This window comes from Prunus avium, chromosome 1 (genome assembly GCF_965620075.1).
Source record: "Prunus avium chromosome 1, drPruAviu1.hap1.1, whole genome shotgun sequence".
Classification (NCBI taxonomy): Eukaryota; Viridiplantae; Streptophyta; class Magnoliopsida; order Rosales; family Rosaceae; genus Prunus; species Prunus avium.
The window spans coordinates 29,464,664-29,536,752 of record NC_142284.1 but is presented as its reverse complement, the minus strand read 5'-3'; the positions used below and the strand labels follow the sequence as shown (position 1 = coordinate 29,536,752).

The 72,089-nt window shown below is 40.5% G+C and overlaps 1 non-coding gene across 1 annotated transcript; it reads left to right on the top strand.

Annotated features, from left to right (window-relative positions):
* Positions 1-20,847: 20,847 nt before the first annotated feature.
* LOC148297683 (small nucleolar RNA R71) lies at positions 20,848-20,954 on the top strand. Its single transcript, XR_015833291.1, has one exon. It is a non-coding gene; the product is annotated as a small nucleolar RNA R71 (small nucleolar RNA).
* The last annotated feature ends 51,135 nt before the right edge of the window (positions 20,955-72,089 follow it).

Sequence of the window (72,089 nt, the reverse complement as noted above, 5' to 3'; positions counted from 1 at the left end):
TTTGGTGAGTTTTGAGTGAAATCCAATCGCTAGAAGTATGGAATTCACCAACCACTCCAATTAGGAACGAACTGCCGTTGAACTTGAATTGTCCAATTTTGAACACCTATTGATTTCGGATCGAGCCCAAAACTTGGGCAACATCATAATATGGTGGGAGGAGTCATTTGGTGAGTTTTGAGTGAAATCCAATCGCTAGAAGTATGGAATACACCAACCACTCCAATTAGGAACGAACTGCCGTTGAACTTGAATTGTCCAATTTCTCACACCTATTGATTTCGGATCGAGCCCAAAACTTGGGCAACAACATAATATGGTGGGAGGCGTCATTTGGTGAGTTTTGAGTGAAATCCAATCGCTAGAAGTATGGAATACACTAACCACTCCAATTAGGAACGAACTGCCGTTGAACTTGAATTGTCCAATTTGGAACACCTATTGATTTCGGATCGAGCCCAAAACTTGGGCAACATCATAATATGGTGGGAGGAGTCATTTGGTGAGTTTTGAGTGAAATCCAATCGCAAGAACTATGGAATACACCAACCACTCCAATTAGGAACGAACTGCCGTTGAACTTGAATTGTCCAATTTGGAACACCTATTGATTTCGGATCGAGCCCCAAACTTGGGCAACGTCATAATATGGTGGGAGGAGTCATTTGGTGAGTTTTGAGTGAAATCCAATCGCTAGAAGTATGGAATTCACCAACCACTCCAATTAGGAACGAACTGCCGTTGAACTTGAATTGTCCAATTTTGAACACCTATTGATTTCGGATCGAGCCCAAAACTTGGGCAACATCATAATATGGCGGGAGGAGTCATTTGGTGAGTTTTGAGTGAAATCCAATCGCTAGAAGTATGGAATACACCAACCACTCCAATTAGGAACGAACTGCCGTTGAACTTGAATTGTCCAATTTGGAACACCTATTGATTTCGGATCGAGCCCAAAACTTGGGCAACAACATAATATGGTGGGAGGCGTCATTTGGTGAGTTTTGAGTGAAATCCAATCGCTAGAAGTATGGAATACACTAACCACTCCAATTTGGAACGAACTGCCGTTGAACTTGAATTGTCCAATTTGGAACACCTATTGATTTCGGATCGAGCCCAAAACTTGGGCAACATCATAATATGGTGGGAGGAGTCATTTGGTGAGTTTTGAGTGAAATCCAATCGCAAGAAGTATGGAATACACCAACCACTCCAATTAGGAACGAACTGCCGTTGAACTTGAATTGTCCAATTTGGAACACCTATTGATTTCTTATATAGCCCAAAACTTGGGCAACATCATAATATGGCGGGAGGAGTCATTTGGTGAATTTTGAGTGAAATCCAATCGCTAGAATTATGGAATACACCAACCACTCCAATTAGGAACGAAATGCCGTTGAAATTGAATTGACCAATTTCTCACACCTATTGATTTCGGATCGAGCCCAAAACTTGGGCAACATCATAATATGGTGGGAGGTGTCATTTGGTGAGTTTTGAGTGAAATCCAGTCGCTAGAAGTATGGAATACACCAACCACTCCAATTAGGAACGAACTGCCGTTGAACTTGAATTGTCCAATTTGGAACACCTATTGATTTCGGATCGAGCCCAAAACTTGGGCATCATCATAATATGGTGGGAGGAGTCATTTGGTTAGTTTTGAGTGAAATCCAATCACTAGAAGTATGGAATACACCAACCACTCCAATTAGGAACGAACTGCTGTTGAACTTGAATTGTCCAATTTGGAACACCTATTGATTTCGGATCGAGCCCAAATCTTGGGCAACATCGTAATATGGTGGGAGGAATCATTTGGGGAGTTTTGAGTGAAATCCAATTGTTTGAAGTATGGAATACACCAACCACTCCAATTAGGAACGAACTGCCGTTGAACTTGAATTGTCCAATTTCTCACACCTATTGATTTCGGATCGAGCCCCAAACTTGGGCAACATCATAATATGGTGGGAGGAGTCATTTGGTGAGTTTTGAGTGAAATCCACTCGCCAGAAGTATGGAATACACCAACCACTCCAATTAGGAACAAACTGCCGTTGAACTTGAATTGTCCAATTTCTCACACCTATTGATTTCAAATCGAGCCCAGAACATGGGCAACATCATAATATGGTGGGAGGAGTCATTTCGTTAGTTGTGAGTGAAATCCAATCACTAGAAGGATGGAATACACCAACCACTCCAATTAGGAACGAACTGCCGTTCAACTTGAATTGCCCAATTTGGAACACCTATTGATTTCCGATCGAGCCCAAAACTTGGGGAACATCATATTATGGTGGGTGTAGTCATTTGGTGAGTTTTGAGTGAAATTCAATCGCAAGAAGTATGGAATACCCCAATCACTCCAATTAGGAACGAACTGCCGTTGAACTTGAATTGTCCAATTTGGAACACCTATTGATTTCGGATCGAGCCCGAAACTTGGGCAGCATCATAATATGGTGGAAGTAGTCATTTGGTGAGTTTTGAGTGAAATCCAATCGCTAGAAGTATGGAATACACCAACCACTCCAATTAGGAACGAACTGCCATTGAACTTGAATTGTCCAATTTCTCACACCTATTGATTTCGGCTCGAGCCCAAAAGTTGGGCAACATGATAATATGGTGGCAGGAGTCATTTGGTGAGTTTTGAGTGAAATCCAATCGCTAGAAGTATGGAATACACCAACCACTCCAATTAGAAACGAACAGCTGTTGAACTTGAATTGTCCAATTTGGAACACCTATTGATTTCGGTTCGAGCCCAAAACTTGGGCAACATGATAATATGGTGGGAGGAGTCATTTGGTGAGTTTTGGGTGAAATCCAATTGCTAGAAGTATGGAATACACCAACCACTCCAATTAGGAACGAACTGCCGTTGAACTTGAATTGTCCAATTTCTCACACCTATTGATTTCGGATCGAGCCCAAAACTTGGGCAACATCATAATATGGTGGGAGGACTCATTTGGTGAGTTTTGAGTGAAATCCACTCGCTAGAAGTATGGAATACACCAACCACTCCAATTAGGAACGAACTGCCGTTGAACTTGAATTGTCTAATTTCTCACACCTATTGATTTCAGATCGAGCCCAAAACTTGGGCAACTTCATAATATGGTGGGAGGAGTCATTTCGTTAGTTTTGAGTGAAATCCAATCACTAGAAGGATGGAATACACCAACCACTCCAATTAGGAACGAACTGCCGTTCAACTTGAATTGCCCAATTTGGAACACCTATTGGTTTCGGATCCAGCCCAAAACTTGGGCAACATCATATTATGGTGGGAGGACTCATTTGGTGAGTTTTGAGTGAAATCCAATCGCAAGAAGTATGGAATACCCCAATCAGTCCAATTAGGAACGAACTGCCGTTGAACTTGAATTGTCCAATTTGGAACACCTAATGATTTCGGATAGAGCCCAAAACTTGGGCAACGTCGTAATATGGTGGGAGGAGTCATTTGGTGAGTTTTGAGTGAAATCGAATCGCTAGAAGTATGGAATTCACCAACCACTCCATTTAGGAACGAACTGCGATTGAACTTGAATTGTCCAATTTGCAACACCTATTGATTTCGGATCGAGCCCAAATCTTGGGCAACATCATAATATGGTGGGAGGAATCTTTTGGTGAGTTTTGAGTGAAATCCAAACGCTAGAAGTATGTAATACACCAACCACTCCAATTAGGAACGAACTGCCGTTGAACTTGAACTGTCCAATTTCTCACACCAATTGATTTCGGATCGAGACCAAAACTTGGGCAACGTCATAATATGGTGGTTGGAGTCATTTGGTGAGTTTTGAGTGAAATCCAATCGCTAGAAGTATGGAATTCACCAACCACTCCAATTAGGAACGAACTGTCGTTGAACTTGAATTGTCCAATTTTGTAGAACTATTGATTTCGGATCGAGCCCAAAACCTGGGCAACATCATAATATGGTGGGAGGAGTCATTTGGTGAGTTTTGAGTGAAATCCAATCGCTATAAGTATGGAATACACCAACCACTCCAATTAGGAACGAACTGCCGTTGAACTTGAATTGTCCAATATGGAACACCTATTGATTTCGGATCGAGCCCAAAACTTGGGCAACATCATGATATGGTGGGAGGAGTCATTTGGTGAGTTTTGAGTGAAATCCAATCGCTAGAAGTATGGAATACACCAACCACTCCAATTAGGAACGAACTGCCGTTGAACTTGAATTGTGCAATTTGGAACACCTATTGATTTCGGATCGAGCCCAAAACTTGGGCAACAACATAATATGGTGGGAGGAGTCTTTTGGTGAGTTTTGAGTGAAATCCAATCGCTAGAAGTATGGAATACACTAACCACTCCAATTAGGAACGAACTGCCGTTGAACTTGAATTGTCCAATTTCTCACACCTATTGATTTCGGATCGAGCCCCAAACTTGGGCAACATCATAATATGGTGGGAGGAGTCATTTGGTGAGTTTTGAGTTAAATCCAATCGCTAGAAGTACGGAATACACCAACCACTCCAATTAGGAACGAACTGCCGTTGAACTTGAATTGTCCAATTTTCTACACGTATTGATTTCGGATCGAGCCCAAAACTTGGGCAACATCATAATATGGTGGGAGGAGTCGTTTGGTTAGTTTTGAGTGAAATCCAATCACTTGAAGTATGGAATACACCAACCACTCCAATTAGGAACGAACTGCTGTTGAACTTGAATTGTCCGATTTGGAACACCTATTGATTTCGGATCGAGCCCAAATCTTGGGCAACATCATAATATGGTGGGAGGAATCATTTGGTGAGTTTTGAGTGAAATCCAATCGCTAGAAGTATGGAATACACCAACCACTCCAATTAGGAACGAACTGCCGTTGAACTTGAATTGTCCAATTTCTCAAACCTATTGATTTCGGATCGAGCCCCAAACTTGGGCAACATCATAATATGGTGCGAGGAGTCATTTGGTGAGTTTTGAGTGAAATCCAATCGCTAGAAGTATGGATTACACCAACCAATCCAATTAGGAACGAACTGCCGTTGAACTTGAATTGTCCAATTTGGAACAACTATTGATTTCGGATCGAGCCCAAAACTTGGGCAACATCATACTACGGTGGGAGGAGTCATTTGGTGAGTTTTGAGTGAAATCCAATCGCTAGAAGTATGGAATACACCAACCACTCCAATTAGGAACGAAATGCAGTTGCAATTGAATTGACCAATTTCTCACACCTATTGATTTCGGATCGATCCCAAAACTTGGGCAACATCATAATATGGTGGGAGGAGTCACTTGGTGAGTTTTGAGTGAAATCCAAACGCTAGAAGTATGGAATACACCAACCACTCCAATTAGGAACGAACTGCCGTTGAACTTGAATTGTCCAATTTCGAACACCTATTGATTTCGGATCGAGCCCAAAACTTGGGCAACGTCATAATATGGTGGGAGGAGTCATTTGGTGAGTTTTGAGTGAAATCCAATCGCTAGAAGTATGGAATACACCAACCACTCCAATTAGGAACGAACTGCCGTTGAACTTGAATTGTCCAATTTGGAACACCTATTGATTTCGGATCGAGCCCAAAACTTGGGCAACATCATAATATGGTGGGAGGAGTCATTTGGTGAGTTTTGAGTGAAATCCAATCGCTAGAAGTATGGAATACACCAACCACTCCAATTAGGAACGAACTGCCGTTGAACTTGAACTGTCCAATTTCTCACACCTATTGATTTCGGATCGAGCCCAAAACTTGGGCAACATCATAATATGGTGGGAGGAGTCATTTGGTGAGTTTTGAGTGAAATCCAATCGCTTGACGTATAGAATACACCAACCACTCCAATTAGGAACGAACTGCCGTTGAACTTGAATTGTCCAATTTCTCAAACCTATTGATTTCGGATCGAGCCCCAAACTTGGGCAACATCATAATATGGTGCGAGGAGTCATTTGGTGAGTTTTGAGAGAAATCCAATCGCTAGAAGTATGGAATACACCAACCACTCCAATTAGGAACGAAATGCCGTTGCAATTGAATTGACCAATTTGGAACACCTATTGATTTCGGATCGAGCCCAAAACTTGGGCAACATCATAATATGGTGGGAGGAGTCATTTGGTGAGTTTTGAGTGAAATCCAAATGCTCGAAGTATGGAATACACCAAACACTCCAATTAGGAACAAACTGCCGTTGAACTTGAATTGTCCAATTTCTCACACCTATTGATTTCGGATCGAGCCCAAAACTTGGGCAACATCATAATATGGTGGGAGGAGTCATTTGGTGAGTTTTGAGTGAAATCCAATCCCTAGAAGTATGGAATACACCAACCATTCCAATTAGGAACGAACTGCCGTTGAACTTGAATTGTCCAATTTGGAACACCTATTGATTTCGGATCGAGCCCGAAACTTGGGCAACATCATAATATGGTGGGAGGAGTCATTTTGTGAGTTTTGAGTGAAATCCAAACGCTAGAATTTTGAATACACCAAGCACTCCAATTAGGAACGAACTGCCGTTGAACTTGAATTGTCCAATTTCTCACACCTATTGATTTCGGATCGATCCCAAAACTTGGGCAACATCATAATATGGTGGGAGGAGTCATTCGGTGAGTTTTGAGTGAAATCCAATCGCTAGAAGTATGGAATACACCAACCATTCCAATTAGGAACGAACTGCCGTTGAACTTGAATTGTCCAATTTGGAACACCTATTGATTTCGGATCGAGCCCAAAACTCGGGCAACATCATAATGTGGTGGGAGGAGTCATTTGGAGAGTTTTGAGTGCAATCCAATCGCTAGAAGTATGGAATACACCAACCACTCCAATTAGGAACGAACTGCCGTTGAACTTGAATTTTCCAATTTGGAACACCTATTGATTTCGGATCGAGCCCAAAACTTGGGCAACATCATACTATGGTGGGAGGAGTCATTTGGTGAGTTTTGAGTCAAATCCAATTGCTAGAAGTATGGAATACACCGACCACTCCAATTAGGAACGAACTTCCGTTGAACTTGAATTGTCCAATTTGGAACACCTATTGATTTCGGATCGAGCCCAAAACTTAGGCAACATCATAATATGGTGGGAGGAGTCATTTGGTGAGTTTTGAGTGAAATCCAATCGCTAGAAGTATGGAATACACCAACCACTCCAATTAGGAACGAACTGCCGTTGAACTTGAATTGTCCAATTTCGAACACCTATTGATTTCGGATCGAGCCCAAAACTTGGGCAACATCATAATATGGTGGGAGGAGTCATTTTGTGAGTTTTGAGTGAAATCCAATCGCTAGAATTTTGAATACACCAACCACTCCAATTAGGAACGAACTGCCGTTGAACTTGAATTGTCCAATTTCTCACACCTATTGATTTCGGATCGATCCCAAAACTTGGGCAACATCATAATATGGTGGGAGGAGTCATTCGGTGAGTTTTGAGTGAAATCCAATCGCTAGAAGTATGGAATACACCAACCATTCCAATTAGGAACGAACTGCCGTTGAACTTGAATTGTCCAATTTGGAACACCTATTGATTTCGGATCGAGCCCAAAACTCGGGCAACATCATAATGTGGTGGGAGGAGTCATTTGGAGAGTTTTGAGTGCAATCCAATCGCTAGAAGTATGGAATACACCAACCACTCCAATTAGGAACGAACTGCCGTTGAACTTGAATTTTCCAATTTGGAACACCTATAGATTTCGGATCGAGCCCAAAACTTGGGCAACGTCATACTATGGTGGGAGGAGTCATTTGGTGAGTTTTGAGTCAAATCCAATTGCTAGAAGTATGGAATACACCGACCACTCCAATTAGGAACGAACTGCCGTTGAACTTGAATTGTCCAATTTGGAACACCTATTGATTTCGGATCGAGCCCAAAACTTAGGCAACATCATAATATGGTGGGAGGAGTCATTTGGTGAGTTTTGAGTGAAATCCAATCGCTAGAAGTATGGAATACACCAACCACTCCAATTAGGAACGAACTGCCGTTGAACTTGAATTGTCCAATTTCGAACACCTATTGATTTCGGATCGAGCCCAAAACTTGGGCAACATCATAATATGGTGGGAGGAGTCATTTTGTGAGTTTTGAGTGAAATCCAATCGCTAGAATTTTGAATACACCAACCACTCCAATTAGGAACGAACTGCCGTTGAACTTGAATTGTCCAATTTCTCACACCTATTGATTTCGGATCGATCCCAAAACTTGGGCAACATCATAATATGGTGGGAGGAGTCATTCGGTGAGTTTTGAGTGAAATCCAATCGCTAGAAGTATGGAATACACCAACCATTCCAATTAGGAACGAACTGCCGTTGAACTTGAATTGTCCAATTTGGAACACCTATTGATTTCGGATCGAGCCCAAAACTCGGGCAACATCATAATGTGGTGGGAGGAGTCATTTGGAGAGTTTTGAGTGCAATCCAATCGCTAGAAGTATGGAATACACCAACCACTCCAATTAGGAACGAACTGCCGTTGAACTTGAATTTTCCAATTTGGAACACCTATAGATTTCGGATCGAGCCCAAAACTTGGGCAACGTCATACTATGGTGGGAGGAGTCATTTGGTGAGTTTTGAGTCAAATCCAATTGCTAGAAGTATGGAATACACCGACCACTCCAATTAGGAACGAACTGCCGTTGAACTTGAATTGTCCAATTTGGAACACCTATTGATTTCGGATCGAGCCCAAAACTTGGGCAACATCATAATATGGTGGGAGGAGTCATTTGGTGAGTTTTGAGTGAAATCCAATCGCTAGAAGTATGGAATACACCAACCACTCCAATTAGGAACGAACTGCCGTTGAACTTGAATTGTCCAATTTCTCACACCTATTGATTTCGGATCGAGCCCAAAACTTGGGCAACATCATAATATGGTGGGAGGAGTCATTTGGTGCGTTTTGAGTGAAATCGAATCGCTAGAAGTATGGAATAGACCAACCACTCCAATTAGGAACGAACTGCCGTTGAACTTGAATTGTCCAATTTGGAACTCCTATTGATTTCGGATCGAGCCCAAAACTTGGGCAACATCATAATATGGTGGGAGGAGTCATTTGGTGAGTTTTGAGTGAAATCCAATCGCTAGAGGTACGGAATACACCAACCACTCCAATTAGGAACGAACTGCCGTTGAACTTGAATTGTCCTATTTGGAACACCTATTGATTTCAGATCGAGCCCAAAACTCGGGCAACACCATAATTTGGTGGGAGGAGTCATTTGGAGAGTTTTGAGTGAAATCCACTCGCTAGAAGTATGGAATACACCAACCACTCCAATTAGGAACGAACTGCCGTTGAACTTGAATTGTCCAATTTGAAACAACTATTGATTTCGGATCGAGCCCAAAACTTGGGCAACATCATAATATGGTGGGAGGAGTCATTTGGTGAGTTTTGAGTGAAATCCAATCGCTAGAGGTACGGAATACACCAACCACTCCAATTAGGAACGAACTGCCGTTGAACTTGAATTGTCCAATTTGGAACACCTATTGATTTCGGATCGAGCCCAAAACTTGGGCAATATCATAATATGGTGGGAGGAGTCATTTGGTGAGTTTTGAGTGAAATCCAATCGCTAGAAGTATGGAATACACCAACCACTCCAATTAGGAACGAACTGCCGTTGAACTTGAATTGTCCTATGTGGAACACCTACTGATTTCGGATCGAGCCCAAAACTCGGGCAACACCATAATTTGGTGGGAGGAGTCATTTGGAGAGTTTTGAGTGAAATCCACTCGCTAGAAGTATGGAATACACCAACCACTCCAATTAGGAACGAACTGCCGTTGAACTTGAATTGTCCAATTTGAAACAACTATTGATTTCGGATCGAGCCCAAAACTTGGGCAACATCGTACTATGGTGGGAAGAGTCATTTGGAGAGTTTTGAGTGAAATCCAATCGCTAGAAGTATGGAATACACCAACCACTCCAATTAGGAACGAAATGCCGTTGCAATTGAATTGACCAATTTCTCACACCTATTGATTTCGGATCGATCCCAAAACTTGGGCAACATCATAATATGGTGGGAGGAGTCATTTGCTGAGTTTTGAGTGAAATCCAAACGCAAGAAGTATGGAATACACCAACCACTCCAATTAGGAACGAACTGTCGTTGAACTTGAATTGTCCAATTTCGAACACCTATTGATTTCGGATCGAGCCCAAAACATTGGCAACGTCATAATATGGTGGGAGGAGTCATTTGGTTCGTTTTGAGTGAAATCCAATCGCTAGAAGTATGGAATACACCAACCACTCCAATTAGAAACGAACTGCCGTTGAACTTGAATTGTCCAATTTGGAACACCTATTGATTTCGGATCGAGCCCAAAACTTGGGCAACATCATAATATGGTGGGAGGAGTCATTTGGTGAGTTTTGAGTGAAATCCAATCGCTAGAAGTATGGAATACACCAACCACTCCAATTAGGAACGAACTGCCGTTGAACTTGAATTGTCCAATTTGGAACACCTATTAATTTCGGATCGAGCCCAAAACTTGGGCAACATCATAATATGGTGGGAGGAGTCATTTGGTGAGTTTTGAGTGAAATCCAATCGCTAGAAGTATGGAAAACACCAACCACTCCAATTAGGAACGAACTGCCGTTGAACTTGAATTGTCCAATTTCTCACAACTATTGATTTCGGATCGAGCCCAAAACTTGGGCAACATCATAATATGGTGGGAGGAGTCATTTGGTGCGTTTTGAGTGAAATCCAATCGCTAGAAGTATGGAATACACCAACCACTCCAGTTAGGAACGAATTGCCGTTGAATTTGAATTGTCCAATTTGGAACACCTATTGATTTCTGATCGAGCCCTAAACTCGGGCAACATCATAATGTGGTGGGAGGAGTCATTTGGTGAGTTTTGAGTGAAATCGAATCGCTAGAAGTATGGAATACACCAACCACTCCAATTAGGAACGAACTGCCGTTGAACTTGAATTGTCCAATTTAGAACACCTATTGATTTCGGATCGAGCCCAAAACTTGGGCAACATCATGCTATGGTGGTAGGAGTCATTTGGTGAGTTTTGAGTGAAATCCAATCGCTAGAAGTATGGAATACACCAACCCCTCCAATTAGGAACGAAATGCCGTAGCAATTGAATTGACCAATTTGGAACACCTATTGATTTCGGATCGAGCCCAAAACTTGGTCAACATCATAATATGGTGGGAGGAGTCATTTGGTGCGTTTTGAGTGAAATCCAATCGCTAGAAGTATGGAATACACCAACCACTCCAATTAGGAACGAATTGCCGTTGAATTTGAATTGTCCAATTTTGGAACACCTATTGATTTCTGATCGAGCCTAAAACTCGGGCAACATCATAATGTGGTGGGAGGAGTCATTTGGTGTGTTTTGAGTGAAATCGAATCGCTAGAAGTATGGAATACACCAACCACTCCAATTAGGAACGAACTGCCGTTGAACTTGAATTGTCCAATTTGGAACACCTATTGATTTCGGATCGAGCCCAAAACTTGGGCAACATCATAATATGGTGGTAGGAGTCATTTGGTGAGTTTTGAGTGAAATCCAATCGCTAGAAGTATGGAATACACCAACCACTCCAATTAGGAACGAAATGCCGTTGCAATTGAATTGACCAATTTCTCACACCTATTGATTTCGGATCGATCCCAAAACTTGGGCAACATCATAATATGGTGGGAGGAGTCGTTTGGTGAGTTTTGAGTGAAATCCAAATGCTAGAAGTATGGAATACACCAACCACTCCAATTAGGAACGAACTGCCGTTGAACTTGAATTGTCCAATTTGGAACACCTATTGATTTCGGATCGAGCCCAAAACTTGGGCAACATCATAATATGGTGGGAGGAGTCATTTGGTGCGTTTTGAGTGAAATCCAATCGCTAGAAGTATGGAATACACCAAACACTCCAATTAGGAACGAACTGTCGTTGAACTTGAATTGTCCAATTTGGAACACCTATTGATTTCGGATCGAGCCCAAAACTTGGGCAACAACATAATATGGTGGGAGGAGTCATTTGGTGTGTTTTGAGGGAAATCCAATTGCTAGAAGTATGGAATACACCAACGACTAAAATTAGGAACGAAATGCCGTTGAAATTGAATTGACCAATTTCTCACACCTATTGATTTCGGATCGAGCCCAAAACTTGGGCAACATCATAATATGGTGGGAGGAGTCATTTGGGAGTTTTGAGTGAAATCCAATCGCTAGAAGTTTGGAATACACCAACCACTCCAATTAGGAACGAAATGCCGTTGAAATTGAATTGACCAATTTCTCACACCTATTGATTTCGGATCGAGCCCAAAACTTGGGCAACAACATAATATGGTGGGAGGAGTCATTTGGTGAGTTTTGAATGAAATCCAATCGCTAGAAGTATGGAATACACCAACCACTCCAACTAGGAACGAACTGCTGTTGAACTTGAATTGTCCAATTTCCCACACCTATTGATTTCGGATCGATCCCAAAACTTGGGCAACATCATAATATGGTGGGAGGAGTCATTTGGTGAGTTTTGAGTGAAATCCAAACGCTTGAAGAACGGAATACACCAACCACTCCAATTAGGAACGAACTGCCGTTGAACTTGAATTGTCCAATTTCGAACACCTATTGATTTCGGATCGAGCCCAAAACTTGGGCAACATCAGAATATGGTCGGAGGAGTCATTTGGTGCGTTTTGAGTGAAATCCAATCGCTAGAAGTATGGAATACACCAACTGTTGAGCCTATTCCTAACAACTAAAATGAGTTATTAAAAATAGAAACTTCAATTCTCGCAAGTGCACGAACCATTTATAGTATAGCTTATGAAATACGAGGTCGATCCCACGGAGAATGGTAACTTGGTTGCAAGTTAAACTACTTAGAATGATGGAAAAACTGAAAACAAAGAAACAAACTAACTAACAATTGGCAAGGTCTAGGACAGAATCCTAGCACCACACACGCACTCGAATGGGGGGTTTTTGTTGTTTAAATGAAAACAAGAGAATGAAATGGAAGTGCTGGAAGTAAACAATGGCAGCAATGAACAAGTTGTGAAACAATGATTGAGAAGTGTTAGAGCCTTGGAATCTACCACTAGTCTTCCTATCCAAGTTATGAATGCATAGAAATTGACTCAAGCTTCATTAACAATAGATTATCGCATACAAGCCTATGGTATCTAGGTGCAGGATGCATGATTCTCCTAAGGCATGTAATTGTGCATGGTATCTACACAACACGTGATCTCTAATATGCAACCTAAGCATGGTATCTACTTAGAATAAAGCATATAAGAGTCATTAAGTTCCTTGAGAATATGATAATCACACAAGTCCTAGAACATGGTATCTGTCCTAGTCAACCTATGGTTATTAACCCCTTGAATGATTCTTAGGCCATTCATGTGTTGCTTGTGAAAGGAGAGTAGAATTGGTGAATCTAAACCCCTTCCCAACCTGTGCTAGATGCATAAAATCCTAGTTAGCTACTCCAAGAAAACATACATCAAGCACATAATAAGCTGGAGATTAACAACTTGATAATGAAAGCAAGGAAATCAATTAACTATGAAATCATCCATAACATTGAATATTCATGACTAGGGCTTCATCCTAAGCCCTAACAAAATGGATTAGTTAAACATAATTATGAATACAGAAGATAAGAAATACATAGGTAGAATAAAGAGAATAGAAGAACTAGCTGGTGGCAGCAAGGTAGTTTCCAGGACAGCTCCCAGCTCTCCCTCCTTTGCAGCTAGCTCTCTCTCTCTCTTTGTGGTGAATCTGAATGTGTGTATGGAAGTAATGGATGAAGTGAATTGTGTCTGGGATGTGGAATGGAAGTGGTATTTATAGGGAGAAGGAAAGGGGAATTCTGAATTGAATATGACTAATGCATACAACACTTGTATTTAGATAATCAGAATTGGTTGCTGCACTAATAAATCCCACCAGCAGCCATAGGTCATCTTCATGTCAGCATGATCAAGCATCCATCCAGAAACCAATAGCTCATGCCTAGCTCACCATGACCAAGCATCCATCAGCTCATCCTCATGTCAGCATGATGTGTATTTTGATGGGCTCACGGATTGGGTTTGGCTGAATCCAAATATGACTTTAAGATATCCATTTTGAATTTCAGAATGTCTCTGATCCAACCACACAAGTATTGGCCCAATCCAAGCTCGGATGAAGAAGATAAGTCCGAAATGAACTTCTAACTCAATATCCAGTTTTTGCACGTTTTGCACCATTTTGCTTCAAAAGCAATCTCTTGCTGCCTTCAACCTATAGAACACACAAACATAGGTAAGTGACTTGAAATAAAGAGAAACTAAACAAAATTACTAAGTAACGAAGGCATGCAAATGTGTAAAATTATGAACTTATCAAATACCCCCAAACTTAGACTTTGCTAGTCCTCGAGCAAACAAAATAAAACTACAACTTAGAAAACAGAAAATAAGCAGCTAGCCTTCCAAACAATATCCTCAAAGAATCATCAAAGTATATGGTTCCAAAGAAACACAACAATCACAATCTAAGTTCCACACATGATTCAAGAGTGTGCAAAGCTTACAATGACATCCTTAAGTGTAGTGTGTGAATGCCAAATCAGAACAACACCTGCAACTCAAATAAGTACATGCGCACACACTTAAAGCACAATCAAGAATTTCGAGCCCCATAAGCTCATTATGAAATCAGCTCTCCACAGTAATACCACACATTACCAAGGATCAAAAGGACTTTACAAGGGTTGTAATGAGGCTTAGGGTAGTGGTTGAATGAAAGAGGAGACATGGAGATATAACAACATTTTGAGCACAACTAAAGCATAGGTAAAAGCATGAGAGATTACTGAACTTTGTAACAAGCAAGGAACACATACATGAGCAGATTTTCAACATAATTTCAGCACCTTCAAATGTGTTATTTGGCCTAATTTTGTGGCTCTTTACCCTAGATCACCATGATCTTTCCTTATAACACCCTAGGGCCGTGACTACATTGGTCACACTTCATTACCTCTTTTGATTAGTTAACAATACCCCAAAACTTATTTCTTTTCAACACTTGGGTTACAGCACTAATGACTCAGTTTTGCTCCAAAAACCTTGCAATCTTTATGACTCTCCTTTAAAGATAGCTTTAATTGCTCAAAGAATAGGTAAAGATAAGAAACAGAGATTTATTATGGTAGAAATGGTTTACACAAAGAAAGGCTTAACGTAGGCTCAAATGGATTGACTAGGGATGAATACATGTAGAGGGATGGTTAGAAAGGCTCAAACGATTTAAACATGGCCTAAATCACTTCCTAAGCATTGTATGGCAACAGAATGTCTCAAGAGATATTCAAATAAGTTCTAGAGCATGAAACCAAGATCATGAAATAAGCAGAATTGCATAACATCTCCAAGTAGCAAGAAATTGGACTAACTTGGCAAAGTGCTCAATAAGTGCAAGGATGGCATGCAAGACAAAGTTCACTCAGAATCACACATAGGCCTTAAACAATGACTATCAATTTCTGAAAAAACCATATTAGTATTAAATCCAAGTCTTATCATAGGTGTTTGGAAGGATAACGAAACAACACACAAAATCCTGCGTTATTAGACACTAGACACACTTAAAAATTTTAAAATTTGACAATAAAACAACATAACTGAATCCTTCCCCCCAAACTTAAATGAAACATTGTCCTCAATGTTTAGAGTATAAGAACAAGCAATGCCTCATAAATGAAAGGAAAGAAGATAAGGAAAAGACATAACCAAATGTTAGAGTTCAGAAAACAACTCCCCTTTGAAGCGATTAGGACGCAAGCAAGCTCCTTGCACGTTCTATCTTCTCCTCATCACCTTGGGTTGCCTCCCAAGAAGCGCTAAGTTTTATGTCTTCAGCCGGACGTCCAAACTTTGGTGAGCTTCAAGAGAGTGGTGGAGGCTCCTTGAGTGCTTGAGACTCAATATTGGCATCAAAGTTGGCATCAAAGTAAGGTTTCAACCGATGTCCGTTCACCTTGAAGGTGCTGCCATCCTTAATATTTTGAATCTCCACTGCGCCATGATCAAACACATTAGTAATAACAAAAGGGCCAATCCACCGAGAACGAAGCTTACCTGGGAAGAGCTTAAGGCGTGAATTGAATAAGAGAACCTTCTGCCCTTCCTCAAACGTCTTCCTAAGAATCTTCTTGTCATGATACTGCTTTGTTTTCTCCTTATAAAGCTTAGCGTTCTCATACGCCTCATGTCGCAACTCCTCCAACTCATTGAGTTGAAGCCTCCTCTTTTCACCAGCAGCTTTCATGTCAAAATTGAATGCCTTGATCGCCCAATAAGCCCTGTGCTCAAGCTCCACTGGTAAGTGACAAGGTTTACCAAAAACAAGTCTATATGGAGACATACCTATGGGGGTCTTATAAGCTGTCCTATAAGCCCACAATGCATCCTCCAAACGCATGTACCAATCCTTCCTTGTGGTGTTCACTGTCTTCTCAAGTATGTGCTTAATCTCCCTATTGCTTATCTCAACCTGCCCACTAGTTTGAGGATGGTAGGGTGTTGCCATCTTATGCTTGATTCCATACTTCTTCAAGAGTGCTGCAAAAGCTTGGTTAACAAAATGGGAGCCACCATCACTAATGATTGCTCTTGGTGTGCCAAACCTTGTAAAAATATTTCCTCTGAGAAAACTGATCACAATCTTAGCATCATTAGTTCTAGTGGCAATGGCTTCCACCCATTTGGAAACATAATCGACAGCAACTAATATATATTCAAATCCATAAGAAGTAGGAAAAGGGCCCATGAAATCAATTCCCCAAACATCAAATATATCAATGACTAAGATATTAGTGAGAGGCATCTGATTTCTAGCATGCAAATTACCCATCCGTTGGCATCTATCACATGAAGCACAAAATGTATAAGCATCCTTAAAAAGGGTAGGCCAAAAGAAACCTGATTGTAGCACTTTGTTGGCAGTCTTCTTTGCTCCAAAATGGCCTCCGCATGCATGGGAGTGACAAAACTCTAGAATGCTCTTAAAATCACCTTCAGGCACACACCTTCGAATTACTTGGTCCGGACAATGCTTGAATAGGTATGGATCATCCCAAAAGTAGTATCTTGCTTGTTTCCTAAGCTTGTCACGTTGGAATGTAGATAACCCTGTAGGGAGTTCGTTAGTGCATAAGTAGTTAACAATATCAGCAAACCAAGGCAATGGATTAAGAGAATTCAAAGCACAAATAGAGAAGAGTTGCTCATCAGGGAAGCTTTCACGCAATGGCAGTGAATCCTCCTCTTCATTAGATACATGCACCAATCTACTCAAGTGATCAGCCACCACATTCTCACTTCCTTTCTTATCTTTTATCTCCAAGTCAAACTCTTGCAACAAGAGGATCCATCTAATGAGGCGTGGCTTGGCATCCTTTTTAGCTAACAAGTATTTCAATGCTGCATGATCAGTGTAAACAATGACCTTGTTAGTAATCAAATAAGATCTGAACTTCTCTAAAGCAAATATGACAGCTAATAACTCCTTCTCTGTGGTGGAATAGTTGAGTTGGGCATCGTTGAGGGTTCTACTAGCATAGTAGATGGCATGTGGCTTCTTATCAACTCGCTGCCCCAAAACAGCTCCAACAGCATAATCTGAGGCGTCACACATCAGTTCAAAAGGCAAGCTCCAATCCGGTGGCATAATGATTGGGGCAGTTGTGAGCATCATTTTCAAAGCATTGAAAGCATTCTCACAGTTTTGATCAAACACAAAATCCATGTCCTTGGCAAGGAGATTGCACAAAGGCCTTGCAATCTTAGAAAAATCTTTAATGAAACGCCTATAGAAACCTGCATGGCCAAGGAAAGAACGTACTTCTTTGACAGAAGTAGGTGAGGGCATAGAAGCAATCAAATCAATCTTAGCTTTATCTACCTCAATTCCATTACTAGAGATGACATGACCAAGAACTATGCCTTGGTTAACCATAAAATGACATTTTTCCCAATTAAGCACAAGGTTATTTTGTTCACATCTAGCCAACACCTTAGATAAGTTATGCAAACATTGATCAAAAGAATCACCAAAGACAGAGAAGTCATCCATGAATACCTCAATAAACCTTTCTACCATGTCGGAGAAAATGCTCATCATGCACCTTTGGAAAGTGGCTGGGGCGTTGCAAAGACCAAAGGGCATCCTCCTATAAGCAAAAGTACCAAAGGGACATGTGAAGGTTGTCTTCTCTTGATCTTCTGGGGCTATGGCGATTTGGTTGTAACCTGAATATCCATCAAGGAAGCAATAGTGGCTATGGCCAGCCAATCTCTCAAGCATTTGATCAATAAATGGAAGAGGGAAGTGATCCTTGCTTGTTGCTGTGTTGAGCTTCCTATAATCAATGCAAACTCTCCAGCCCGTGGTCATCCGTGTTGGTACAAGCTCGTTTGCTTCATTCTTCACCACTGTGATACCTGATTTCTTGGGGACAACTTGTATTGGGCTCACCCATTTACTGTCAGAAATAGGGTAAATAATACCAACATCTAAAAGCTTCATTACTTCTTTCCTTACCACCTCCTTCATGTTTGGATTGAGACGTCTTTGGGCATCCCTCTTAGGCACTGCATTGTCCTCCAATAGTATCCTATGCATGCACGATGTTGGGCTTATGCCTTTGATATCTGCAATGCTCCATCCAATCGCAGTTTTGTGCTCTTTTAGAACCCTCAAAAGCTTCTTCTCATCATTTGGTTCGAGGTGTGAGGCAATGATAACAGGTAGAGTCTCACTCTCACCTAAATAAGCATATTTAAGGTGTGTTGGCAATTGCTTTAATTCCAACTCCGGTGCCTGCACAATAGAAGGTAAAACCTTATTAGTAGGTGCGGGTAAAGATTCAAATTGGTTTGCATACCTCTTTCCCACTTCTATGTAGCTATCCATGCTGCAAACAAGCTCAAGAAGTAAAGGAGAGATCACAGCCTCTAATCTGTCCACTTCTTCTTTCCTTATGCTTTGTGTGATGCATGCTTCAATAGGCTCCAAATAACTCATTGGCAGTGCTTCTTTCACCATATTATCAATTGCATCAAGCTGGAAAACTTCATGCTCATCACTTGGAAACTTGGAGGCTTCAAACACTTTGAATGCTATTGTCTCATCAAACACGTTCATAGTCAATGTACCCTTCTTCACATCAATAATTGCACCGGCAGTTGCCATGAATGGACGACCAAGAATGAGTGGTAACTGATTGTCATGAATTGGTGCTTCTTCCATTTCCAACACCAAGAAATCAGCTGGCAAAATCAGCTCTTCTACTTTCACCAAAACATCTTCTAGAATGCCCCTAGGGTACCTGATAGTTCTATCTGCCAATTGAATGCTCACAGATGTGGCTTGCAACTCACCAAGGTTAAGTTTCTCATAAACATGATATGGCATAAGGTTAATGGATGCACCAAGATCAAGCAAAGCTTTTTGAAACTTAAAATCACCAACTATACAAGGTATAGAAAATGAACCTGGATCCTTTAGCTTTGGAGGTAGCTTTCTTTGTAAGACTGCACTAACCTCTTCACTTAATGCAACCTGTTCATGCTCTTTGAATCTCCTCTTGTTAGTGCATAGATCCTTCAAAAATTTTGCATATTTTGGAATCTGAGCAATGGCATTGAGCAATGGGATGTTGATTTGCACTTTCTTGAATATTTCCATTATCTCATCCAAGCCTTGATCTTTCTTTGACTTTGATAACCTGCTGGGAAAGGGTGCAATAGGCCTAAAAGCATTAGATGAAATTGGAACTTGATTAGCATTAGATGATACCTTAGGGCCTGTGCTCTTTCCAAGAGAATTGAGGGGCTGTTTGGTGGAACCTGTGGGCTGCCCTTGTGGTGGCTGAATGATCTCCACGTTTTCTCCATCTTCTTGCTCTTCATTGGCATCTCCAACCTTATTATCAACTTGTTTACCACTTCTCAAGATGTGCACTGCTTTAACTTGCTCATGATGCCTTGGATTCACCTCCGTTTGGCTTGGAAAAGTTCCGGATGCTCTATTGCTCATGGAGGATGCAATCTGCCCAACTTGCACTTCTAGTTTGTTCACTGCATTTTGAAGATTCTGATTGGTTTGCATCTGTTGCCCCATGAACTTCTTGAACATGTCTTGCAATTCTCCCATTTGATCACCCCTTTGCTCTTGTACTTGTTGGGGAGCTTGCTGGAATTGCCTTTGTTGTATTTGAAATCCTGGGGGAGGTCCTTGAGATTGTTGCACATTTGAATTATTGCTCCACCTGAAATTAGGATGATTTCTCCACCCCGGATTGTATGTGTTTGAGTAAGGATCATTCTGAGGATTCCTTCCTTGAAGGGCATTTGCTTGCTCTAGCATGTGCTTTGCAAAAGATTGGTCTTGAACTTCCTCTTTGCTTCCTAGAGGGCCAGTCACTGCCTGTTGAAGCAAAGAACACATAACATCAAGTTTTGCATTAATCTCATTATTAGTACTTACCTCAGAGACCACAGCTTTCATAGGAGCTCCTCTTCCTTTATTGTAGCTCCATTGTTGAGAGTTGGTACTCAAAGATTCAAAGAGAGTAAAAGCCTCATCTGCTGTTTTGTTCATCAGTCCTTCTCCACTTGTTGCATCTACCATCATCCTTTCGGAATCAAGCAAACCTTCATAGAAAGATTGCATTTGCATCCAACTCTCTATATTGTGGTGTGGGCAAGAACTCATCATCTCCTTGTACCTCTCCCAGCATTCATGAAAAGCTTCTCCTTCTCTTTGTGTGAAACCAAGAATTTCCTTTCTAATCTTGTTAGTCTTTTGAGCTGGAAAGAATTTCTGCAAAAACTTATTAGAAAGCTCATCCCAAGTACGAATTGAAGCATTAGGCAAAGAGTATAACCATGACTTAGCCTTATCTTTTAAACTGAATGGGAATAGCCTCATCTTAATCTGCTCATCATCAAGTCCTTGAATTTTGATTGTAGCACATATTTCAAAGAATTGCTTAACATGCATGTAAGGATCCTCAGTGGTATTACCATAATAAGTTGGAAGAAGATGAATCATACCACTTCTAAGCTCAAACCTGTCAATTGTGAGTTGAGGATAGACGATGCACGAAGGTTGATCAGTGACTTTGGGGATGGAAAATTCACGCAGGGGTTTCCTAGGTTGGACAACAAGCGCACCACCTCCTTCATCATTATTGTTGTTGTTTGGAATCTCTGCCATCTTGCTTGAACCTTCAGATTCGTAGCTCTCAGATTCAGCACTTAAAGAACTATAATTCCTCCTCAAACCAACACGTACAGCAAAAGTTCCTGGTGAAATTGGCTCAGAATCAGATTCGGACATATATGCACACACAAGAAACCAATTAGTGCCTTCAAATGGAGATAACAACTAAAAAGAAAAACAGAATACAGAAATAAAAACCAACGAAAACAAAAACAAAAACACTCAAAGTAATCTAACTATAGCACCATCGTTACCGGTTCCCCGGCAACGGCGCCAAAAACTTGTTGAGCCTATTCCTAACAACTAAAATGAGTTATTAAAAATAGAAACTTCAATTCTCGCAAGTGCACGAACCATTTATAGTATAGCTTATGAAATACGAGGTCGATCCCACGGAGAATGGTAACTTGGTTGCAAGTTAAACTACTTAGAATGATGGAAAAACTGAAAACAAAGAAACAAACTAACTAACAATTGGCAAGGTCTAGGACAGAATCCTAGCACCACACACGCACTCGAATGGGGGGTTTTTGTTGTTTAAATGAAAACAAGAGAATGAAATGGAAGTGCTGGAAGTAAACAATGGCAGCAATGAACAAGTTGTGAAACAATGATTGAGAAGTGTTAGAGCCTTGGAATCTACCACTAGTCTTCCTATCCAAGTTATGAATGCATAGAAATTGACTCAAGCTTCATTAACAATAGATTATCGCATACAAGCCTATGGTATCTAGGTGCAGGATGCATGATTCTCCTAAGGCATGTAATTGTGCATGGTATCTACACAACACGTGATCTCTAATATGCAACCTAAGCATGGTATCTACTTAGAATAAAGCATATAAGAGTCATTAAGTTCCTTGAGAATATGATAATCACACAAGTCCTAGAACATGGTATCTGTCCTAGTCAACCTATGGTTATTAACCCCTTGAATGATTCTTAGGCCATTCATGTGTTGCTTGTGAAAGGAGAGTAGAATTGGTGAATCTAAACCCCTTCCCAACCTGTGCTAGATGCATAAAATCCTAGTTAGCTACTCCAAGAAAACATACATCAAGCACATAATAAGCTGGAGATTAACAACTTGATAATGAAAGCAAGGAAATCAATTAACTATGAAATCATCCATAACATTGAATATTCATGACTAGGGCTTCATCCTAAGCCCTAACAAAATGGATTAGTTAAACATAATTATGAATACAGAAGATAAGAAATACATAGGTAGAATAAAGAGAATAGAAGAACTAGCTGGTGGCAGCAAGGTAGTTTCCAGGACAGCTCCCAGCTCTCCCTCCTTTGCAGCTAGCTCTCTCTCTCTCTTTGTGGTGAATCTGAATGTGTGTATGGAAGTAATGGATGAAGTGAATTGTGTCTGGGATGTGGAATGGAAGTGGTATTTATAGGGAGAAGGAAAGGGGAATTCTGAATTGAATATGACTAATGCATACAACACTTGTATTTAGATAATCAGAATTGGTTGCTGCACTAATAAATCCCACCAGCAGCCATAGGTCATCTTCATGTCAGCATGATCAAGCATCCATCCAGAAACCAATAGCTCATGCCTAGCTCACCATGACCAAGCATCCATCAGCTCATCCTCATGTCAGCATGATGTGTATTTTGATGGGCTCACGGATTGGGTTTGGCTGAATCCAAATATGACTTTAAGATATCCATTTTGAATTTCAGAATGTCTCTGATCCAACCACACAAGTATTGGCCCAATCCAAGCTCGGATGAAGAAGATAAGTCCGAAATGAACTTCTAACTCAATATCCAGTTTTTGCACGTTTTGCACCATTTTGCTTCAAAAGCAATCTCTTGCTGCCTTCAACCTATAGAACACACAAACATAGGTAAGTGACTTGAAATAAAGAGAAACTAAACAAAATTACTAAGTAACGAAGGCATGCAAATGTGTAAAATTATGAACTTATCACCAACCACTCCAATTAGGAACGAACTGCCGTTGAACTTGAATTGTCCAATTTGGAACACCTATTGATTTCGGATCGAGCCCAAAACTTGGGCAAAATCATAATATGGTGGGAGGAGTCATTTGGTGAGTTTTGAGTGAAATCCAATTGCTAGAAGTATGGAATACACCAACCACTCCAATTAGGAACGAACTGCCGTTGAACTTGAATTGTCCAATTTCTCACACCTATTGATTTCGGATCGAGCCCAAAACTTGGGCAACATCATAATATGGTGGGGGGAGTCATTTGGGAGTTTTGAGTGAAATCCAATCGCTAGAAGTATGGAATACACCAACCACTCCAATTAGGAACGAACTGCCGTTGAACTTGAATTGTCCAATTTGGAACACCTATTGATTTCGGATCGAGCCCAAGACTTGGGCAACAACATAATATGGGGGGAGGAGTCATTTGGTGAGTTTTGAGTGAAATCCAAACGCTTGAAGTACGGAATACACCAACCACTCCAATTAGGAACGAACTGCCGTTGAACTTGAATTGTCCAATTTCTCACACCTATTGGTTTCGGATCGAGCCCAAAACTTGGGCAACATCATAATATGGTGGGAGGAGTCATTTGGTGCGTTTTGAGTGAAATTCAATTGCTAGAAGTATGGAATACACCAACCACTCCAATTAGGAACGAACTGCCGTTGAACTTGAATTGTCCAATTTCTCACACCTATTGATTTCGGATCAAGCCCAAAACTTGGGCAACATCATAATATGGTGGGAGGAGTAATTTGGTGAGTTTTGAGTGAAATCCAATCGCTAGAAGTATGGAATACACCAACCACTCCAATTAGGAACGAACTGCCGTTCAACTTGAATTGTCCAATTTGGAACACCTATTGATTTCGGATCGAGCCCAAAACTTGGGCAACATCATAATATGTTGGGAGGAGTCATTTGGTGAGTTTTGAGTGAAATCCAATTGCTAGAACTATGGAATACACCAACCACTCCAATTAGGAACGAACTGCCGTTGAACTTGAATTGTCCAATTTGGAACACCTATTGATTTCGGATCGAGCCCAAAACTTGGGCAACATCATAATATTGTGGGAGGAGTCATTTGGTGAGTTTTGAGAGAAATCCAATCGCAAGAAGTATGGAATACACCAACCACTCCAATTAGGAGCGAACTGCCGTTGAACTTGAATTGTCCAATTTGGAACACCTATTGATTTCGGATCGAGCCCAAAACTTGGGCAATGTCATAATATGGTGGGAGGAGTCATTTGGTGAGTTTTTAGTGAAATCCAATCGCTAGAAGTATGGAATACACCAACCACTCCAATTAGGAACGAACTGCCGTTGAACTTGAATTGTCCAATTTCTCACACCTATTGATTTCGGATCAAGCCCAAAACTTGGGCAACATCATAATATGGTGGGAGGAGTAATTTGGTGAGTTTTGAGTGAAATCCAATCGCTAGAAGTATGGAATACACCAACCACTCCAATTAGGAACGAACTGCCGTTCAACTTGAATTGTCCAATTTGGAACACCTATTGATTTCGGATCGAGCCCAAAACTTGGGCAACATCATAATATGTTGGGAGGAGTCATTTGGTGAGTTTTGAGTGAAATCCAATCGCTAGAACTATGGAATACACCAACCACTCCAATTAGGAACGAACTGCCGTTGAACTTGAATTGTCCAATTTGGAACACCTATTGATTTCGGATCGAGCCCAAAACTTGGGCAACATCATAATATTGTGGGAGGAGTCATTTGGTGAGTTTTGAGAGAAATCCAATCGCAAGAAGTATGGAATACACCAACCACTCCAATTAGGAGCGAACTGCCGTTGAACTTGAATTGTCCAATTTGGAACACCTATTGATTTCGGATCGAGCCCAAAACTTGGGCAATGTCATAATATGGTGGGAGGAGTCATTTGGTGAGTTTTTAGTGAAATCCAATCGCTAGAAGTATGGAATTCACCAACCACTCCAATTAGGAACGAACTGCCGTTGAACTTGAATTGTGCAATTTTGAACACCTATTGATTTCGGATCGAGCCCAAAACTTGGGCAACATCATAATATGGTGGGAGGAGTCATTTGATGAGTTTTGAGAGAAATCCAATCGCTAGAAGTATGGAATACACCAACCACTCCAATTAGGAACGAACTGCCGTTGAACTTGAATTGTCCAATTTCTCACACCTATTGATTTCGGATCGAGCCCAAAACTTGGGCAACATCATAATATGGTGGGAGGAGTCATTTGGTGCGTTTTGAGTGAAATCCAATCGCTAGAAGTATGGAATACACCAACCACTCCAATTAGGAACGAACTGCCGTTGAACTTGAATTGTCCAATTTCTCACACCTATTGATTTCGGATCGAGCCCAAAACTTGGGGAACATCATAATATGGTGGGAGGAGTAATTTGGTGAGTTTTGAGTGAAATCCAATCGCTAGAAGTATGGAATACACCAACCACTCCAATTAGGAACGAACTGCCGTTGAACTTGAATTGTCCAATTTCTCACACCTATTGATTTGGGATCGAGCCCAAAACTTGGGCAACATGATAATATGGTGGGAGGAGTCATTTGGTGAGTTTTGAGTGAAATCCAATTGCTAGAAGTATGGAATACACCAACCACTCCAATTATGAACGAACTGCCATTGAACTTGAATTGTCCAATTTCTCACACCTTCTGATTTCGGATCGAGCCCAAAACTTGGGCAACATGATAATATGGTGGGAGGAGTCATTTGGTGAGTTTTGAGTGAAATCCAATTGCTAGAAGTATGGAATACACCAACCACTCCAGTTAGGAACGAACTGAGGTTGAACTTGAATTGCCCAATTTGGAACACCTATTGACTTCGGATCGAGCCCAAAACTTGGGCAACATCATAATATGGTGGGAGGAGTCATTTGGTGTGTTTTGAGTGAAATCCAATCGCTAGAAGTATGGAATACACCAACCACTCCAATTACGAACGAACTGCCATTGAACTTGTATTGTCCAATTTCTCACACCTACTGAATTCAGATCGAGCCCAAAACTTGGGCAACAAGATAAGATGGTGGGAGGAGTCATTTGGTGATTTTTGAGTGAAATCCAATCGCAAGAACTATGGAATACACCAACCACTCCAATTAGGAACGAACTGCGATTGAACTTGAATTGCCCAATTTGGAACACCTATTGATTTCGGATCGAGCCCAAAACTTGGGCAACATCATAATATGGTGGGAGGAGTCATTTGGTGAGTTTTGAGTGAAATCCAATTGCTAGAAGTATGGAATACACCAACCACTCCAATTATGAACGAACTGCCATTGAACTTGAATTGTGCAATTTTGAACACCTATTGATTTCGGATCGAGCCCAAAACTTGGGCAACATGATAATGTGGTGGGAGGAGTCATTTGGTTCGTTTTGAGTGAAATCCAATCGCTAGAAGTATGGAATAAACTAACCACTCCAATTAGGAACGAACTGCCGTTGAACTTGAATTGTCCAATGTGGAACACCTATGAATTTCGGATCGAGCCCAAAACTTGGCCAACATCATAATATGTTGGGAGGAGTCATTTCGTGAGTTTTGAGTGAAATCCAATCGATAGAAGTATGGAATTCACCAACCACTCCAATTAGGAACGAACAGACGTTGAACTTGAATTGTCCAATTTGGAACACCTATTGATTTCGGTTCGAGCCCAAAACTTGGGCAACAAGATAATATGGTGGGAGGAGTCATTTGGTGAGTTTTGAGTGAAATCCAATCGCTAGAAGTATGGAATAAACTAACCACTCCAATTAGGAACGAACTGCCGTTGAACTTGAATTGTCCAATTTGGAACACCTATGGATTTCGGATCGAGCCCAAAATTGGGTAACATCATAATATGGTGGGAGTATTCATTTGGTGAGTTTTGATAGAAATCCAATCGCTAGACGTATGGAATACACCAAACACACCAGTTAGGAACGAACTGCCGTTGAACTTGAATTGTCCAATTTCTCACACCTCTTGATTTCAGATCAAGCCCAAAACTTGGGCAACATCACAATATGGTGGGAGGAGTCATTTGCAGAGTTTTGAGTGAAATCCAATCGCTATACGTATGGAATCAACTAACCACTCCAATTAGGAACGAACTGCCGTTGAACTTGAATTGTCCAATTTGGAACACCTACGAATTTCGGATTGAGCCCAAAGTTGGGTAACATCATAATATGGTGGGAGTAGTCATTTGGTGAGTTTTGAGTGAAATCCAATCGCTAGAAGTATGGAATACACCAAACACTCCAATTAGGAACGAACTGCCGTTGAACTTGAATTGTCCAATTTCTCACACCTCTTGATTTCAGATCGAGCCCAAAACTTGGGCAACATCATAATATGATGGGAGGAGTCATTTGGTGATTTTTGAGTGAAATCCAAACGCTAGAAGTATGGAATACACCAACCACTCCAATTAGGAACGAACTGCCGTTGAACTTGAATTGTCCAATTTCTCACACCTATTGATTTCGGATCGAGCCCAAAACTTGGGTAACATCACAATATGGTGGGAGTAGTCATTTGGTGAGTTTTGAGTGAAATCCAATCGCTAGAAGTATGGAATACACCAACCACTCCAATTAGGAACGAACTTCCGTTGAACTTGAATTGTCCAATTTCTCACACCTCTTGATTTCATATCGAGCCCAAAACTTGGGCAACATCGTAATGTGGTGGGAGGAGTCATTTGGTGAGTTTTGAGTGAAATCCAATCGCTAGAAGTATGGAATACACCAACCACTCCAATTAGGAACGAACTGCCGTTGAACTTCAATTGTCCAATTTGGAACACCTATGGATTTCGGATCGAGCCCAAAACTTGGGTAACATCATAATATGGTGGGAGCAGTCATTTGGTGAGTTTTGAGTGAAATCCAATCGCTAGAAGTATGGAATACACCAACCACTCCAATTAGGAACGAACTGCCGTTGAACTTGAATTGTCCAATTTCTCATACCTATTGATTTCGGATCGAACCCAAAACTTGGGCAATATCATAATAAGGTGGGAGGAGTCATTTGGTGAGTTTTGAGTGCAATCCATTAGGTAGAAGTATGGAATACACCAAACACTTCAAGTTGTAACGAACTGCCGTTGAACTTGAATTGTCGAATTTCTCACACCTATTGATTTCGGATGGAGCCCTAAACTTGGGCAACATCATAATGTGGTGGGAGGAGTCATTTGGTGAGTTTTGAGTGAAATCCAATCGCTAGAAGTGTGGAATACACCAACCACTCCAATTAGGAACGAACTGCCGTTGAACTTGAATAGTCCAATTTCTCACACCTATTGATTTCGGATCGAACCCAAAACTTGGGCAATATCATAATAAGGTGGGAGGAGTCATTTGGTGAGTTTTGAGTGCAATCCATTAGGTAGAAGTATGGAATACACCAACCACTTCATTTTGTAACGAACTGCCGTTGAACTTAAATTGTCCAATTTCTCACACCTATTGATTTCGGATGGAGCCCCAAACTTGGGCAACATCATAATGTGGTGGGAGGAGTCATTTGGTGAGTTTTGAGTGAAATCCAATCGCTAGAAGTATGGAATACACCAACCACTCCAATTAGGAACGAACTGCCGTTGAACTTGAATTGTCCAATTTCTCATACCTATTGATTTCGGATCGAACCCAAAACTTGGGCAATATCATAATAAGGTGGGAGGAGTCATTTGGTGAGTTTTGAGTGCAATCCATTAGGTAGAAGTATGGAATACACCAACCACTTCAATTTGTAACGAACTGCCGTTGAACTTGAATTGTCCAATTTCTCACACCTATTGATTTCGGATGGAGCCCCAAACTTGGGCAACATCATAATGTGGTGGGAGGAGTCATTTGGTGAGTTTTGAGTGAAATCCAATCGCTAGAAGTATGGAATACACCAACCACTCCAATTAGGAACGAACTGCCGTTGAACTTGAATTGTCCAATTCCTTTCCCCTATTGATTTCGGATCGAGTCCAAAACTTGGGCAACATCATAATACGGTGGGAGGAGTCATTTGGAGAGTTTTGAGTGAAATCCAATCGCTAGAAGTACGGAATACACCAACCACTCCAATTAGGAACGAACTGCCGTTGAACTTGAATTGTCCAATTTCTCACACTTATTGATTTCGGATCGGGCCCAAAACTTGGGCAACTTCAAAATATGGTGGGATGAGTCATTTGGTGAGTTTTGAGTGAAATCCAATCGCTAGAAGTATGGAATACACCAACCACTCCAATTAGGAACGAACTGCCGTTGAACTTGAATTGTCCAATTTCTCACAAATATTGATTTCGAATCGAGCTCCAAACTTGGGCAACATCATAATATGGTGGGAGGAGTCATTTGGTGAGTTTTGAGTGAAATCCAATCGCTTGAAGTATGGAATACACCAATGATCGGTGCATATTTACATATCATTTTGTACCCTTCTAGCTTATGATTTGGTTATGTTTTTGAGTTAAACTTGTGCTTTTAATCCTTTTTGTGTTTATCTTTCAGTTCATTGAGCTTTAGGTAATAATGAGGGCTTTGGATAGTAAATGATGCAATCCATGCATGTTAGGGCCTAATTTGGATGAATGGATGAAGAGCTTAAAGACAAACTCAATTTTGGCTACAGTCCCCTGCCAGCTCAGTTTCGTAGGTCATATTGTAAGCTTTGTTTCAGCAACCTACATAGCTCGGATGAGGCCACATTCTTCATGAAAGTTGTTCCAATGGGTGTGTACTATAACATATCCAAAATTCAGCCCCATTGGACAAATATGGAGTCTGTTACCTAGCAAACACAGAGCCATGCTCAGGATGGATTTTATCAGCGCGCAAAATGAGTTAGCAATTTGTTTTGGCCTTAACTTCCTCCTCCGACCTTGGATTGGCCCAAATGATATATGGCTGGAAAGAAGACATTCTGAACTTCAAGTTTGAGTGCTTAAAGTCTTAATTTGCTTAAGGAAAGCCCAATTCGTAAGCCCTTGAAGTTGCTGGTCATGCTGACCTCAGGATGAGCTATTATTTCTGGTTGGAAGCTTGGTCATGGTGACATGAAGATGAGCTAGGGCTGCTGGTGGGATTTATTAGTGAAGTGCATCAACCATTTCAGATTTTATAATGGAAGTGTTGTATGCATTAGTGAAGTGCATCAACCATTTCAGATTTTATAAAACAAGTGTTGTATGCATTAGCCATACTTAATTCAGATTTTCAGCTTCCTTAGGCCTATATATAGTGAGGTTTCCCAAGCTTGTAAACACACCCCAAGGGGGGGAGCTCTCAAACACTTCTCTAGAGCTCCCTTCCCTTCTCTCCCTCAAATTCTCTTAGTTTCTCTTTCTAGTTTTCAATTGTTGTAATGAAATCTTTTGTGTTGAAATTCTCCTTAAGTTTTTTCTTAGTTCCACTTTACTTTTCATTATGTAAATTATTGGAGTTTAGCAAGTAAACTTGGTTTTTCTTAAAATTTTAAGAAAAACTTGGCACAGTAGAGACGCTTCTGCAAGTCCGCCACCATAGCCTTCAAGGAAGCTATTTCCTCGCTCATCGCGGCACACTCCCTTGTCCTCGCCAGTAATCGCATGCCCAAATTGGTAGCGGAGACCGCGTGGAGCACAGTTAAATTGTGGGACTCCTCTACCGCTGCCTTATCAGACCTCTGTGCCACATGCAGATGATCTGTCGGAGTGAGCTTGCTGCTAATCATGCCTCCTAGCAGCACTGCTCTGTTCGACAGTGCCTCAGAAAAGTTCGGTATTACCTCAGCAAAGTTTGAGGCCGTGCCGTGATGATATGAAGAGTTTGGAAAGACAGTGTTTGGAGGAGCCCTTGTCTGGGCATTCGGTGGTGCAAGTGAGAGCTCAAGGTTGAGATCATCAAGGTGAGTGCATGAGGATGCCATTTTTTTTTCTGTTTCTGGATTTTTTGATGTTTTTCCTTGAGTTGCAGGAAGAAATGCTGGGTATCATCCGCTTGCAGAGGTGTGGTTTAAATAGACATATGCTGATGAGAGAGAGCCAACACCATTTCAGATTTCCCAGGCATGCTCGACCTAATCGCTTCAAGGGGGAGCACCTTTACTTTTACTTTACTTTTTTCCGTGTTTTCTGGTGTTTAATGTTTTTGCCCGTTACTTTCATTTTCTAGAGCTTTGTGTTTTTGCCTTTCCCTTTCGGCTATCATCTTTATTTTATTTTAGTTAGGGAACTGTGCTTCCATTTCCGTTTGTCGTCTTCGTTTGATTTAAGTTTGGAAAGTGTGCTTTCTTTTCCGTTTTCTTTTTCCTTTTGCAAATTTACTCTTTTATTTCCAAAACAAAATAAAGACAAAAACAACCAAAAAAAATAAAATAAAATAAAATAAAAACATCAATAATGCAGTAGAAGTCATTTCTTCTCAGTGCTTGGTGTCTCGACCATTGGAGCTTTGAGTTTGGCCCTCTGGCTGTCCTCTTCCGGGGCTTCACGCACAGCTTCTTGGGGCTCATCACTTGAGCTCCCAAAGATCGCAATCTTAGCTTGAGCGTAACTACTCTCACGATCTGCTTGTTTGCGTTTACCCGGTCTGTCTAGGTCCTCCAGCTGCTTTCGCATGTCGCGAGAATACAACTCTACCATCTTTGATAGGTTTTTATTCTCGTCCCGCAATACTTCTAGCTGGTGTCGATTCACCTCCACTATCCTTGACCTTTCCCTTTTCAAGCTTTTTATAGCACTCTGACAATCTTCAACCATACTTCGCTCCGCCGCCAACTGAGCTTTGAGCACCTCTACCTCATGGGACTTCGCAAGTAGGCGATGACCCAAACTTGCGACTGTTGCTGTACTCTGCACGCTCAGTGCCAGGGCATCGCTCACGACCCGGTTGTCATCCCTTGTCCCCAGAACACGTATATCTTTAGGAGTCACTAAATTTCTAGCCACTCCAATGGCAACATCGTTGTCCAGGAGTATTGAGTCAGTTACTGTCACAGGCCCCCGTGCGGAAGCAAAGTAGGGCATCCATACTGGTGCCGCTGCTTGGCCTCGTGTCTGAGTCGGTGGAGCTAGGTTGAGATCCAACGAAAATGGGTAGTTAGAGGCCATTTGATTTCTCACTCTCTTTTCTTCTTTCTTTCTTTTCTCTTTTGTGTGTTTCTGAGTTTGCGTTTTTTTCACCCTTTCTTATAGACTTAGTCTTTGACAAACCCTAGCCATTACAGCATCTGAGCATTTTCTGAATCTCCAAGCATTCCTTGAGTCCCACAACCTTCTCGCCTTCCAACCATACCCAACTCATTTATCATGACGTGTCTTTTCTGAACGAACGCGTTCAGTAAAGTCTTCGCGCCTTTCCATGAGCCCGTAATTTTTGCTTGTGGAGTCTGCGGCGCCTCTATGTGTCGACACGTGTCTCGCCCTGTCTGTTGGTCCCTTACACTGAACCGAGACATCATGACCCATGTTAAAATCCCGCTCTTTGTGTTGCTAATCACGGTTCGATAGTTTGTTTTTACAAAACTAAATAATAATAAAAAGCCGGAAATGTAAACAAATTGTGGGTCGGGTTTCACTTTAGTTTGGGTTTCAAAGTGGGTTAAATTCACCGTGGTTTGTGTTTCGAAATTGTGGGCTTTGGGCTTCAAAATTTTTTTGGGTTTCAGAATTGTGTGATTAGGGTTTACTGTTTCATTTTTTTTTTTTTTTGTTTGTTTGTGTTGTAATTTTTATTTTATAATTATTTTGTTTTTCTTTTCTTTTGTGATTTTGTGATTTTTTTTTATTTGCTTTAATACCTTTCATTTGTTGTTATGACATTGTTTGTGGCTAATTTTTAAACATTGAGGACAATGCTCATTTCTAGGTTTGGGGGTATTGGAGTTTAGCAAGTAAACTTGGTTTTTCTTAAAATTTTAAAAAAATAAAAAATAAAAAAAATTTAAATTTCTTTCTTGTTTTGAATCTTGTTTTGTTTAGTCACTTTCCGAACACATTTGATGAGATTGTGATAAATGTTGCATGACTTAAATAAAAAATTGAATTTTATTTTTTATTTATTTTTTTTCCTTGTAAATTTTTATTGTAAAAAAATAATAATTAATTAATTAATTAATTTGGCATCGTTCTAGCATGACATGTTCGAAACCTTCTTTGCACTTGCCATTTGTTTCATAATTTTCCAATTAAAGGATTTGCATGATCTAAAGAATTGTATGAATCATAAATTAGACTTATTTAACCAACTATATAAAGTGAGCTTTTGAGCCTTGTACTTCAATTCATGAGTGTTATATACATACTCTTATTTTCTTGTCATCAAAGTTGTTGATCTCATTATTCATTGATTTGGTTGAACACTTAAAAGTCATTGATTCTTATGCAATTTGATTTCATGACATTTAAGAAGTGATATTAAGGCCCTCTTTGGATCGTTTGTGCCTTTCAAGCTAACCTTATGCATGCTTAAGCATGATTTTCCATTGTTAACCATTTTGAGCCTACATGTAAACCTTTTCTTTCATTTTACCAATTATATTTCCTCACCTTAGCCCGAAAAATAAGAATTTACCTTTCTAAGGAACTCATGAGCTCTAATTCGGATGTGTTTTTCATGCTAAGTTTGGGAAGGGATATTACATAAAGAAAAAAAAAATTCACTCAATTGGTGAAAGAAAAGAAAAGAAAAGAGAAAAAATTGTGATAAACTCGTGGTTGAATGAAATTTCATTTTTGGGTTTCATTTTTGGGCCTTCTAAATAAATTGGTGTTTGTTCAATTCAAGGAAAGGAGTATGAATAATTGTAAATGAAGGTATAAGGAGTTTTGATCGTGTAAAAGAAAAAATCTAATCGTGATGATTCGAAGTCTTGTAAACAATTGTTTTATGCTCTTATATTTTGAGTTTCTTGGACTTTGTTTTATCCATACCCTTCATTTCTTACTCACCTTACACCCTTGGCCCCATTACAACCTATGCTAAAGACCTAAATTGATCTTAAATGTCATATGGTTGAATTGCATGCATTTTCTTACTTTTAAGTGTTTGGCATCCTTCTTGAGATCATATTAATGCAAGTTCTTCATCTTTCTATTTCGAGTTAAGTCTTTATGGTTTAACTCTAATCTCATGTTTATAACTGAGTGTTGCATTATAGCCCTCTTCTGAGTGATTCATTTGTGAGAGGACAACTTTGGTGAGATTTGAAGTTGAATTTGTGCTTTGTATGATTTTTGAAATTGTGTGAAAACTAAGATTGGGGAATTTGTTACATTTGGCTATCACACTACCACACTTTGAGCATGTTGTGTTTTGAACTTTGCCGCCTTGTAAATAATTTCTAAAATTGAGTTTTTATTGTTAAAATTTTTGAGTCATGTGCATGAGTCATTTCTCTTCAGAAAATGTTCGGAAAGATTGTTTTGAGTTGTATTTTTATTTCTTTTATTTTTGTTTTTGTTTTTGTAATTATTTTTGTTTTGGTTTTTGTTTTTGTTTTTGCTTAAGGACTAACAAATCTATTAAGTTTTCTAACCATTTTGTTTTGTAGAGTTAGAAAAACGTTTGTGGGTATCGTATCTGTTAAACCCTCAGGAGACACAACTCCTCCTACTAGGGATGCCTAGAGGTTTAAAGGCTTGTTGCATTCGCTCAATGCAATCGAGTTACCTACGAAAGTGGTCTAGTTAACTTCTTGTTTTGTTTTAAACTTTGTTTTGTGTTGTTTTGCTCGAGGACTAGCAAAATCTAGGTTTGGGGGTATTTGATCGGTGCATATTTACATATCATTTTGTACCCTTCTAGCTTATGATTTGGTTATGTTTTTGAGTTAAACTTGTGCTTTTAATCCTTTTTGTGTTTATCTTTCAGTTCATTGAGCTTTAGGTAATAATGAGGGCTTTGGATAGTAAATGATGCAATCCATGCATGTTAGGGCCTAATTTGGATGAATGGATGAAGAGCTTAAAGACAAACTCAATTTTGGCTACAGTCCCCTGCCAGCTCAGTTTCGTAGGTCATATTGTAAGCTTTGTTTCAGCAACCTACATAGCTCGGATGAGGCCACATTCTTCATGAAAGTTGTTCCAATGGGTGTGTACTATAACATATCCAAAATTCAGCCCCATTGGACAAATATGGAGTCTGTTACCTAGCAAACACAGAGCCATGCTCAGGATGGATTTTATCAGCGCGCAAAATGAGTTAGCAATTTGTTTTGGCCTTAACTTCCTCCTCCGACCTTGGATTGGCCCAAATGATATATGGCTGGAAAGAAGACATTCTGAACTTCAAGTTTGAGTGCTTAAAGTCTTAATTTGCTTAAGGGAAGCCCAATTCGTAAGCCCTTGAAGTTGCTGGTCATGCTGACCTCAGGATGAGCTATTATTTCTGGTTGGAAGCTTGGTCATGGTGACATGAAGATGAGCTAGGGCTGCTGGTGGGATTTATTAGTGAAGTGCATCAACCATTTCAGATTTTATAATGGAAGTGTTGTATGAATTAGTGAAGTGCATCAACCATTTCAGATTTTATAAAACAAGTGTTGTATGCATTAGCCATACTTAATTCAGATTTTCAGCTTCCTTAGGCCTATATATAGTGAGGTTTCCCAAGCTTGTAAACACACCCCAAGGGGGGGAGCTCTCAAACACTTCTCTAGAGCTCCCTTCCCTTCTCTCCCTCAAATTCTCTTAGTTTCTCTTTCTAGTTTTCAATTGTTGTAATGAAATCTTTTGTGTTGAAATTCTCCTTAAGTTTTTCCAAGTTCTACTTAATTTTCATTGTTATGTAAATTCTTTTCTTTAGTTTCAAGTTTGATTCGTTTCCAAGTTTCAATTATGATTTTTGTTCTTATTCATTATGCTTATAAGTTAATATGCTAGTTTGAATGATTGATCACCATTTAGGCTTGCATGTTAGCTATCTTGGTTTGAATTAAGAGTAGACACCATGCTTTAATTCGAATTGAACTATGAATAGGAAGAGTATGTATGGACATTCGACAACAGGGATTAGATACATGCTTGGTTGTTTAAATTGTTCTTCTATGCTTAATGGGTTCCTAATGCTTAATTTTAGGTTAGACAACAAATGATCAAATTAGGGAATTAGGAACACAAGGTTATGACCACACACCATGGCTTAATCATACTTTAGCTAGAATCAATCCATTAATCTAAATTGAACTTGGGAACTTATCTGCTTGAGTTAGTTATTTTCTTTCTTTCTTGTTGTATTTATTTCCTTTTGTTTTCATTTATGTTTTGTGTAGGGAAATGAATTGGATCATTCAATCACCAATCCTCGTGGGATCGACCTCGCACTTACATATGCTAAACTACCAACGGCTCGTGCACTTGCGAGTATCACAAGTTGAGGATGCAACTGAATCCATTTTGGTGCAGCTGTATCTACACAACAACCAACCACTCCAATTAGGAACGAAGTACCGTTGAACTTCAATTGTCCAATTTCTTATAACTATTGATTTTGGAACGAGCCCAAAACTTGGGCAACATCATAATATGTTGGGAGGAGTCATTTTGTGAGTTTTGAGTGAAATCCAATTTGTAACGAACTGCGGTTGAACTTGAATTGTCCAATTTCTCACACCTATTGATATCGGATCGAACCCAAAACTTGGGCAACATCATAATATGGTTGGAGGAGTCATTTGGAGAGTTTTTTGTGAAATCCAATCGCTAGAAGTATGGAATACACCAACCACTCCAATTAGGAACGAACTGCCGTTGAACTTGAATTGTCCAATTTCTTTCACCTATTAATTTCGGATCAAGCCCAAAACTTGAGCAACTTCATAATATGGTGGGAGGAGTCATTTGGTGAGTTTTGAGTGAAATCCAATCGCTACAAGTATGGAATACACCGACCAGTCGAATTAGGAACGAAGTACCGTTGAACTTGAATTGACCAATTTCTCACAGCTATTGATTTCGTATCGAGCCCAAAACTTGGGCAACGTCATAATATGGTGGGAGGAGTCATTTTGTGAGTTTTGAGTGAAATCCAATCGCTAGAAGTATGGAATACTCCAACCACTCGAATTAGGAACGAACTGCCGTTGAACTTGAATTGTCCAATTTCTCACACCTATTGATTTCGGATAGAGCCCCAAACTTGGGCAACATCATAATATGGTGGGAGGAGTCATTTGGTGAGTTTTGAGTGAAATCCAATCGCTAGAAGTATGGAATACACCAATCACTCCAATAAGGAACGAACTGCCGTTGAACTTGAACTGTCCAATTTCTCACACCTATTGATTTCGGATCGAGCCCAAAACCTGGGCAACATGATAATATAGTGGGAGGGGTCATTTCGTGAGTTTTGGGTGAAATCCAATCGCTAGATGTCTGGAATACACCAACCACTCCAATTTGGAACGAACTGCCGTTGAACTTGAATTGTCCAATTTCTCACACCTATTGTGTCCGATCGAGCCCAAAACTTGAGCAACTTCATAATATGGTGGGAGGAGTCATTTGGTGAGTTTTGAGTGAAATCCAATCGCTACAAGTATGGAATACAACGACCAGTCCAATTAGGAACGAACTGCCGTTGAACTTGAATTGTCCAATTTTTTTCACCTATTAATTTCTGATCGAGCCCAAAACTTGGGCAACTTCATAATATGGTGGGGGGAGTCATTTGGTGAGTTTTGAGTGAAATCCAATCGCTAGAAGTGTGGAATACACCGACCACTCCAATTAGGAACGAACTGCCGTTGAACTTGAATTGTCCAATTTCTCACAGCTATTGATTTCGGATCGAGCCCCAAACTTGGGCAACATCATAATATGGTGGGAGGAGTCATTTGGTGAGTTTTGAGTGAAATCCGATCGCTTGAAGTATGGAATACACCAACCACTCCAATTAGGAACGAAGTACCGTTGAACTTGAATTGACCAATTTCTCACAGCTATTGATTTCGTATCGAGTCCAAAACTTGGGCAACGTCATAATATGGTGGGAGGAGTCATTTTGTGAGTTTTGAGTGAAATCCAATCGCTAGAAGTACGCAATACACCAACCACTCGAATTAGGAACGAACTGCCGTTGAACTTGAATTGTCCAATTTCTCACACCTATTGATTTCGGATAGAGCCCCAAACTTGGGCAACATCATAATATGGTGGGAGGAGTCATTTGGTGAGTTTTGAGTGAAATCCAATCGCTAGAAGTATGGAATACACCAATCACTCCAATAAGGAACGAACTGCCGTTGAACTTGAACTGTCCAATTTCTCACACCTATTGATTTCGGATCGAGCCCAAAACCTGGGCAACATGATAATATAGTGGGAGGGGTCATTTCGTGAGTTTTGGGTGAAATCCAATCGCTAGATGTCTGGAATACACCAACCACTCCAATTTGGAACGAACTGCCGTTGAACTTGAATTGTCCAATTTCTCACACCTATTGTGTCCGATCGAGCCCAAAACTTGTGCAACATGATAATATGGTGGGAGGAGTCATTTGGTGAGTTTTGAGTGAAATCCAATCCCTAGAAGTATGGAATACACCAACCACTCCAATTAGGAACGAACTGCCGTTGAACTTGAATTGTCCAATGTCTCACACCTATTGTTTCCGATTGAGCCCAAAACTTGGGCAGCAACATAATATGGTGGGAGGAGTCATTTGGTGAGTTTTGAGTGAAATCCAATCGCTAGAAGTATGGAATACACCAACTACTCCAATTAGGAACGAACTGCCGTTGAACTTGAATTGTCCAATTTCTTTCACCTATTAATTTCGGATCGAGCCCAAAACTTGAGCAACTTCATAATATGGTGGGAGGAGTCATTTGGTGAGTTTTGAGTGAAATCCAATCGCTAGAAGTATGGAATATACCAAGCACTCCAATTAGGAACGAACTGTCGTTGAACTTGAATTGTCCAATTTCTCACACCTGTTGAATTCGGATCGAGCCAAAAACTTGGGCAACATCATAATATGGTGGGAGGAGTCATTTGGTGAGTTTTGAGTAAAATCCAATCGCTAGACGTATGGAATACAGCAACAACTCCAATTAGGAACGAACTGCCGTTGAACTTGAATTGTCCAATTTCTTTCACCTATTAATTTCGTATCGAGCCCAAAACTTGAGCAACTTCATAATATGGTGGGAGGAGTCATTTGGGGAGTTTTCAGTGAAATCCAATCGCTAGAAGTATGGAATACACCAAGCACTCCAATTAGGAACGAACTGCCGTTGAACTTGAATTGTCCAATTTCTCACACCTATTGATTTCGGATCGAGCCCCAACCTTCGGCAACATCATAATATGGTGTCAGGAGTCATTTGGTGATTTTTGAGTGGAATCCAATCGCTAGAAGTATGGAATACACCAACCACACCAATTAGGAAGGAACTGCCGTTGAACTTGAATTGTCCAATTTCTCACACCTATTGATTTCGGATCGAGCCCCAAACATGGGAACATCATCATATGGTGTCAGGAGTCATTTGGTGAGTTTTGGGTGAAATCCAATCGTTAGAAGTATGGAATACACCAACCACACCAATTAGGAATGAACTGCCGTTGAACTTGAGTTGTCCAATTTCTTTCACCTATTGGTTTCGGATCGAGCCCAAAACTTGGGCAACACCATAATATGGTGGGAAGAGTCATTTGGTGAGTTTTGAGAGAAATCCAATCGCTAGAGGTATGGAATACACCAACCACTCCAATTAAGAACGAACTGCCGTTGAACTTGAATTGTCCAATTTCTCACACCTATTGATTTCGGATCGGGCCCCAAACTTGGGCAACATCATAATATGGTGTCAGGAGTCATTTGGTGAGTTTTGAGTGAAATCCAATCGCTAGAAGTATGGAATACACCAACCACTCCAATTAGGAACGAACTGCCGTTGAACTTGAATTGTCCAATTTCTCACACCTATTGAGTTCGGATCGAGCCCCAAACTTGGGCAACATCATAATACGGTGTCAGGAGTCATTTGGTGAGTTTTGAGTGAAATCCAGTCGCTAGAAGTATGGAATACACCAACCTATCCAAGTAGGAACGAACTGCCGTTGAACTTGAATTGTCCAATTTCTCACCCCTATTGATTTCGGATCGAGCCCCAAACTTGGGCAACATCATAATATGGTGGGAGGAGTCTTTGGTGAGTTTTGAGTGAAATCCAGTCGCTAGAAGTATGGAATACACCAACCACTCCAATTAGGAACGAACTGCCGTTGAACTTGAATTGTCCAATTTCTCACACCTATTGATTTCGGATCGAGCCCCAAACTTCGGCAACATAATAATATGGTGTCAGGAGTCATTTGGTGAGTTTTGAGTGAAATCCAATCGCTAGAAGTATGGAATACACCAACCACAACAATTAGGAACGAACTGCCGTTGAACTTGAATTGTCCAATTTCTCACACCTATTGATTTCGGATCGAGCCCCAAACTTGGGCAACATCATAATATGGTGTCAGGAGTCATTTGGTGAGTTTTGAGTGAAATCCAATCGCTAGATGTATGGAATACACCAACCCCACCAATTAGGAACGAACTGCCGTTGAACTTGAATTGTCCAATTTCTTTCACATATTGGTTTCGGATCGATCCCAAAACTCGGGCAACACCATAATATGGTGGGAGGAGTCATTTGGTGAGTTTTGAGTGAAATCCAATCGCTAGAAGTATGGAATACACCAACCACTCCAATTAGGAACGAACTTCCGTCGAACTTGAATTGTCCAATTTCTCACGCCTGTTGATTTCGGATCGAGCCCAAAACATGGGCAACATCAAAATATGGTTTTAGAAGTCATTTGGTGAGTTTTGAGTGAAATCCAATCGCTAGAAGTATAGAATACACTCCAATTAGGAACGAACTGCCATTGAACTTGAATTGTCCAATTTCTCACACCTATTGATTTCGGAACGAGCCCAAAACCTGGGCAACATGATAATATGGTGGGAGGAGTCATTTGGTGAGTTTTGAGGGAAATCCAATCGCTAGAAGTGTGGAATACACCAACAACTCCAATTAGGAATGAACTGCCGTTGAACTTGAATTGTCCAATTTCTTTCACCTATTGATTTCGGATCGAGCCCAAAACTTGGGCAACATCATAATATGGTGGGAGGAGTCATTTGGTGAGTTTTGAGGGAAATCCAATCGCTAGAAGTATGGAATACACCAACCACTCCAATTGGGAACGAACTGCCGTTGAACTTGTATTGTCCAATTTCTCACACCCATTGATTTCGGATCGAGGCCCAAACTTGGGCAACATCAGAATGTGGTGGGAGGAGTCATTTGGTGAGTTTTGAGTGAAATCCAATCGCTAGAAGTATGGAATACACCAACCACTCCAATTAGGAACGAACTGCCGTTGAACTTGAATTGTCCAATTTCTTTCACCTATTGATATCGGATCGAGCCCAAAACTTGGGCAACATCATAATATGGTGGGAGGAGTCATTCGGTAAGTTTTGAGTGAAATCCAATCGCTAGAAGTACGGAATACACGAACCACTCCAATTAGGAACGAACTGCCGTTGAACTTGAATTGTCCAATTTCTCACGCCTATTGATTTCGGATCGAGCCCCAAACTTGGGCGACATCATAATATGGTGGGAGGAGTCATTTGGTGAGTTTTGAGTGAAATCCAATCGCAAGAAGTATGGAATACACCAACCACTCCAATTAGGAACGAACTGCCGTTGAACTTGAATTGTCCAATTTCTTTCACCTATTGATTTCGGATCGAGCCCAAAATTTGGGCAACATCATAATATGGTGGGAGGAGTCATTTGGTGAGTTTTGAGTGAAATCCAATCGCTAGAAGTATGGAATACACCAACCACTCCAATTTAGAACGAACTGCCGTTGAACTTGAATTGTCCAATTTCTGTCACCTATTGATTTCGGATCGAGCCCAAAACTTGGGCAACATCAGAATATGGTGGGAGGAGTCATTTGGTGAGTTTTGAGTGAAATCCAACTGCTAGAAGTATGGAATACACCAACCACTCCAATTAGAAACGAACTGCCGTTGAACTTGAATTGTCCAATTTCTCACACCTATTGATTTCGGATCGAGCCCAAAACTTGGGCAACATGATAATATGGTGGGGGGAGTCATTTGGTGAGTTTTGAGTGAAATCCAATCGCTAGAAGTATGGAATACACCAACCACTCCAATTAGGAACGAACTGCCGTTGAACTTGAATTGTCCAATTTCTCACACCTATTGATTTCAGATCGAGCCCAAAACTTGGGCAACATGATAATATGGAGTCAGGAGTCATTTGGTGAGTTTTGAGTGAAATCCAATCGCTAGAAGTATAGAATACACCAACCACTCCAATTAGGAACGAACTGCCGTTGAACTTGAATTGTCCAATTTCTCACATCTATTGATTTCAGATCGAGGCCCAAACTTGGGCAACATCATAATATGGTGGGAGGAGTCATTTGGGGAGTTTTGAGTGAAATCCTATCGCTAGAAGTATGGAATACACCAACCACTCCAATTAGGAACGAACTGCCGTTGAACATGAATTGTCCAATTTCTCACACCTATTGATTTCGGATCGAGGCCCAAACTTGGGCAACATCATAATATGGTGGGAGGAGTCATTTGGTGAGTTTTGATTGAAATCCAATCGCTAGAAGTATGGAATACACCAACCACTCCAATTAGGAACGAACTGCCGTTGAACTTGAATTGTCCAATTTCTTATAACTATTGATTTTGGAACGAGCCCAAAACTTGGGCAACATCATAATATGTTGGGAGGAGTCATTTTGTGAGTTTTGAGTGAAATCCAATCGCTAGAAGTATGGAATACACCAACCACTCTAATTTGGAACGAACTGCCGTTGAACTTGAATTGTCCAATTTCTCACACCTATTGATATCGGTTCAAGCCCAAAACTTGGGCAACGTCATTGTATGGTGGGAGGAGTCATTTGGCGTGTCTTGAGTGTAATCCAATCTTTAGAAGTATGGAATAAACCAACCACTCCAATTAGGAACGAACTGCCGTTGAACTTGAATTGTCCAATTTCTCACACCTATTGATTTCGGATCGAGCCCCAAACTTGGGCAACATCAGAATATGGTGGGAGGAGTCATTTGGTAAGTTTTGAGTAAATTCCAATCACTAGAAGTATGGAATACACCAACCACTCCTATTAGGAGCGAACTGCCGTCGAACTTGAATTGTCCAATTTCTCACACCTATTGATTTCGGATCGAGCCCAAAACTTGGGCAACATCAGAATATGGTGGGAGGAGTCATTTGGTGAGTTTTGAGTGAAATCCAATCGCTAGAAGTATGGAATACACCTACCACTCCAATTAGGAACGAACTGCCGTTGAACTTGAATTGTCCAATTTCTGACACTTATTGATATCGGTTCAAGCCCAAAACTTGGGCAACATCATAATATGGCGGGCGGAGTCATTTGGTGAGTCTTGAGTGTAATCCAATCTTTAGAAGTATGGAATACACCAACCACTCCAATTAGCAACGAACTGCCGTTGAACTTGAATTGTCCAATTTCTCACACCTATTAATTTCGGATCGATCCCCAAACTTGGGAAACATCAGAATATGGTGGCAGGAGTCATTTCGTGAGTTTTGAGTGCAATCCAATCGCTAGAAGTATGGAATACGCCGATCACTCCAATTAGGAACGAACTGCCGTTGAAATTGAATTGTCCAATTTCTTTCACCTATTGATTTCGGATCGAGCCCAAAACTTGGGCAACATCATAATATGGTGGGCGAAGTCATTTGGTGAGTTTTGAGTGAAATCCAATCGCCAGAAGTATGGAATACACCAACCACTCCAATTAGGGACGACCTGTCGTTGAACTTGAATTGTCCAATTTCTCACACCTATTGATTTCGGATCAAGCCCAAAACTTGGGCAACGTGATAATATGGTGTTAGGAGTCATTTGGTGACTTTTGAGGGAAATCCAATCGCTAGAAGTATAGAATACACTCCAATTTGGAACGAACTGCCGTTGAACTTGAATTGTCCAATTTCTCACACCCATTGATATCGGATCGAGCTCAAAACTTGGGCAACATGATAATATGGTGGGAGGAGTCATTTGGTGAGTTTTGAGGGAAATCCAATCGCTAGAAGTATGGAATATGATCGGTTCATAATTGTATATCATTTTGTACCCTTCTAGCTTATGATTTGGTTATGTTTTTTTAGTTAAACTTGTGCTTTTAATCCTTTTTGTGTTTATCTTTCAGTTAATTGACATTTAGGTAACAATGATGACTTTGGATAGGAAATGATGCAATCCATGCATGTTAAGGGCTGATTGGCATATGAGGAATATGAGCTTAAAGACAAACACATTTTTGCTACAGCCCATTTCCAGCCCAGTTTCGTAGGTCAACTTCTTGGCCTTGGATCAGCATTCTTTGGGGCTCGGATGAGGTGAAGATCTTCATGAAACTTGTTCCAATGGGTGTCTACTACAACATATCCAAATTTCAGCCCAATTGGACATTTGTGGAGTGCTCAGCCCGTCCAACACCCAACCTTGCTCAGCAGGATTTGCAGCTGCCAGCTTTGAGCCTTGTCTCCTCCTTTAAGCCATGTGCCTCACCCATGCTGCAATTGACTTTGGATCCAACATAATGAGTGAAGTGGGGAGGCATTCCAGCTATGAAATTCTAAAGGAGCAAGTTGGTACATGCTGGAGCTATTATAGAGAAAGCATGTGCATGCATGTAAAGCAAAGAAATGAAATGAAGTCAATTCCAGTCTCTGTTCGGCTGCCAACTTGCAAGGCCCAAAGCGCACACTTCTACTGCTCCGATGGGAATACTTTCTTCATAGAAGTTGTTCCAATGGGTGTCTAGTATAACATATCCAAATTTGAGAACCATTGGATACGTTTTGAAACCTATGACCTTCCTACACCAAGTCTGGTTCAGAAGACTCGTTTTTGTTCAACAACCAAAAGAAGACCACATGGGTTGGCAGCAAAAGGCAGCCACAATTGGTCACCTTTGATCCCATGTGAAGAAAGCTTGAGGTGCAGCAAAAGAAGTATGGGATGAGATTGATTCCAACCACACTAACATAGACAAGATGAAGTGTGAGTTATGGGTTGTATTAAAAGAGGAATGGTGGTGTTGGATTTCATCATGTTGTTCCTCCCTCTTAGCCCTATAAATAGAGAAGCCTTCAAGCTTCAAAACACACCCCAAGGGGGGGAGCTCTCAAACACTTCTCTAGAGCTCCCTTCCCTTCTCTCCCTCAAATTCTCTTAGTTTCTCTTTCTAAGTTTTCAATTGTTGTAATGAAATTCTGAAATTCTGATTAAGTTTTTCTTAGTTTCACTTTACTTTTCATTGTAATGTACATTCTTTCTTAAGTTTCAAGTTTAATTAGTTTCCAAGTTTCAATTATGGTTTTTGTTCTTATTCATTATGCTTATAAGTTAATAGGCTAGTTTGAATGATTGATCACCATTTAGGCTTGCATGTTAGCTATCTTGGTTTGAATTAAGAGTAGACACCATGCTTTAATTCGAATTGAACTATGAATAAGAAGAGTATGTATGGACATTCGACAACAGGGATTAGATACATGCTTGGTTGTTTAAATTGTTCTTCTATGCTTAATGGGTTCCTAATGCTTAGTTTTAGGTTAGACAACAAATGATCAAATTAGGGAATTAGGAACACAAGGTTATGACCAAACACCATGGCTTAATCATACTTTAGCTAGAATCAATCCGTTAATCTAATTGAACTTGGGAACTTATTTGCTTGAGTTATTTCCTTTTTTTTGTTTTATTTATTTTCTTTTTCATTTCTATTTTGTGTAGGGGAAACAAATTGGATCATTCAATCACCAATCCTCGTGGGATCGACCTCGCACTTACATATGCTATACTACCAAACGGCTCGTGCACTTGCGAGTATCACAAGTTGAGGATGCAGCTGAATCTATTTTGGTGCAGCTGAATCGAAGCAACAAGTTTTTGGCGCCGTTGCCGGGGATCGGTAACATTGTTTGATTCTATTTGATTTTCCTACTTTTTATTTATTTATAATGTTTAAAGTCTACTTAGTTCTCTATTGTTCATTCCTAATCCTTTTAATTCCATTTCAAGTTTGTGTGTTGGTTTTAGCAATTTATGACAGCTTAATAAAAATGGAGAGAGATGGCAACCTCAATCGTAAGAATGGGAAGTGTGGAGCAATGGGAGAAGTCGACCTCCAAGTGCATCCATGCTCGACCTAATCGCTTCAAGGGGGAGCATTTCAATCCTTTCTCTTCTTTGAATTCTGTTTATTTCTGTTATTGGTTTTGCCTTTTGGTCCGCGATGGGTTCTTTGTTTTTCTGTGCTGAATCCAACCATATAAAGAACGTGAAATTTGGACTTGCGGTTGGAAAGTTATGGCCTAAAAACTGAACACAGGTCGAAGCTGAAAAACAGAGAAACGAATCTGTCCAAATGGTGATAAATAGGTGATAGAAAGTGCTGTTTGTGTTTTTCTTTGGTTTCTTGGTTTGTTTCTTTTAGTACAACAATTTATTTCGTTTGTTTGAGTTTGTTTAGAGTACTTAGTTCATTTTCATTTATGGTTTGTTGTTTCATTTTATCTTAATTTGTTTTTGTTTTTTTTTATCTTAAAAATTTAAAAAAAGATTTTTCATATGAGCTGACTTATGGTAACCCCAGTGAGCACTTCTGTCAATACAGTGTCTAGGAGTTCTTTAGGCGACACCTTCGGTGTCTAAGAAGTTTGGGTTTTAAGCGGGACCATTGTGACCCCTCCAACCTTCCCGGATCCCCTGGCTGTGTTTTCTGAGGCCTTTAACTGGTCATCCGTGAGTTGCTTGTATATTCGTGTGTTTTTTAATTAATTTTTTTTTATTTTTTTATTTTCTTTATTTTTATTTTTTTTGTTCTCTTTTCTGTTGAGTATTTGTTTTTGTTTTTGTTTTGTTAAGTTAGTTTATGTATTTTATTTACGTGGTATGGTCAGTTAGTTTAATTCTGAGTGTTAAAACACATTTTTATTTTCACTCCAAACTCTACATTACCAAAAAAAAAAAAAAAAAAAAAAAACACATTCAAGTAAAATTAAAAAAACAACAACTTTTTCTTTTTCTTCATCTTCTTCTTCTTCATCTTCATCTTCATCATCATCATGGCTTGCCTCTATTTTCTCGCACTTGTAGAATCTGTAGCAGCTCTACATGGTCCTCATTCTTTCTCTGCAGTGCTTCCACATGCTGATTGGCACAGTAGAGCCGCTTCTGCAAATCTGCCACCATAGCCTTCAAGGAAGCCACTTCCTCGTTCAGCGCTGTGCACTCCCGCATCCTCGCCAGTAATCGCATGCCCAAATTGGTAGCCGAGACCGCATGGAGCACAAATAAAGAGTGGGACTCATCCACTGCCATCTTGTCAGACCTACGTGCCACATGCAGATGATCTGCCGGTGTGAGTATACTGCCAATCATGCCACCCAACCGCACTGCTCTGTTCGGCATTGCCTCAGCAAAGTTCGGTATTGCCTCAGCAAAGTTTGAGGCCGTGCCGTGATGATATGTGGAGTTTGGGAAGACAGGAGTTGGAGGAGCCCTTGTCTGGGCATTCGGTGGTGCAAGTGAGAGCTCAAGGTTGAGATCATCAAGGTGAGTGCATGAGGATGCCATTTGTTTTGCTTCTGAATTTTTTGATGTTTTTCCTTGAGTTTGCAGGAAGAAATGCTGGGTATCATCCGCTTGCAGAGGTGTGGTTTAAATAGACATATGCTGATGAGAGAGAGCCAACACCATTTCGGATTTCCCGGGCATGCTCGACCTAATCGCTTCAAGGGGGAGCACATTAACTTTCACTTTACTTTTCTTTTTTCCGTGTTTTCTGGTGTTTTGTGTTTTTGCCCGTTACTTTCATTTTCTAGAGCTTTGTGTTTTTGCTTTTCCCTTTCGGCTATCATCTTTATTTTATTTTAGTTAGGGAACTGTGCTTTCTTTTCCGTTTGATTTAAGTTTGGGAGATGTGCTTTCTTTTTCCGTTTTCTTTTTCCTTCTGCAACTTTACTTTTATTTCCGAAACAAAATAACCAAAAATAAAAACAACCAAAATAAAATAAAAACAACAATTAGCAGTAGAAATCATTTCTTCACAGTGCTCGGTGTCTCGACCATTGGAGCTTTGAGTTTGGCCCTCTGGCTATCCTCTTCCGGGGCTTCACGCACAGCCTCTTGGGGCTCATCACTTGAGCTCCCAAAAATCGCAATCTTAGCTTGAGCGTAACTACTCTCGCGATCTGCTTGCTTGCGTTTACCCGGTCGGTCTAGGTCCTCCAGCTGTTTTCGCATGTCGCGAGAGTACAACTCTACCATCTTTGATAGGTTTTTATTCTCGTCCCGCAATACTTCTAGCTGGTGTCGATTCACCTCCACTATTCTTGCCCTCTCCCTTTTCAAGCTTTTTATAGCACTCTGGCACTCTTCAACCATACTTCGCTCCGCCGCCAACTGACCTTTTAGCACCTCTACCTCATGGGACTTTGCAAGTAGGCGATGACCCAAACTTGCGACTGTTGCCGTACTCTGCACGCTCAGTGCCAGGGCATCGCTCACGACCCGGTTGTCATCCCTTGTCCCCAGCACACGTATATCTTTAGGAGTCACTAAATTTCTAGCCACTCCAATGGCAACATCGTTGTCCAGGAGTATTGAGTCAGTTACTGTCACAGGCCCCCGTGCGGAAGCAAAGTAGGGCATCCATACTGGTGCCGCTGCTTGGCCTCGTGTCTGAGTCGGTGGAGCTAGGTTGAGATCCAACGAAAATGGGTAGTTAGAGGCCATTTGATTTCTTACTCTCTTTTCTTCTTTCTTTCTTTTCTCTTTTGTGTGTTTCTGAGTTTGTGTTTTTCACCCTTTCTTTTACCTTTTTATAGACTTAGTCTTTGACAAACCCTAGCCATTGCAGCATCTGAGCATTTTCTGAATCTCCAGCATTCCTTGAGTCCCACAACCTTCTCGCCTTCCAACCATACCCAACTCATTTATCACGACGTGTCTTTTCTGAACGAACGCGTTCAGTAAAGTCTTCGCGCCTTTCCATAAGCCCGTAATTTTTGCTTGTGGAGTCTGCGGCGCCTCTACGCGTCAACACGTGTCTCGCCCTGTCAGTTGGTCCCTTACACTGAACCGAGACATCATGACCCATGTTCTCTTAAAAATAAAAAAATTAAATTTAACATGTGGGCTTCGGATTTCATTGTGGGTCGGGTTTTCACCGTTGTTTAGGTTTCAAAGTGAGTTAACCTTCTTTTGGGTTGGGCTTTCAATCGTTTGGGTTTTGGTTTGCGTAAGATTGTTTGTTTAGGGCTTTCTGTTTCGAGTGTTTTACTGTTTCGTTTCTTTTTTATTTGTTTGTTTGTTTTGTAATTTTTATTTTGTAATTATTTTATTTTTGTATTTTAATTCTTGTGTGTTTTGTGATTTTATATTTACTTACTTTAGTACCTTTCATTTCTTGTTATGACATTACTTGTTCCTAATTTTTAAACATTGAGGACAATGTTCATTTCTAGATTTGGGGGTATTGGAGTTTAGCAAGTAAATTTGGTTTTTCTTAAAATTATAAAATAAAAAAAAATATTAATTAATTTCTTGCTTGTTTTATTTTGAGTCTTGTTTTGTTTTGAGTCACTTTCCGAACACATTTGATGAGATTGTGATAAATATTTGCATGACTTAAATGAAAATTGAATTTTTTTTTTTTAATTTATTTTTTTCCTTGTAAATTTTTTTATTTCAAAAAAAAAAAAATTAAATAAATAAATTTGGCATCGTTCTAGCATGATATGTTCGAAACCTTCTTTGCACTTGCCATTTGTTTCATAATTTTCCAATTAAAGGATTTGCATGACCCAAAGAATTGTATCAAGCATAAATTAAACTTATATAACCATATAATGTGAGCTTTTGAGCCTTGTGCTTCATTTCATGAGTGTTATACACATACTCTTATTTTCTTGTCATCAAAGTTGTTGTTTGATCTCATTATTCATTGATTTGGTTGAACACTTAAAAGTCATTCATTCTTTTGCAATTTGATTTCATGACATTTAAGAAATGATATTAAGGCCCTCTTTGGATCGTTTGTGCCTTTCAAGCTAACCTTATGCATGCTTAAGCATGATTTTCCATTGTTAACCATTTTGAGCCTACATGTAAACCTTTTCTTTCATTTTACCAATTATATTTCCTCACCTTAGCCCGAAAAACAAATATTTACCTTTCTAAGGAACTCATGAGCTCTAATTCGGATGTGTTTTTCATGCTAAGTTTGGGAAGGGATATTACATAAAGAAAAAAAAAAAAAAAAGAAAAAGAAAAAAAAAAAAAAAAAAGAGAAATTCACACAATTGGTGAAAGAAAAGAAGAAAAAAAAAAGTTGTGATTAAGTGGTGGTTGATTAAAAATTCATTTTTGGGCCTTCAAAATAAATTGGCATTTGGAAAGGAGTATGAATCAATGTAAATGAAGGTATAAGGAGTTTTGATCATGTAAAAGAAAAAAATCTAATCATGATGATTCGAAGTCTTGTAAACAATTATTTTATGCTCTTACATTGTGAGTTCCTTGGACTTTGTATTATCCATACCTATCATTTCTCACTCACCTTACACCCTTGGCCCCATTACAACCTATAATAAAGACTTAAATTGATCTTAAATGTCATATGGTTGAATTGCATGCATTTTCTTACTTTTAAGTGTTTGGCATCCTTCTTGAGATCATATTAATGCAAGTTCTTCATCTTCCTATTTTGAGTTAACTCCTTTATGGTTTAACTCTAATCTCATGTTTATAAACTGAGTGATGCATTGTAGCCCTCTTATGAGTGATTCATTTGTGAGAGGACAACTTTGGTCAGATTTGAAGTTGCATTTGTGTTTGGTATGATTTTTGAAATTGTGTGAAAACTAAGATTGGGGAATTTGTTGCATTTGGCTATCACACTACTACACTTTGAGCATGTTGTGTTTTGAACTTTGCCACCCTGTAAATATTGAAAAAAAAAAAAAAAACTGAGCTTTTATTGTTAAAACTTTTGAGTCATGTGCATAAGTCATTTCTCTTCAGAAAATGTTCGGAAAGATTGTTTTGAGTTTTATTTTTATTTCTTTTATTTTTGTTTTTGTTTTTTTGTTTTTCTTTTATTTTGCTTAAGGACTAACAAATTTAGTAAAGTTTTCTAACCACTTTGTTTTGTAGAGTTAGTAAAACGTTTGTGGGTATCGTTTCTGTTAAACCCTCAGGAGACACAACTCCTCCTACTAGGGATGCCTAGAGGTTTAAAGGCTTGTTGCATATGCTCAATGCAATCGAGTTACCTGCGGAAGTGGTTTAGTTAACTTCTTGTTTTGTTTTTATCTTTGTTTTCCTTTTGTTTTGCTCGAGGACTAGCAAAATCTAGGTTTGGGGGTATTTGATCGGTTCATAATTGTATATCATTTTGTACCCTTCTAGCTTATGATTTGGTTATGTTTTTTTAGTTAAACTTGTGCTTTTAATCCTTTTTGTGTTTATCTTTCAGTTAATTGACATTTAGGTAACAATGATGACTTTGGATAGGAAATGATGCAATCCATGCATGTTAAGGGCTGATTGGCATATGAGGAATATGAGCTTAAAGACAAACACATTTTTGCTACAGCCCATTTCCAGCCCAGTTTCGTAGGTCAACTTCTTGGCCTTGGATCAGCATTCTTTGGGGCTCGGATGAGGTGAAGATCTTCATGAAACTTGTTCCAATGGGTGTCTACTACAACATATCCAAATTTCAGCCCAATTGGACATTTGTGGAGTGCTCAGCCCGTCCAACACCCAACCTTGCTCAGCAGGATTTGCAGCTGCCAGCTTTGAGCCTTGTCTCCTCCTTTAAGCCATGTGCCTCACCCATGCTGCAATTGACTTTGGATCCAACATAATGAGTGAAGTGGGGAGGCATTCCAGCTATGAAATTCTAAAGGAGCAAGTTGGTACATGCTGGAGCTATTATAGAGAAAGCATGTGCATGCATGTAAAGCAAAGAAATGAAATGAAGTCAATTCCAGTCTCTGTTCGGCTGCCAACTTGCAAGGCCCAAAGCGCACACTTCTACTGCTCCGATGGGAATACTTTCTTCATAGAAGTTGTTCCAATGGGTGTCTAGTATAACATATCCAAATTTGAGAACCATTGGATACGTTTTGAAACCTATGACCTTCCTACACCAAGTCTGGTTCAGAAGACTCGTTTTTGTTCAACAACCAAAAGAAGACCACATGGGTTGGCAGCAAAAGGCAGCCACAATTGGTCACCTTTGATCCCATGTGAAGAAAGCTTGAGGTGCAGCAAAAGAAGTATGGGATGAGATTGATTCCAACCACACTAACATAGACAAGATGAAGTGTGAGTTATGGGTTGTATTAAAAGAGGAATGGTGGTGTTGGATTTCATCATGTTGTTCCTCCCTCTTAGCCCTATAAATAGAGAAGCCTTCAAGCTTCAAAACACACCCCAAGGGGGGGAGCTCTCAAACACTTCTCTAGAGCTCCCTTCCCTTCTCTCCCTCAAATTCTCTTAGTTTCTCTTTCTAAGTTTTCAATTGTTGTAATGAAATTCTGAAATTCTGATTAAGTTTTTCTTAGTTTCACTTTACTTTTCATTGTAATGTACATTCTTTCTTAAGTTTCAAGTTTAATTAGTTTCCAAGTTTCAATTATGGTTTTTGTTCTTATTCATTATGCTTATAAGTTAATAGGCTAGTTTGAATGATTGATCACCATTTAGGCTTGCATGTTAGCTATCTTGGTTTGAATTAAGAGTAGACACCATGCTTTAATTCGAATTGAACTATGAATAAGAAGAGTATGTATGGACATTCGACAACAGGGATTAGATACATGCTTGGCTGTTTAAATTGTTCTTCTATGCTTAATGGGTTCCTAATGCTTAGTTTTAGGTTAGACAACAAATGATCAAATTAGGGAATTAGGAACACAAGGTTATGACCAAACACCATGGCTTAATCATACTTTAGCTAGAATCAATCCGTTAATCTAATTGAACTTGGGAACTTATTTGCTTGAGTTATTTCCTTTTTTTTGTTTTATTTATTTTCTTTTTCATTTCTATTTTGTGTAGGGGAAACAAATTGGATCATTCAATCACCAATCCTCGTGGGATCGACCTCGCACTTACATATGCTATACTACCAAACGGCTCGTGCACTTGCGAGTATCACAAGTTGAGGATGCAGCTGAATCTATTTTGGTGCAGCTGAATCGAAGCAACAGAATACACCAACAATTCCAATTAGGAACGAACTGCCGTTGAACTTGAATTGTCCAATTTCTTTCACCTATTGATTTCGGATCGAGCCCAAAACTTGGGCAACATCATAATATGGTGGGATGAGTCATTTGGTGAGTTTTGAGTGAAATCCAATCGCTAGAAGTATGGAATACACCAACCACTCCAATTAGGAACGAACTCCCGTTGAACTTGAATTGTCCAGTTTCTCACACCTATTGATTTCGGATCGAGCCCAAAACTTGGGCAACAAGATAATATGGTGTTAGGAGTCGTTTGGTGAGTTTTGAGTGAAATCCAATCGCTAGAAGTATAGAATACAGCAACCACTTCAATTTGGAATGAACTGTCGTTGAACTTGAATTGTCCAATTTCTCACACCTATTGAATTCAGATCGAGCCCAAGACTTGGGCAACATCATAATATGGTGGGAGGAGTCATTTGGTGAGTTTTAAGTGAAATCGAATCGCTAGAAGTTGGGAATGCACCAACCGTTCCAATTCGGAACAAACTGCCATTGAACTTGAATTGACCAATTTCTCACACCTAATTCGGATCGAGCCCAAAACGTGGGCAACAACATAATATTGTGGGAGGAGTCATTTGGTGAGTTTTGAGTGAAATCCAATCGCTAGAAGTGTGGAATACACCAACTACTCCAATTAGGAACGAACTGCCGTTCAACTTGAATTGTCCAATTTCTCAGACCTATTGATTTTAGATCGAGCCCAAAACTTGGCCAACATGATAATATGGTGGGAGGAGTCATTTGGTGAGTTTTGAGTGAAATCGAATCGCTAGAAGTTGGGAATGCACCAACCGTTCCAATTAGGAACAAACTGCCATTGAACTTGAATTGACCAATTTCTCACACCTAATGATTTCGGATCGAGCCCAAAACGTGGGGAACAACATAATATTGTGGGAGGAGTCATTTGGTGAGTTTTCATTGAAATCCAATCGCTAGAAGTATGGAATGCACCAACCACTCCAATTAGGAACAAACTGCCGTTGTACTTGAATTGTCCAATTTCTCACACCAATTGATTTCGGATCGATCCCAAAACTTGGGCAACAAGATAATCTGGTGTTAGGAGTCAGTTGGTGAGTTTTGAGTGAAATCCAATCGCTAGATGTACGGAGACCACTCCAATTAGGAACAAACTGCCGTTGAACTAGAATTGTCCAATTTCTCACACCTATTGATTTCGGATCGAGCCCAAAACTTGGGCAACATCATAATATGGTGGGAGGAGTCATTTGGTGAGTTTTGAGGGAAATCCAATCGCTAGATGTATGGAATACACCAACCACTCCAATTAGGAACGAACTGCCGTTGAACTTGAATTGTCCAATTTCTCACACCTATTGATTTCGGATCGAGCCCAAAACTTGGGTAACTTCATATTATGATGGGAGGAGCCATTTGGTGAGTTTTGAGTGAAATCCAATCTTTAGAAGTTCAGAATACACCAACCACTCCAATTAGGAACGAACTGCCGTTGAACTTGAATTGTCCAATTTCTCACACCTATTGATTTCGGATAGAGCCCAGAACTTGGGCAACATCATAATCTGGTGTTAGGAGTCATTTGGTGAGTTTTGAGTGAAATCTAGTCGCTAGAAGTATGGAATACACCAACCACTCCAATTAGGAACGAACTGCCGTTGAACTTGAATTGTCCAATTTCTCACACCTATTGAATTCGGATCGAGGCCCAAACTTGGGCAACAACATAATATGGTGGGAGGAGTCATTTGGTGAGTTTTCAGTGAAATCCAATCGCTAGATGTATGGAATACACCAACCACTCCAATTTGGAACGAACTGCCGTTGAACTTGAATTCTCCAATTTCTCACACCTATTGATTTCGGATCGAGCCCAAAACTTGGGCAACATCAAAATATGGTGGGAGGAGTCATTTGGTGAGTTTTGAGTGAAATCCAATCGCTAGCGGTATGGAATACACCAACCACTCCAATTAGGAACGAACTGCCGTTGAACTTGAATTGTCCAATTTCTCACACATATTGATTTCGGATCGAGCCCAAAACTTGGGCAACATCATAATATGGTGGGAGGAGTCATTCGGTTAGTTTTGAGTGAAATCCAATCACTAGAAGTATGGAATACAGCAACCACTCCAATTACGAACGAACTGCCGTTGAACTTGAATTGTCCAATTTCTCACACCTATTGATTTCGGGTTGAGCCCAAAACTGTGGCAATTTCATAATATGGTGGGAGGAGTCATTTGGTGAGTTTTGAGTGAAATCGAATCGCTAGAAGTATGGAATACAGCAACCACTCCAATTAGGAAGGAACTGACTTTGAACTTGAATTGTCCAATTTCTCACACCTACTGATTTTGGATCGAGCCCCAAACATGGGCAACATCATAATATGCTCTGAGGAGTCATTTGGTGAGTTTTGAGTGAAATCCAATTGCTAGAAGTAGGAAATACATGAACCACTCCAATTAGGAACGAACTGCCGTTGAACTTGAATTGTCCAATTTCTCACACCTATTGATTTCGGATCGAGCCCAAAACTTGGGCAACATCATAATATGGTGGGAGGAGTCATTTGGTGAGTTTTGAGTGAAATCCTATCGCTAGAAGTAAGGAATACAACAACCACTCCAATTAGGAACGAACTGCCATTGAACTTGAATTGTCCAATTTCTCACACCTATTGATTTCGGATCGAGCCCAAAACTTGGGCAACATCATAATATGGTGGGAGGAGTCATTTGGTTAGTTTTGAGTGAAACCCAATCGCTAGAAGTATGGAATACACCATCCACTCCAATTAGGAACGAACTGCCGTTGAACTTGAATTGTCCAATTTCTCACACCTATTGATTTTGGATCGAGCCCCAAACTTGGGCAACATCATAATATGGTGGGAGGAGTCATTTGGTGAGTTTTGAGTGAAATCCAATCGCTAGAAGTATGGAATACACCAACCACTCCAATTAGGAACGAACTGCCGTTGAACTTGAATTGTCCAATTTCTCACACCTATTGATTTCGGATCAAGCCCAAAACTTGGGCACCATCATAATATGGTGGGAGTAGTCATTTGGTGAATTTTGAGTGAAATCGAATCGCTAGAAGTATGGAATACAGCAACCACTCCAATTAGGAAGGAACTGCCTTTGAACTTGAATTGTCCAATTTCTCACACCTATTGATTTCGGATAGAGCCCAAAACTTGGGCAACATCATAATATGGTGGGAGGAGTCATTTGGTGAATTTTGAGTGAAATCCAATTGCAAGAAGTATGGAATACACCAACCACTCCAATTGGGAACGAACTGCCGTTGAACTTGAATTGTCCAATTTGGAACATCTATTGATTTCGGATCGAGCCCAAAACTTGAGCAACATCATAATATGGTGGGAGGAGTCATTTGGTGAGTTTTGGTGGAAATCCAATTGCAAGAAGTGTGGAATACACCAACCACTCCAATTGGGAACGAACTGCCGTTGAACTTGAATTGTCCAATTTGGAACACCTATTGATTTCGGATCGAGCCCAAAACTTGAGCAACATCATAATATGGTGGGAGGAGTCATTTGGTGAGTTTTGGGTGAAATCCAATCGCTAGAAGTGTGGAATACACCAACCACTCCAATTAGGAACGAACTGCCTTTGAACTTGAAATGTCCAATTTCTCACACCTATTGATTTCGGATCGAGCCGCAAACTTGGGCAACATCAAAATATGGTGGGAGGAGTCATTTGGTGAGTTTTGAGTGAAATCCAATCGCTAGAAGTATGGAATACCACTCCAACGAGGAACGAACTGCCGTTGAACTTGAATTGTCCAATTTGGAACACCTATTGATTTCGGATCGAGCCCAAAACTTGGGCAACATCATAATATGGTGGGAGGAGTCATTTGGTGAATTTTGAGTGAAATCCAATCGCTAGAAGTATGGAATACACCAACGAATCTAATTACGAACGAACTGCCGTTGAACTTGAATTGTCCAATTTGGAACACCTATTGATTTCGGATCTAGCCCAAAACTTGGGCAACATCATAATATGGTGGGAGGAGTCATTTGGTTAGTTGAGTGAAATCCAATCGCTAGAAGTATGGAATACACCAACCACTCCAATTAGGAACGAACTGCCGTTGAACTTGAATTCTCCAATTTCTCACACCTATTGATTTCGGATCGAGCCCCAAACTTGGGCAACATCATAATATGGTGGGAGGAGTCATTTGGTGAGTTTTGAGTGAAATCCAATCGCTAGAAGTATGGAATACACCAACCACTCCAATTAGGAACGAACTGTCGTTGAACTTGAATTGTCCAATTTCTCACACCTATTGATTTCGAATCGAGCCGCAAACTTGGGCAACATCATAATATGGTGGGAGGAGTCATTTGGTGAGTTTTGAGTGAAATCCAATCGCTAGAAGTATGGAATACCACTCCAACGAGGAACGAACTGCCGTTGAACTTAAATTGCCCAATTTGGAACACCTATTGATTTCGGAACGAGCCCAAAACTTGGGCAACATCATAATATGGTGGGAGGAGTCATTTGGTGAATTTTGAGTGAAATCCAATCGCTAGAAGTATGGAATACACCAACGAATCTAATTACGAACGAACTGCCGTTGAACTTGAATTGTCCAATTTGGAACACCTATTGATTTCGGATCGAGCCCAAAACTTGGGCAACATCAAAATATGGTGGGAGGAGTCATTTGGTGAGTTTTGAGTGAAATCCAATCGCTAGCGGTATGGAATACACCAACCACTCCAATTAGGAACGAACTGCCGTTGAACTTGAATTGTCCAATTTCTCACACCTATTGATTTCGGATCGAGCCCAAAACTTGGGCAACATCATAATATGGTGGGAGGAGTCATTCGGTTAGTTTTGAGTGAAATCCAATCGCTAGAAGTATGGAATACACCAACCACTCCAATTAGGAACGAACTGCCGTTGAACTTGAATTGTCCAATTTGGAACACCTATTGATTTTGGATCGAGCCCAAAACTTGGGCAACATCATAATATGGTGGGAGGAGTCATTTGGGGAGTTTTGAGTGAAATCCAATCGCTAGAAGTATGGAATACACCAAGCACTCCAATTAGGAACGAACTGCCGTTGAACTTGAATTGTCCAATTTCTCACACCTATTGATTTCGGATCGAGCCGCAAACTTGGGGAACATCATAATATGGTTTGAGGAGTCATTTGGTGAGTTTTGGGTGAAATCCAATCACTAGAAGTATGGAATACCACTCCAATGAGGAACGAACTGCCGTTGAACTTGAATTGTCCAATTTGGAACACCTATTGATTTCGGATCGAGCCCAAAACTTGGGCAACATCATAATATGGTGGGAGGAGTCATTTGGTGAATTTTGAGTGAAATCCAATCGCTAGAAGTATGGAATACACCAACGAATCCAATTAGGAACGAACTGCCGTTGAACTTGAATTGTCCAATTTGGAACACCTATTGATTTCGGATCGAGCCCAAAACTTGGGCAACATCAAAATATGGTGGGAGGAGTCATTTGGTGAGTTTTGAGTGAAATCCAATCGCTAGCGGTATGGAATACACCAACCACTCCAATTAGGAAGGAACTGCCTTTGAACTTGAATTGTCCAATTTCTTACACCTATTGATTTCGGATCGAGCCCAAAACTTGGGCAACATCATAATATGGTGGGAGGAGTCATTTGGTGAATTTTGAGTGAAATCCAATTGCAAGAAGTATGGAATACACCAACCACTCCAATTGGGAACGAACTGCCGTTGAACTTGAATTGTCCAATTTGGAACATCTATTGATTTCGGATCGAGCCCAAAACTTGAGCAACATCATAATATGGTGGGAGGAGTCATTTGGTGAGTTTTGGTGGAAATCCAATTGCAAGAAGTGTGGAATACACCAACCACTCCAATTGGGAACGAACTGCCGTTGAACTTGAATTGTCCAATTTGGAACACCTATTGATTTCGGATCGAGCCCAAAACTTGAGCAACATCATAATATGGTGGGAGGAGTCATTTGGTGAGTTTTGGGTGAAATCCAATCGCTAGAAGTGTGGAATACACCAACCACTCCAATTAGGAACGAACTGCCTTTGAACTTGAAATGTCCAATTTCTCACACCTATTGATTTCGGATCGAGCCGCAAACTTGGGCAACATCAAAATATGGTGGGAGGAGTCATTTGGTGAGTTTTGAGTGAAATCCAATCGCTAGAAGTATGGAATACCACTCCAACGAGGAACGAACTGCCGTTGAACTTGAATTGTCCAATTTGGAACACCTATTGATTTCGGATCGAGCCCAAAACTTGGGCAACATCATAATATGGTGGGAGGAGTCATTTGGTGAATTTTGAGTGAAATCCAATCGCTAGAAGTATGGAATACACCAACGAATCTAATTACGAACGAACTGCCGTTGAACTTGAATTGTCCAATTTGGAACACCTATTGATTTCGGATCTAGCCCAAAACTTGGGCAACATCATAATATGGTGGGAGGAGTCATTTGGTTAGTTGAGTGAAATCCAATCGCTAGAAGTATGGAATACACCAACCACTCCAATTAGGAACGAACTGCCGTTGAACTTGAATTCTCCAATTTCTCACACCTATTGATTTCGGATCGAGCCCCAAACTTGGGCAACATCATAATATGGTGGGAGGAGTCATTTGGTGAGTTTTGAGTGAAATCCAATCGCTAGAAGTATGGAATACACCAACCACTCCAATTAGGAACGAACTGTCGTTGAACTTGAATTGTCCAATTTCTCACACCTATTGATTTCGAATCGAGCCGCAAACTTGGGCAACATCATAATATGGTGGGAGGAGTCATTTGGTGAGTTTTGAGTGAAATCCAATCGCTAGAAGTATGGAATACCACTCCAACGAGGAACGAACTGCCGTTGAACTTAAATTGCCCAATTTGGAACACCTATTGATTTCGGATCGAGCCCAAAACTTGGGCAACATCATAATATGGTGGGAGGAGTCATTTGGTGAATTTTGAGTGAAATCCAATCGCTAGAAGTATGGAATACACCAACGAATCTAATTACGAACGAACTGCCGTTGAACTTGAATTGTCCAATTTGGAACACCTATTGATTTCGGATCGAGCCCAAAACTTGGGCAACATCAAAATATGGTGGGAGGAGTCATTTGGTGAGTTTTGAGTGAAATCCAATCGCTAGCGGTATGGAATACACCAACCACTCCAATTAGGAACGAACTGCCGTTGAACTTGAATTGTCCAATTTCTCACACCTATTGATTTCGGATCGAGCCCAAAACTTGGGCAACATCATAATATGGTGGGAGGAGTCATTCGGTTAGTTTTGAGTGAAATCCAATCGCTAGAAGTATGGAATACACCAACCACTCCAATTAGGAACGAACTGCCGTTGAACTTGAATTGTCCAATTTGGAACACCTATTGATTTTGGATCGAGCCCAAAACTTGGGCAACATCATAATATGGTGGGAGGAGTCATTTGGGGAGTTTTGAGTGAAATCCAATCGCTAGAAGTATGGAATACACCAAGCACTCCAATTAGGAACGAACTGCCGTTGAACTTGAATTGTCCAATTTCTCACACCTATTGATTTCGGATCGAGCCGCAAACTTGGGCAACATCATAATATGGTTTGAGGAGTCATTTGGTGAGTTTTGGGTGAAATCCAATCACTAGAAGTATGGAATACCACTCCAATGAGGAACGAACTGCCGTTGAACTTGAATTGTCCAATTTGGAACACCTATTGATTTCGGATCGAGCCCAAAACTTGGGCAACATCATAATATGGTGGGAGGAGTCATTTGGTGAATTTTGAGTGAAATCCAATCGCTAGAAGTATGGAATACACCAACGAATCCAATTAGGAACGAACTGCCGTTGAACTTGAATTGTCCAATTTGGAACACCTATTGATTTCGGATCGAGCCCAAAACTTGGGCAACATCAAAATATGGTGGGAGGAGTCATTTGGTGAGTTTTGAGTGAAATCCAATCGCTAGCGGTATGGAATACACCAACCACTCCAATTAGGAACGAACTGCCGTTGAACTTGAATTGTCCAATTTCTTACACCTATTGATTTCGGATCGAGCCCAAAACTTGGGCAACATCATAATATGGTGGGAGGAGTCATTCGGTTAGTTTGACTGAAATCCAATCGCTAGAAGTATGGAATACACCAACCACTCCAATTAGGAACGAACTGCCGTTGAACTTGAATTGTCCAATTTGGAACAACTATTGATTTCGGATCGAGCCCAAAACTTGGGCAACATCATAATATGGTGGGAGGAGTCATTTCGTGAGTTTTGAGTGAAATCCAATCGCTAGAAGTATGGAATACACCAAGCACTCCAATTAGGAACGAACTGCCGTTGAACTTGAATTGTCCAATTTCTCACACCTATTGATTTCGGTTCGAGCCCAAAACTTGGGCAACATCATAATATGGTGGGAGGAGTCATTTGGTGAGTTTTGGGTGAAATCCAATCGCTAGACGTATGGAATACAACAACCACTATATTAGGAACGACCTGCCGTTGCCTTGAATTGTCCTATTTCTCACACCTATTGATTTCGGATCGAGCCCAAAAGTTGGGCAACATTATAATATGGTGGGAGGATTCATTTGGTTAGTTTTGAGTGAAATCCAATCTTTAGAAGTATGGAATACACCAACCACTCCAATTAGGAACGAACTGCCGTTGCACTTGAATTGTCCAATTTGGAACAACAATTGATTTCGGCTCGAACCCAAAACATGGGCAACATCATAATATGGTGGGAGGAGTCATTTGGTGAGTTTTGAGTGAAATCCAATCGCTAGAAGTACGGAATCCACCAACCACTCCAATTAGGAACGAACTGCCGTTGAACTTGAATTGTCCAATTTGGAACACCTATTGATTTCGGATCGAGCCCAAAACTTGGGCAACATCATAATATGGTGGGAGGAGTCATTTGGTGAATTTTGAGTGAAATCCAATCGCTAGAAGTATGGAATACACCAACGAATCCAATTAGGAACGAACTGCCGTTGAACTTGAATTGTCCAATTTGGAACACCTATTGATTTCGGATCGAGCCCAAAACTTGGGCAACATCAAAATATGGTGGGAGGAGTCATTTGGTGAGTTTTGAGTGAAATCCAATCGCTAGCGGTATGGAATACACCAACCAGTCCAATTAGGAACGAACTGCCGTTGAACTTGAATTGTCCAATTTCTCACACCTATTGATTTCGGATCGAGCCCAAAACTTGGGCAACATCAAAATATGGTGGGAGGAGTCATTTGGTGAGTTTTGGGTGAAATCCAATCGCTAGACGTATGGAATACAACAACCACTATATTAGGAACGACCTTCCGTTGCCTTGAATTGTCCTATTTCTCACACCTATTGATTTCGGATCGAGCCCAAAAGTTGGGCAACATTATAATATGGTGGGAGGAGTCATTTGGTTAGTTTTGAGTGAAATCCAATCTTTAGAAGTATGGAATACACCAACCACTCCAATTAGGAACGAACTGCCGTTGCACTTGAATTGTCCAATTTGGAACAACAATTGATTTCGGCTCGAACCCAAAACATGGGCAACATCATAATATGGTGGGAGGAGTCATTTGGTGAGTTTTGAGTGAAATCCAATCGCTAGAAGTACGGAATCCACCAACCACTCCAATTAGGAACGAACTGCCGTTGAACTTGAATTGTCCAATTTGGAACACCTATTGATTTCGGATCGAGCCCAAAACTTGGGCAACATCATAATATGGTGGGAGGAGTCCTTTGGTGAATTTGGAGTGAAATCCAATCACTAGAAGTACGGAATACACCAACCACTCCAATTAGGAACGAACTGCCGTTGAACTTGAATTGTCCAATTTCTCACACCTATTGATTTCGGATCGAGCCCAAAACTTGGGCAACATCATAATATGGTGGGAGGAGTCATTTGGTTAGTTTTGAGTGAAATCCAATCTTTAGAAGCATGGAATACACCAACCACTCCAATTAGGAACGAACTGCCGTTGAACTTGAATTGTCCAATTTGGAACACCTATTGATTTCGGATCGAGCCCAAAACTTGGGCAACATCATAATATGGTGGGAGGAGTCATTTGGTGAATTTTGAGTGAAATCCAATCGCTAGAAGTATGGAATACACCAACGAATCCAATTAGGAACGAACTGCCGTTGAACTTGAATTGTCCAATTTGGAACACCTATTGATTTCGGATCGAGCCCAAAACTTGGGCAACATCAAAATATGGTGGGAGGAGTCATTTGGTGAGTTTTGAGTGAAATCCAATCGCTAGCGGTATGGAATACACCAACCAGTCCAATTAGGAACGAACTGCCGTTGAACTTGAATTGTCCAATTTCTCACACCTATTGATTTCGGATCGAGCCCAAAACTTGGGCAACATCATAATATGGTGGGAGGAGTCATTCGGTTAGTTTTGAGTGAAATCCAATCGCTAGAAGTATGGAATACACCAACCACTCCAATTAGGAACGAACTGCCGTTGAACTTGAATTGTCCAATTTGGAACACCTATTGATTTTGGATCGAGCCCAAAACTTGGGCCACATCATAATATGGTGGGAGGAGTCATTTGGGGAGTTTTGGGTGAAATCCAATCGCTAGAAGTATGGAATACACCAAGCACTCCAATTAGGAACGAACTGCCGTTGAACTTGAATTGTCCAATTTCTCACACCTATTGATTTCGGATCGAGCCGCAAACTTGGGCAACATCATAATATGGTGGGAGGAGTCATTTGGTGAGTTTTGGGTGAAATCCAATCGCTAGAAGTATGGAATACCACTCCAATGAGGAACGAACTGCCGTTGAACTTGAATTGTCCAATTTGGAACACCTATTGATTTCGGATCGAGCCCAAAACTTGGGCAACATCATAATATGGTGGGAGGAGTCATTTGGTGAATTTTGAGTGAAATCCAATCGCTAGAAGTATGGAATACACCAACGAATCCAATTAGGAACGAACTGCCGTTGAACTTGAATTGTCCAATTCGGAACACCTATTGATTTCGGATCGAGCCCAAAACTTGGGCAACATCAAAATATGGTGGGAGGAGTCATTTGGTGAGTTTTGAGTGAAATCCAATCGCTAGCGGTATGGAATACACCAACCACTCCAATTAGGAACGAACTGCCGTTGAACTTGAATTGTCCAATTTCTTACACCTATTGATTTCGGATCGAGCCCAAAACTTGGGCAACATCATAATATGGTGGGAGGAGTCATTCGGTTAGTCTTGAGTGAAATCCAATCGCTAGAAGTATGGAATACACCAACCACTCCAATTAGGAACGAACTGCCGTTGAACTTGAATTGTCCAATTTCTCACACCTATTGATTTCGGATCGAGCCCAAAACTTGGGCAACATCATAATATGGTGGGAGGAGTCATTTGGTCAGTTTTGAGTGAAATCCAATCTTTAGAAGTATGGAATACACCAACCACTCCAATTAGGAATGAACTGCCGTTGAACTTGAATTGTCCAATTTGGAACACCTATTGATTTCGGATCGAGCCCAAAACTTGGGCAACATCATAATATGGTGGGAGGAGTCATTTGGTGAGTTTTGAGTGAAATCCAATCGCTAGAAGTATGGAATACACCAACCACTCCAATTAGGAACGAACTGCCGTTGAACTTGAATTGTCCAATTTGGAACACCTATTGATTTCGGATCGAGCCCAAAACTTGGGCAACATCATAATATGGTGGGAGGAGTCATTTGGTGAATTTTGAGTGAAATCCAATCGCTAGCGGTATGGAATACACCAACCAGTCCAATTAGGAACGAACTGCCGTTGAACTTGAATTGTCCAATTTCTCACACCTATTGATTTCGGTTCGAGCCCAAAACTTGGGCAACATCATAATATGGTGGGAGGAGTCATTTGGGGAGTTTTGGGTGAAATCCAATCGCTAGACGTATCGAATACAACAACCACTATATTAGGAACGAACTACCGTTGCCTTGAATTGTCCTATTTCTCACACCTATTGATTTCGAATCGAGCCCCAAACTTGGACAACATCATAATATGGTGGGAGGAGTCATTTGGTTAGTTTTGAGTGAAATCCAATCGCTAGAAGTATGGAATACGCCAACCACTCCAATTAGGAACGAACTGCCGTTGAACTTGAATTGTCCAATTTCTCACACCTATTGATTTCGGATTGAGCCCCAAACTTGGACAACATCATAATATGGTGGGAGGAGTCATTTGGTGAGTTTTGAGTGAAATGCAATCGCTAGAAGTGTGGAATACACCAACCACTCCAATTAGGAACGAACTGCCGTTGAACTTGAATTGTCCAATTTCTCACACCTATTGATTTCGGATAGAGCCCAAAACTTGGGCAACATAATAATATGGAGGGAGGAGTCATTTGGTTAGTTTTGGGTGAAATCCAATCTCTAGATGTGTGGAATACACCAACCACTCCAATTAGGAACGAACTGCCGTTGAACTTGAATTGTCCAATTTCTCACACCTATTGATTTCGGATAGAGCCCAAAACTTGGGCAACATAATAATATGGAGGGAGGAGTCATTTGGTTAGTTTTGAGTGAAATCCAATCGCTAGAAGTATGGAATACACCAACCACTCCAATTAGGAACAAACTGCCGTTGAACTTGAATTGTCCAATTTGGAACACCTATTGATTTCGGATCGAGCCCAAAACTTGGGCAACATCATAATATGGTTGGAGGAGTCATTTGGTGAGTTTTGAGTGAAATCCAATCGCTAGAAGTATGGAATACAACAACCACTATATTAGGAACGAACTGCCGTTGAACTCGAATTGTCCAATTTCTCACACCTATTGATTTCGAATCGAGCCCAAAACTTGGGCAACATCATAATATGGTGGGAGGAGTCATTTGCTGAGTTTTGAGTGAAATGCAATCGCTAGAAGTATGGAATACACCAACCACTCCAATTTGGAACGAACTTCCTCTGAACTTGAATTGTCTAATATCTCACACCTATAGATTTCGGATCGAGCCCAAAACTTGGGCAACATCATAATACGGTGGGAGGAGTCCTTTGGTGAATTTTGAGTGAAATCCAATCACTAGAAGTGTGGAATACACCAACCACTCCAATTAGGAACGAACTGCCGTTGAACTTGACTTGTCCAATTTCTCACACCCATTGATTTCGGATCGAGCCCAAAACTTGGGCAACAACAGAATATGGTGGGAGGAATCATTTGTTTAGTTTTGAGTGAAATCCAATCTTTAGAAGTATGGAATACACCAACCACTCCAATTAGGAACGAACTGCCGTTGAACTTGAATTGTCCAATTTCTCACACCTATTGATTTCAGATCGAGCCCAAAACTTGGGTAACATCATAATATGGTGGGAGGAGTCATTTGGTGAGTTTTGAGTGAAATCCAATCGCTAGAAGTATGGAATACACCAACCACCAACCACTCCAATTAGGAACGAACTGCCATTGAACTTGAATTGTCCAATTTCGAACACCTATTGATTTCGGATCGAGCCCAAAACTTGGGCAACATCATAATATGGTGGGAGGAGTCATTTGGTGAGTTTTGTGTCAAATCCAATCGCTGGAAGTATGGAATACACCAACCACTCCAATTTGGAACGAACTGCCGTTGAACTTGAATTGTCCAATTTCTCAAACCTATTGATTTCGGATCGAGACCCAAACTTGGGCATCATCATAAGATGGTGGGAGGATTCATTTCGTTAGTTTTGAGTGAAATCCAATCGCTAGAAGTACGGAATACACAAACCACTCCAATTTGGAACGAACTGCCGTTGAACTTGAATTGTCCAATTTGGAACACCTATTGATTTCGGATCGAGCCCAAAACTTGGGCAACATCATAATATGGTGGGAGGAGTCATTTGGTGAGTTTTGAGTGAAATCCAATCTCTAGAGGTATGGAATACAACAACCACTCCAATTAGGAACGAATTGCCGTTGAACTTGAATTGTCCAATTTCTCACACCTATTGATTTCAGATCGAGCCCAAAACTTGGGTAACATCATAATATGGTGGGAGGAGTCATTTGGTGAGTTTTGAGTGAAATCCAATCGCTAGAAGTATGGAATACACCAACCACTCCAATTAGGAACGAACTGCCGTTGAACTTGAATTGTCTAATTTCTCACACCTATAGATTTCGGATCGAGCCCAAAACTTGGGCAACATCATAATATGGTGGGACGAGTCATTTGGTGAGTTTTGAGTGAAATCCAATCGCTAGACGTATGGAATACAACAACCACTATGTTAGGAACGAACTGCCGTTGAATTTGAATTGTCCAATTTCTCACACCTATTGATTTCGGACCGAGCCCAAAACTTGGGCAACATCATAATATGGTGGGAGGAGTCATTTGCTGAGTTTTGAGTGAAATCCAATCGCTAGAAGTACGGAATACACCAACCACTCCAATTAGGAACGAACTGCCGTTGAACTTGAATTGTCCAATTTCTCACACCTATTGATTTCGGATCGAGCCCAAAACTTGGGCAACATCACAATATGGGGCGAGGAGTCATTTGGTTAGTTTCGAGTGAAATCTAATCGCTAGAAATACGAAATACACCAACCACTCCAATTAGGAACGAACTGCCGTTGAACTTCAATTGTCCAATTTCTCACACCGATTGATTTCGGATCGAGCCCAAAACTTGGGCAACATCATAATATAGTGGGAGGAGTCTTTTGGTGAGTTTTGAGTGAAATCCAATCGCTAGAAGTATGGAATACACCAACCACTCCAATTAGGAACGAACTGCCGTGGAACTTGAATTGTTCAATTTCGAACACCTATTGATTTCGGATCAAGCCCCAAACTTGGGAAACATCATAATATGGTGGGACGAGTCATTTGGTGAGTTTTGAGTGAAATCCAATCGCCAGACGTATGGAATACAACAACCACTATGTTAGGAACGAACTGCCGTTGAACTTGAATTGTCCAATTTCTCACACCTATTGATTTCGGATCGAGCCCAAAACTTGGGCAACATCATAATATGGTGGGAGGAGTCATTTGGTGAGTTTTGAGTGAAATCCAATCGCTAGAAGTATGGAATACACCAACCACTCCAATTAGGAACAAACTGCCGTTGAACTCGAATTGTCCAATTTGGAACACCTATTCATTCCGGATCGAGCCCAAAACTTGGGCAACATCATAATATGGTGGGTGGAGTCATTTGGTGAGTTTTAAGAGAAATCCAATCGCTAGAAGTATGGAATACCCCAACCACTCCAATTAGGAACGAACTGCCGTTGAACTTGAATTGTCCAATTTCGAACACCTATTGATTTCGGATCGAGCCCAGAACTTGGGCAACTTCATAATATGGTGGGAGGAGTCATTTGGTGAGTTTTTAGTGAAATCCAATCGCTAGAAGTATGGAATACACCAACCACTCCAATTAGGAACGAACTGCCGTTGAACTTGAATTGTCCAATTTCTCACACCTATTCATTTCGAATCGAGCCCAAAACTTGGGCAACATCATAATATGGTGGGAGGAGTCATTTGGTGAGTTTTGAGTGAAATCCAGTAGCTAGAAGTATGGAATACACCAACCACTCCAATTCGGAAGGAACTGCCGTTGAACTTGAATTGTCCAATTTGGAACACCTATTGATTTCGAATCGACCCCAAAACTTGGGCAACATCATAATATGGTGGGAGGAGTCACTTGGTGAGTTTTGAGTGAAATCCAATCGCTAGAAGTATAGAATACACCAACCACTGCAATTAGGAACGAACTGTCGTTAAACTTGAATTGTCTAATTTGGAACACCTATGGATTTCGGATCGAGCCCAAAACTTGGGCAACATCATCATATGGTGGGAGGAGTCATTTGGTTAGTTTTGAGTGAAATCCAATCCCTAGAAGTATGGAATACACCAACCACTCCAATTAGGAACGAACTGCCGTTGAACTTGAATTGTCCAATTTCTCACACCTATTGATTTCGGATCGAGCCCCAAACTTGGGCAACATCATAATACGGTGGGAAGAGTCATTTGGTGCGTTTTGAGTGAAATCCAATCGCTAGAAGTATGGAATACACCAACCACTCCATTTAGGAACGAACTGCCGTTGCACTCGAATTGTCCAATTTGGAACACCTATTGATTTCGGATCGAGCCGAAAACTTGGGCAACATCATAATATGGTGGGAGGAGTCATTTGGTGAGTTTTGAGTGAAATCCAATCGCTAGAAGTATGGAATACACCAACCACTCCAATTAGGAACGAACTGTCGTTGAAATTGAATTGACCAATTTCTCACACCTATTGATTTCGGATCGAGCCCAAAACTTGGGCAACATCATAATATCGTGGGAGGAGTCATTTGGTGAGTTTTGAGTGAAATCCAATCTCTAGAAGTATGGAATACACCAACCACTCCAGTTAGGAACGAACTGCCGTTGTACTTGAATTGTCCAATTTGGAACACCTATTGATTTCGGATCGAGCCCAAAACTTGGGCAACATCATAATATGGTGGGAGGAGTCATTTGGTGAGTTTTGAGCGAAATCCAATCATTAGAAGTACGGAAAACACCAACGACTCCAATTAAGAATGAACTTTCGTTGAAATTGAATTGACCAATTTCTCACACCTATTGATTTCGGATCAAGCCGAAAACTTGAGCAACATCATAATATGGTGGGAGGAGTCATTTGGTGAGTTTTGAGTGAAATCCAATCGCTAGAAGTATGGAATACACCAACCACTCCAATTAGGAACGAACTGTCGTTGAAATTGAATTGACCAATTTCTCACACCTATTGATTTCGGATCGAGCCCAAAACTTGGGCAACATCATAATATCGTGGGAGGAGTCATTTGGTGAGTTTTGAGTGAAATCCAATCGCGAGAAGTATGGAATACACCAACCACTCCAATTAGGAACGAACTGCCGTTTTTCTTGAATTGGCCAATTTGGAACACCTATTGATTTCGGATCGAGCCAAAAACTTGGGCAACATCATAATATGGTGGGAGGAGTCATTTGGTGAGTTTTGAGTGAAATCCAATCGCTAGAAGTATGGAATACACCAACCACTCCAATTAGGAACGAACTGCCGTCGAACTTGAATTGTCCAATTTCTCACACCTATTGATTTCGGATCCAGCCCCAAACTTGGGCAACATCATAAAATGGTGGGAGGAGTCATTTGGTGAGTTTTGAGTGAAATCCAATCGCTAGAAGTATGGAATAAACCAACCACTCCAATTAGGAACGAACTGCCGTTGAACTTGAATTGTCCAATTTCTCACACCTATTGATTTCGGATCGAGCCCCAAACTTGGGCAACATCATAATATGGTGGGAGGAGTCATTTGGTGAGTTTTGAGTGAAATCCAATCGCTAGAAGTATGGAATACACCAACCACTCCAATTAGGAACGAACTGCCGTTGAACTTGAATTGTCCAATTTGGAACACCTATTGATTTCGGATCGAGCCCAAAACTTGGGCAACATCATAATGTGGTGGGAGGAGTCATTTGGTGAGTTTTGAGTGAAATCCAATCTCTAGAAGTATGGAATACACCAACCACTCCAATTAGAAACGACCTGCCGTTGAACTTGAATTGTCCAATGTGGAACACCTATTGATTTCGGATCGAGCCCAAAACTTGGGCAACATCATATAATGGTGGGAGGAGTCATTTGGTGAGTTTTGAGTGAAATCCAATCGCTAGAAGTATGGAATACACCAACCACTCCAATTTGGAACGAACTGCCGTTGAAATTGAATTGTCCAATTTCTCACACCTATTGATTTCGGATCGAGCCCAAAACTTGGGCAACATCATAATATGGTGGGAGGAGTCATTTGGTGAGTTTTGAGTGAAATCCAATCGCTAGAAGTATGGAATACACCAACCACTCCAATTAGGAACGAACTGCCGTTGAACTTGAATTCTCCAATTTCTCACACCTATTGATTTCGGATCGAGCCCCAGACTTGGGCAACATCATAATATGGTGGGAGGAGTTATTTGGTGAGTTTTGAGTGAAATCCAATCGCTAGAAGTATGGAATACACCAACCACTCCAGTTAGGAACGAACTGCCGTTGAACTTGAATTGTCCAATTTGGAACACCTATTGATTTCGGATCGAGCCCAAAACATGGGCAATATCATAATATGGTGGGAGGAGTCATTTGGTGAGTTTTGAGTGAAA